The following is a 72,089-nucleotide window of genomic DNA, read 5'->3' as shown; positions in this document are numbered from 1 at the left end:
AGCAGGGTACACTGAGTGAACACTGAAATGCACAGGGCATTGAATTATTTCATAAACATATCGGTTTAATAACACTGTGTTGCATATATCTCAATGAAGCAAAGAATAGCACATTGGCCCGCAATCATATCCAAATGTTTTAGACACGCTTGCTGAGCTGCGCTGGACTCCGGTTAGCTGAAAGCCCGTGGAACGCTGCCTCTTGTTAATTAAACCTTATTTTGTTGGAAATCATCCCGTGTAGATACGACGGCATGTGAAATTGCCAGCTAGATAGAGTTTAATGTAATGAATGGGCTATAAATGGGGTGTTTTGAGGTTAGTCTGTTGCAAAACATTAAACTTTCGCTTAGACTGGATACTCTTCAAACAATTCCCTTGCTTAAGTGAAAAATGATAGGCCTGTATGAAAAGCACAATTAATGACAGTAGCCTAATAAGCCCTAAATGAATAAAACAACCTCTGTTTTATTGTTGTTGCTTACACGTTAAGATTTTGAAATCTTCTCGGTCCAGTTCTATATCCAGGGAACGTTGTAATCCTTTTGGTTTATCCGTAATAAACGTGTCAGCCCTCAGGTCAGATAGGCTAATGTTACGTGGTTGGGAGGGTGTCAATTTTTTTTGTAACATTCTAAATCGAGTACGGAAAGGACGTTTATGAAAAACAAGACAAAAAAATACACTGAAAAACTCACTGTACACATCACTAGTGGCACACACGGACTGGCCATCGGGAGTAGCGGGAGTTTTCCCGGTGGGCCAGCGGAGAAAAAAATAAATAAAGTTGCGCGCTGGCCTTTAATATGATAAGCAATGTTAACAGTTTCTTAAAGAAACTGTTAACATTGCTTATCATATTAAACGCCAGCGTGCAACTGTTTTTTTTTTTTTTTTCTCCGCCGGCCCACGCTGAACCACCGGCCCACCACTCCAGGGGCGCAGATAGGATTTTTGAACTGGGGGGGACTGAGCTGTCAGCAAATGATTCCACTTTGTGTGTATATATATATATATATATATATATATATATATATACACACACACTACCGTTCAAAAGTTTGGGGTCACTTTGAAATGTCCTTATTTTTGAAAGAAAAGCACTGTTCTTTTCAATGAAGATCACTTTAAACTAATCAGAAATCCACTCTATACATTGCTAATGTGGTAAATGACTATTCTAGCTGCAAATGTCTGGTTTTTGGTGCAATATCTCCATAGGTGTATAGAGGCCCATTTCCAGCAACTCTCACTCCAGTGTCCTAATGGTACAATGTGTTTGCTCATTGCCTCAGAAGGCTAATGGATGATTAGAAAACCCTTGTACAATCATGTTAGCACAGCTGAAAACAGTTTAGCTCTTTAGAGAAGCTATAAAACTGACCTTCCTTTGAGCAGATTGAGTTTCTGGAGCATCACATTTGTGGGGTCGATTAAATGCTCAAAATGGCCAGAAAAATGTCTTGACTATATTTTCTATTCATTTTACAACTTATGGTGGTAAATAAAAGTGTGACTTTTCATGGAAAACACAAAATTGTCTGAGTGACCCCAAACTTTTGAACAGTAGTGTGTATACATGTTATTTCACCTCCCTCACTGCCATCACCAGGAACTACCTGCAGGCCAGGACAATGATAACATTTTAACATAGCCTATGGAAATCCAAAGTTTACACATTATCATCACGCGCAGAAATTGCAAAACTGCAAAACTAGTTTTAAAACCGCTAAGTTCCAACTGTTAACCATAGCGAGAGGCTGGGCTACATGTGTGCATGTAAAGTGTAAACCAGTGCATACTGACTTTCTAACTATGCCTGTGTGTTGCGTGAGCGGCAGTCAGTCAACAACTCTTCGCAAAGTTTCCTTATGAAACAATATGCTCGCTGAAATTATGGCAGGGAACGCCAGATTAAACATTAAAACTGCCTTCTGAGCACTGTATCTACAGGCTACCACTGAAAGGAGGAGGCTACCAGAAAGGCATCTCTACTCCGTCCGATTTTACTTTCACTACGACATTACTTTGAACAGACTATCAAAAAATTGCAAGGTGATATGATAAAGTAAGGCATAGTTTACTTCCAGTCGTTTTTTTTTTGAAAAAAGATGCAATCGTTTTCTGCCTTTTGGCACCCTTCATCATGCCGTGTTGGGGTCCTGAACTAGGAGCTGTCCCCGATATGCCTGTCAAACTTGTTGTGGGTAACCATAGCAACCAAGCTCGAGCTCGCAACCTGTGCAGTCTGCGCAGTTGCAACTATGTATGTACTGCTGTGCACCAGGGCCATGCAAAGACCTTTGGAGGGGCAGGGGCTCAACATTCAAAAAAGGGCACTTGGAACAAATTTTATTTATTGTATGTATTTATTGAAGCATTAATATGAAAATATAGTTGATCTTGGTAACAAGACATGTCAGATAGTTCTTGTTCATTCTGAAGTGAAGATTAGTCTGACCTGTAGTTTTCTTTCTGACCCAAATGGACAGAGATCCACTGCCTTTTGCTGCCTCCCGCAGCTCCTTCTCTTTCTGCTTCTTTATCCTCTCTTTCCTTGGCATCTTTGCATAATGCAGGCTTTCACTTATTTAGAAAACGTTTTCCTGTGTTTTAACTCAATATAATAGTCTTGATAGAATATGTTGTGGACGTCGTCATTCAGCCTTAAAGGAACAGTCCACCGTACTTCCATAATGAAATATGCTCTTATCTGAATTGAGACGAGCTGCTCCGTACCTCTCTGAGCTTTGCGCGACCTCCCAGTCAGTCAGATGCAGTCAGACGCGCTGTCACTCCTGTAAGCAATGTAGCTAGGCTCAGCATGGCCAACGGTATTTTTTGGGGCTGTAGTTAGATGTGACCAAACTCTTCCGCGTTTTTCCTGTTTACATAGGTTTATATGACCAGTGATATGAAACAAGTTCACTTACACAAATTGAAAGGTAGCGATTTTCTATGCTATGGAAAGTCCACACTATAATGACAGGCGTACTAACACCTTCTGCGCGCTTCGGCAGCGCATTGATATCTGAGCTCCGTATCAATGCGCTGCCGAAGCGCGCAGAAGGTGTTAGTACGCCTGTCATTATAGTGCAGACTTTCCATAGCATAGAAAATCGCTACGTTTCAATTTTTTTAACTGAACTTTTTTCATATCACTGGTCATATAAACCTATGTAAACAGGAAAAACGCGGAAGAGTTTGGTCGCATCTAACTACAGCCCCAAAAAATACCATTGGCCATGCTGAGCCTAGCTACATTGCTAACAGGAGTGACAGCGCGTCTGACTGCGTCTGACTGACTGGGAGGTCGCGCAAAGCTCGGACAGGTACGGAGCAGCTCGTCTCAATTCAGGTAAGAGCATATTTCATTATGGAAATATGGTGGACTGTTCCTTTAAGTTTTCGAAGCTGCTAGAATATGTTATTAACGCCGTCGTTCAAACTAAAGTTTCCGAATCTGCCACGTTAATGAAATGGATGGAGCAAACGGTTTAAATATAGCCTAGGCGGCTTCATTAAATGATAAACAACCCTACACATTTACTGTTGTGTTCTAAGCTGCACAATATTGCATGTTCAGATAAGAAATGAAAGGAGACTTTCAGTGTGACCCACCATGCCGTTCCTCGCACTGTCTCCCACTGTCAACCGCCTGCATGCGCTTTCTGCACGGAGGTTCACTGAATGCATGACGTCACGGATTGATGCCCGCATTTACATAGAAAAACGTTATTTTATAAATCTATAATTTCATATATTATTGTCAAATTGTAGAGAATATTGATGTTGGAGCTAACTTATCTTTTACAAATATTAAAAAAAAAAAAAACAGTCCCTATATGAAAAGGGCACTTTGGACAGCAAACAGAAAAGGGGCAGGGGCTAGAGCACCTGTAGCACCGGTTCATTGCACGTGGGTGCTGTGCACCTCAATAAACCGAATGGTAATTAGTCTTTTTTGATTTTTCCGTGAGGTTTGCCTTACGCAAAGAAAGACAGCATAGACGTTTTTTCCTCCCTATAAGTGGGGGGGACCGAACGAGGTGAATTTAAATCTGGGTGGGACAAATCCCCCCCGTCCCCCCCTCTATCTGCGCCCGTGCACCACTCCCGCTACTCCCAATGGCCAGTCCGTGTGTGACTAGTGGTGATGCTTCTATGTTCAGATTTTGGGAAAGCCATAACTCCGTTCTCATTGAGGTCCAGTTCCATCCCGTAAACAATCATTTTGGTTTATCAACTACCTGCGCTCAAACATGTCACAGGAGAGGCTCAATGGGCTGGCTATGCTCTCTATAGAGCACGAACTTGCAAAGAAGCTGGACTTCAATGACCTTATTGACGACTTTGCCACAGCAAAAGTCCGGCGCATTGCATTTCGCACCTGAATAGTTGCAGACTAAGGAAATGTTCAAACTGTAAATATGGTGAAATAAAATGGTTGACTGTTTTAATGGGCTTGGAGTGAATGGAGACTGTGAAAAGAGGGGTTGGGTGTGGGTGGTTGCTGTGTGGCGATGTGCGTGCGTGCGCGCGTATGTGTGTGTGTGTGTGGGGGGGGGGGGGGGGGGGGCCCACTCAGATTATTTTGTCCCGGGCCCAGCCAAAGCTGTCAACGGCCCTGATTGTATTGATAATATTATAAAGAGGAATTCTTGTTCAGTTTGATGGCCCTCCCTTGCTGAGTACTATCTCTGCACACAACTAAAAGTGCTCCACTTCGTAGTATCTTGGCTCTTCACATCACCTACCAGTTTGTTTATCACTTTGGTTAGTTGAATCGGGTTCCACTCACTGAATGCCGCTCCTTCTTGAGTTAGTTTAATTATCACTTTATACTCTTCAACTTGTTTCCCTGCAGCTCCCATGCTTTCATCACTGTCCGTGTCTTCAACACTCACATTTTTCCCTCGTTGCTTCCGCTTCCTTCGTTTACGACTATTTTTAAAAGTTGCAGTCCACCAACCTTCATCTTTCCCGCCGCCCTCATCCATTCCTCCCAGCTCACTTCCTGATCCGTCACTTCCTCCTGCCATCCTCTGTCCATTCACAATCCAGCCGCATGCCACGACCCCGCCCCCTTCAGATCTCTTCCCTACTATTTCCTGAAATGGACTTCCTGGTTCTGTGTGGCGGAGAGAGAGGGCGTGGCTTTAAAGAGAGCTGCTTTTTTTAAGGCGTGGCCTGGAGAGGCCGTTTTCGGAAAACGAACACGGCGGTTTCCGGATTTTGTCGCATGTTTTCTGACCAGCTGTAGGGGGGTTGAGGTGTGATCCGGGAGGAAGCAGGATGGCAGGCGAGGATGAGGGAGAAGAAATAGATGGTATGGAGCAAGGCATTGACCCGATACAGGCTAATGAAAGACGCACTGAAGCAGGTGAATTTCAGACGGTCAATCACAACAAGAGAAGGAAGGGACAATCATCTGAATCTGACGAGAGCGGTAGGGAGGAAGGTAAACCAACTGAATTAAAAGTAATACTTCGATTTCAGTCCCCGTGTACTGTCAATCCCATAAAGGCCAGTGAAGAAGTTCACAAACTGGTCGGAAATGTTCTTGCAGTCTTGCCTTTGAGAGATGGTAATCTAATGATTGTTTGTCGAGATAGAAACCAGCAACAAGGTTTAATGAAGTGTAAGATGTTCTTGGGGAAAGCGATTAAACCACAGGTGTGGGAAGAGAGAGGAAAAGTTTTGGGGGTGATTTCAGGAGTATCGACCGACATGTCTGAAGAAGAGATTAAAACTAGTGTGAGGGGTGCACGAGTTATTAAAGTGAAACGTCTACCTATCACAAGAAATGGAATTAAAAGTGCAAGTCTGTCTGTTATGCTGGTGATGGATGAGGATAAATTGCCAGACAGGATTAAAATTGGGTATGTCAGTTACAGCGTTAGACCATATATCCCCCCCCCCCATGAGGTGTTACAAATGCCAAAGATTCAGACACATTGCCGCGGTATGCAGGGCTAAACCCCGCTGCGCCAAATGTGGGGGCGAACATGATTATGGCAAATGCGCTGAAGGTACAAAAATAAAGTGCTGTAATTGTGGGGGCGAACATAGTGCGGCATATAAAGGGTGCGAGGAACACAAAAAAGCAATGCAAGTACAGAATGTGCGAGTAAAGGAGAAATTGTCTTACGCTGAAGCTATTAAGAAAGTGAATAGCAAAGCAAAGCCCATCGCCCGAGTACTTTCTGCCTCCCAGCCTCTACCGCAAACATTTGTTCAAACTCCGAGACACAATGTCAACGACAACACCCTCATTGTAGACAAACGGAAATTTGTTGCATTTGTGGTGGAATGTATTAATTGTTCAGCAACAGTAGAAAGTAGGACACAAAAAACCTATATCATCATACGAGCAGCTAAGAAGTATCTTGGAATGGAAGATCTGTCCTTTGAAGCAATTAATGAAATACTAACAGCAAAGGTAAATGAAAGTCAGCAGTCATGTGGTGGCAGATTGTGATGGTACTGTCCATACTGCAGTGGAACGCCAGAAGCTTAATAGCAAATGGCCAAGAATTTAAGTATTTTATTGAAAAGCAACATGATAAACCAAACATCATATGCGTACAGGAAACCTGGTTGAAACCATCACTGGACTTCAGAATATTTGGATACACAGCTGTACGGAAGGATAGAGGTATAGGACCAGAAGGAGGAGTAGCTATGTTCATCCAACAGGGTCTTGGTTATAAGCCTTTAAAATTAAATATAGAAGCGGAAGTTATTGGGACTGAAGCGTGGGCTGGGAATACAAAGTTTGAAGTGGTCAATTTTTACAATCCATGTCTAAAGATTACAAGAGAGCTACTTGAGAGAATCTGCAGGCAAGTAAGTAGCAAATTGATTTTTTGTGGGGATTTTAATGCTCACAACACACTATGGGGAAGTAATAGAACAGATGACAATGGGCGGGTAGTCGAAGGGTTTATGGATGATTGTAAGTTAGTGTGCATGAATGACGGAAGGGGGACAAGATATTGTATGATGTGTTGCGTGGGGTGGACTCAGCCATAGATCTCACTATAGTATCAGAACAGGTAGCAGGAACCACTCAGTGGGAAGTGCTTAAAAACTCCTTAGGAAGTGATCACTTCCCTATTTTGGTCAAGATAAGAGAGCACTATGTTCATTTGGAGGACAATTTGCATCCTAGGTGGAATATGAGAGAGGCCAATTGGGGACTATATAGCATGAACGCGGATGTTAAACTTATGGGGGTTCTGTCACATGTCGGTGATGATGTAGAGGAATTGAACTCGGTGATCACGGCTATAATATGTGACACTGCAGAGGAAACCATAGGTTAATCCACTGGCGTCAGGCAAAGGAAAATGGTCCCTTGGTGGACAAATGATTGCAAAGCAGCTGTTAAGGCTAGGAACAAAGCATTTAAGAAGATGAAATTAAATCACTCCTTTGATAATCTAATAGCATATAAACAAGCTCAGTCTAAAGCTTGAAGGATTATTAAAGACACTAAAAAGAAATACTGGAGGGAATTTTGCGGCACCCTTGGGTCAGATACTAAAATTGAGGATGTGTGGGGCATGATTAGGAAGATGGGAGGAATAAGGAGGGATTTTTCTTTGCCAGTACTTAAAGATAATGATTCTGAAGCAGTAACGAATACTGAAAAAGCAGAGATGCTTGCAGCAGCCTTTGTGAAAGTTCATAGCTCCCACAATCTGTCTACTGATGAACTAGTATGGAGGAAACAGGTGATACAGGATAATGTAGAACTACTGGGCAGGAAGGAAGTCAGTGATAACGCACCTGATAAAGATTTTACATTATTGAGCTGAAGAGAGCTCTCATTGGTGCAAAAAATACTTCTCCAGGCAAAGATGGAGTATGTTATAAACTAATTGAACAGCTATCTGATATGTCTAAGAGTGCAATACTAAAACTATATAATAAGGTGTGGGAACAGGGACGGCTACCTTCCTGTTGGAAGCATTCTATAATTGTCCCTATACCAAAGCCAGGCAAGGACAAAACAGAGGTCAGGAGCTATAGGCCAATAGCTCTAACGTCAAACTTGTGCAAATTAATGGAAAGAATGTTGACTAAGAGATTGGTGTATGAGATTGAAAGGAGAGGTCTATTCTCTCCGCATCAGAGCGGTTTTAGGACTGGGCACACCACCTGGATCCAATTGTCATTTTAGAGAACGAAATTAGGAAGGCCCAGGTGAACAAGGAAATGGTTTTGGCAACCTTTTTCGACATAGAAAAAGCCTACGATATGTTATGGAAAGAGGGCCTTTTAATTAAACTGAACAAAATGGGAATTGGTGGGAAAATGTATAACTGGATTAAGGACTTTCTGAATAATAGGACTATAGAAGTGAGAGTTGGAGCAAGTTTTTCTGGTACATATAATATTGAAAATGGAACTCCACAAGGGAGTGTGTGCAGCCCTATTTTGTTCAATATTATGAGTAATGATGTAGACCAGGGGTGCCAGGGTGAAATTGGTAAGGGGGCCAGATTTTTTTCAAGTGGGACCTTGGGGGCCAAATTACACTTTTGGCCTGAAAAGACCAGACACTAACTCAACAAAAGGACATTATTTTATATGATTTTTGAAGGCCTATACGCCCAAAAGGAATTGTAAAGCTATAGCCTCAAAATGAGGCGCACAATAACATGGCAGACAAAAGCAATTTACCCTCTGAAAATGTAACAGTCTAAGCATGCAAGTAGCCTACATTTATAAAAAAAAAATGCTACAGAAATGGACTAAGACACAAATAACACAAGTGTAAACTGTAAATGACCTGGATCAGATTTATTGATCTTGCACATCAAAAACATGTCAATGCATAGGCCTAATTAGGCCAATTAAAACGATTGGCAAGTAGGCCTAAACGAGTCAAAAGAAAGAAGTGCCAGGGTAAATAATTCCACCAATAGGTCAAGTGACTAAATATCCAGTAGCATTAGTTTAAAAGAGCCAAATATGACTGAACATACCAATAAAAACAAACTACAGATGGCACATTAACTTTGCTGGTCAAGTCCCACATATATTTCCACACACCCATCCTGTTTATTCCCCCTCAAGTACACAGCACAAGGTTACATGGGGGAGAAATACCAGCTACATTTTACATGTGGAAGCCAGAAGTCTTTTACTTTTTACCAGCTTGTCGACATTGGGGGACAGACTCTGGGCAGTTGCTATTTTCATGACATCGTTGAGATGTCCATGGGTCAGACGACTACGCAGTTTCGATTTATTAATATTCATTACTGAAAATGCCTGTTCACATAAGTCCCGAACATACAGAATATTTTACCGGCAAAGACCGTGATAATTGGGTACTCTGGTGGCAATGACTGATAGAAAGACTGGATTCCAACAGATGCGTATTTATCCTTGACGAATGCACCGTCCGAAAATGGCTTGGACACTTTTGCGATCTCCCACGCGATGATGTAGCTCGCTTTCACTGCCCCTAACATGAAATAAAATGTACAACAAAGATATTGAGACACCCCTCTTTGAAAACAGCCGCATTTAACATTAAAGGAGAACTGAAGATGATGTATGATATTAAAACGAACCTTCATGTGTCTCTCGAGACTTTGAGAAAGCTGCTTGCTGTTTTTGAAGGTTTGAGGCAAGCTCATTTAGCTTTTCAGTCCTGCGTTGCCCGGTGAATTGGCTGTATTTGTCGGCGTGGGTCTCGTAATGTCTTTTGACATTGTATTCCTTCGGTACAGCCACTTGTTGCGAACAAATCAGACAAACAGGTTTCCCCCCTACTTCCCAGAAAAAGTATTTCTCTCTCCATTTTTCCTGAAAGATGCGACCCTCAGAATCAACTTTTCTCTTTTTAGACAACATCTTGTGAACGAGCAACTAGCCTACTCTACATTTAAATCCGGGTCATTGCACCTGCGCGTGCTGCAGAGAGCAGCTAAAAATGAACCGATGGTTTACACAAAAATGGAATCAAATTGAAACATTATATTTAAAATCATTATGAAAAAAAACCACAAAACATTCGATTTTTATTAATTTATTATTAAAAAAAAAAAAGTCTCATGAACCACCGGGCCGGATGTGATGACCAATCAGGCCGTATCCGGCCCGCGGGCCATTACCATGGCACCCCAGATGTAGACCTTAGAATTGATAGGACCCTCTATGCTGACGATGGGGCCCTATGGATGAGGGGTAAAAGTATCTGTAGCCTAAAGAGTAGGATGCAAGCTGCTATAAGTCAAGTGGAGAAATGGTCTCATGAGTGGGGTTTTCATTTGTCTGTAGAAAAGACGCAGGTCATTTGTTTCTCCAAAAAAAGGGTCAATCCTAAGATGGATCTTAGATTGTATGGGCAGCTACTTAAGCAGGTAGAAAGTATAAGGTACTTAGGTGTATGGTTTGATGTGAAACTTTCTTTTAAAGTACATTTACAGAAAACAGTAGACAAATGTAAGAAGAGTATTTATTAACGTATTGAAATGTTTAGCAGGAAGTGACTGGGGGGCAACAAGTACATCCCTAAAAAGAATATACACTGCACTGATCAGACCAGCCCTTGATTATGGGTGTATAGTGTATAATTCAGCAACTAAGACTTCTCTTCTAGAACTGGACAGAGTGCAAGCTAAAGCCTTACGCATATGCTGTGGTGCCTTCAGGACCTCATCCATCCCAGCGCTTCAGGTGGAATCAGGGGAGATGCCACTGGATCTCAGAAGGCTTCAGTTATCAAGTATGCACTAGTTAACCCTTCAGGGACACAACGACAGTCACCCTACCAAAAGAGTACTTGTAGATTGTTGGGAATATGGACATTCTGTACGTAGCTTTGGGTGGGAGGGAAACCAGCAGGCAAATCAGGTGGGGTTAGGTGGTATCCCTGTATGTAAAACTTCTGCCAGACCTATCATTCCCCCTTGGTTTTTTTGTTTTCCCCAAGTCAACATGGAAGCAAAGGAGATTGTTAAACCTGGAGGTGTTTATCAGACTGTACAACATTATATCGATATAATGTTTGATGACATAGTCCAAATTTATACCGATGCTTCAAAGGACCAAGATGGCAAAACAGGTGCGGCAGTACACGTCCCTCAATTTAATGTTCAAATTACAAAAAGGACATCAGATTTTCTTTCAGTTTTTTCAGCTGAAATGATAGCGATAATATTGGCCCTGCAATGGGTAGAGGAGACAAAACCCAGTAAAGCGGTAGTATGTTCAGACTCAATGTCTTCATTAACTAGTATTCTTAGCGGAAGGTCTTCAAGCCGTCAGGATCTTTTGGAAGAAATACATCAGATAATATACAAGATAACACAGCAAAAAACATTTGTGCAGTTTTTTTTTTTTGGTTCCTGCCCATAGAGGAATTCAGGGTAATGAGGCAGCAGATAAGTTGGCAAAAGAAGCAACTGGGGCTGAGCACGTAGAACTTGAAGTTCCTTTAAGTAGATCAGAAATGAAAATTATACTTAAGGAAAACATTAACAAATTGTGGCAGGATTGATGGGACCAAGAGGAAAGGGGAAGACATCTGTACAGCTTACAGAAGAAGGTTGGCATTAGATGGAGTGGGGAACTGAAACGTAGAGAGGAGGTGTGGATTACAAGGCTGAGGATTGGACATACAGGTCTGAATAGTGGGTTACACATTGTGGGAAAGCACCAGACAGGAGCCTGTATGCATTGTGGAGAAAGGGAGGGAGTGGGACATGTTTTAGTTCACTGTTCAGCGTACTCTAATGAGAGGGAGAAGATGCAAAGGGCAATTAAGACACCCATATCACTGAGTACCTTGCTTAGTGCACCCAACAGACAGACAGCAGCTATAGTCAGGTACCTGATGGAAACAGGATTAGCCAATAGAATCTGAAGTTTTCACTGCTCTCCTTTTTTTTTTTTTTTTTTTTTTTATATCAGTTTGATAAAGCAGTAGTATAACTCCCTCAAGGATCACACCTCAGCCCTGTAGATGGCGGTAGTGCACGTCGTATGCAAGCTGCCAATAAAAAACACAGAAGAAGAAGGCGTGGCCTGGCTATGTTAGCAAATTGCTGTTCAGTGTGAAGAGATTTGAAACAGTGTGTGTGTGTATTTCCTGCAGGGCATATAAACTTGAACAATCTTGCCAGTGGTAGTTTAAAAGAAAAGAAAAGAAAATCCATTTTTAAAATACAATTATGAAGATAGTTTATATCATAATCTAACGATTCATGTGAATAATTGAAAATAATGAGCTCACACAACAAAGATCTCCATCTCCGAAAGTCAGTTTCTATGCAGAATGGATGAATTCATGGATACCACCATTGACAATATTTTAACCAATCAGAAAATTCCCCCCGATCGTTTCCGGCAATTCTGACGTCATTTGGGTGCAAGACACAGAAGCTCCGCATAGCGAGTAAGACTTGAAGCTTACAAACGAGACAACACGGTCAGTAGTCCGCAAAAGAGAAATTCAAAGGGTAAGAAAACACTTTATGGCTTCCCTAAGTTTTTATTAAGCGTGATGTTATTTTGAGTTCCTTTGGGCATAAACGTAATAATTGCTGATGCAGCTAAGCAGCTCGATGTTTGTTGGGTGTCTTGCTTTGATTCAGTGTTCTCAGAAAAGCCTCAGTAATGACTGACTAAAACAACTCTATAAATATTGTTCACTTGTGTGTAACTAATTGATACGGTAATGCTTGTTTATCATGATCCTCATCGTTATTCGTGTCATTGTCCGAAATACTCGAGGAAATCAGTGAAGAAATGTCGCTGGCACTGTGGTCCATTTTATCGAATACGGCCGTGGATTGTAAGTGACGTCAAACACGTGATAACTGTTTCACCTGTTTCTTAAATTTTTTGGAGTAAATTCCAAACCCAGTTTTGTGTGTGTGTAACTAATTTCTAATCATTTTGGTGCTATTTCTGTAATCTAGTTGTACTCTGTGATAATTACAGTTAGCATATTTTTGTTTTTGACTTTCATCATTGTTGATTGAATTTTGTCTAGAATGTTTATTATTTTCTGGTATATTTTATTGTTTCCTGCTGTCATCAAGAGGACCACTTTAGAAATAAGTGTGTTTTATACTTTGTGTTGTCCTCTGTGCTATTTATACTGTATCCTTTACATGGATGAATTTTACCAGATAAATCCATCCCATACCAGCAGCTCGGGGGTTTCTGGCAATATTTCTGCCTTTTCTCGTACAAGTGCATCCTGCTGTAATGTTCAGATGAATCCTGTATAGTAAAGCAGTGCTTGTTTACCCTCTTTCTGCGTTGCTGCGGGAGTTGGACTGTCTAACACGGTAATTACGGTCGGCTAGCCTGGGGACGTCTTGAAGTTTCTCATGAATGAGTCGAGAGCATGCTAATCATACTAACGAGTAGTATAACGCAGTTTCAGCCTCGTTTTACAGGTAAAGAGTTCAGGTTTGTCCAAAAGTCAGGGTTGCGGCTCATTAATACACTATTTCAGATGTATAGTGAAAAAATCGACATTCTCACCTTAGCAGACCTTTTGCTTTGCTCCTTCAGTACTGAAGAGCTACACTCAGCCTTGCACCCAAATGATGTCACACATCGCCCTTCCAACAGGCAACATGGCGGCCTCCTGGTGGCATTAGAGCAGCGATACAAAAACGCTCACAACTTTCTTATAAATGGTCAAACATGCCTGAAATTTTTCTTACAGGCTCTCAATATTACAAACTACCAACCCATGCATGTATTTACTTTACATTTTCTATTCCTTTCAGTGAGCAATGAACACATATATCTCTCTCTCTCTCTCTCTCTCTCTCTCTCTTAGGAACAGGATTCTGAAGTGATTAATTGATCTGACCATCCATCTATCCATTCTCTGTAGCCGCTTATCCTGTGCAGGGTCGTGGGTAAGCTGGATCCTATCCCAGCTGACTATGGGTGAGAGGCGGGGTTCACCCTGGACAAGTCACCAGATCATCACAGGGCGACACACAGAGACACACAACCGTTCACACTCACATTCACACCTCCAGTCAATTTAGAGCCACCAGTTAACCTAACCTGCATGTCTTTGGACTGTGGAATTGATCTGACCAAACACTGCTATTCCTTTACACTTTTCCCCCATGTGTACTTTTCTTTTGTCATTTATTTTATTTGTTGTGTCACATATGACTGGACAATTAAAAAAATATCTTTTTATATATTGAATTTGTTGTAATGTTTGCACATAGTTTACTTACATTATGTTTAAATTTCTGATCCCATTCTGAAACCATAATCTTATAAACTACAAAATAGTCAAGCAGTAAAAAATAAAAAGATCAGAAAAATGCCCAAGGATAAAATGAAACAGCAGAAGGGGAAAAGAGTGTGTGTGTGTGTGAACTACATTCTAAAAATTAAATCAATAAATACTTGAACAGTTACAGAAGACTTATAAGAATTAATATTCTAGTCATCCAAACAAAGTTCATAATGAAATCACTTCACCCTTTTCCACCTTGTTGTTTAATTCACCTCTTCAGGTTTCGACTAGGCGTGGGCCGATCTTAAGTCTCATCATCGTATCGTGATTTACACCTAATTATGGCATTCCTTTAGAACAGGACTGGATCCCAGGCGTCCTTCTCCTGATCATCAGCCCTTTTCCAGCTGTTCCATCTGAAACTGTAGTTTTATTTTGCTTTTTGTTTTGTACTGTATATTTGTGTCTGAACAGAGAATCCTGACGATACTGGATCGGTGGTGTTTGTGGTTTTTCCCCGTACGCTAGCGCACGTGTGGAGCTGCACATTAGTGAAGGCCTCACAGGAAACCAGTGTGTGGTGTGTGAGGCCTGAAGTGTGTGCAGTTCCCAGTGTGTAGTGATGGAGAGAGACACGAGCGCTCCCTCTGGGATTTAAACTGACCTCTGTTTAATAAAGTTTTGTTTCGACACAGTGTTTGGATCTTGAGTTTATGAAGCATCTTTTATAAACCTGAGTTTGATTAATAGTCGTCATTTGGCCTTTAAATGGAAATAGAAAAGTAGAAACACAAAGGGAGTTTTTATGCCCTGGTAATTAAAATGAACACTATTGTTTTAATTGATTACATCTGTTAGTTTTAAAGTACAATAAACTAGTACAAATGAGTTTAGAACATGGGGGGAGAGACACATCACTGACATTAAATCAGGCATCTGAGAGGAAAAACAACCCCAAATCAGAAAAAGGTGATATTGTATGTGGAAATTGAAATTAAAACTGAAAACAATGATTTGTAAATCTTTATATGGATAGATTCCAAAACCTGCAAAATAACTCTGTATTTATTCCATATTTTAAATATTTTTTGAAGGGGTCTGAATACAGTGAGTGCACTTTTTGAACAGAAAATGGTTCAAGACACAAAATTGTTAAAAGTGTTCTTACACACAGTAGGGTGTGTTTCCACCAGCAGCAGGACAGAAAGACGCAGTAGTTTGAGGAAGTTTTATTTCTGAAGAAACAGATTTTGCCAAAGAAAAAACAGAATGAGACATTCTAAACTTCATATCAGTGTAATAAATCTCATAATAGTGCAGACATTTAAAATAGTCTGAATTTTTTTCTAGAAACATCTTATATTCTGCATTAAGACATTTATGTAACTTTTCTTTTTAATCTATAAAACAGATGCACTCTGAAAATAATAATTCATTAGTGCCACAGTTTCTGCACACAAAAGTGTCTTTGTATTTCAGGGAGAAATTCAATCTGACACCTCAGTTATAATTTTACTCAACATTTCAACTTTTACCAACATTTCATTTTTTCATCGGATCACAAAACCTCACAGATGAGTTTAAACCCCACATCCAGACCCCAGCGTATAGAGGCTGAGTGAATGTGGTGTGGACTCTGTGGAGGAGCCTCATCGGGTCAGAGACGCTGTAGAAGGACAGAGTTCCTGCACTGTGATCCACATACACTCCTATTCTGGAGGATGATGGACCTCGGAGAACAGTCTCAATGTTGTTGTGTCGGAAATAGACAGAGGAAGAAAAACACTCCAGACTCCAGGACTGACTGCTGCGTCCAAACCCACACTCATTACCCCGTCCTTTCCTGCTGATCTCTTTATATGAGACTGATATTTCCACATCACCCCTCCACTCCACCTCCCAGTAACAGCGTCCACACACACTCTCCTTACACAACACCTGAGGCCAGGAGTCAAATCTCTCTGGATGATCAGAGTATCTCTGTTCTGTCTCACTGTGTGTCACCGCTCTGTTCTTCTCAGACAGAATGAGGTCAGGATGTGCTGTGTTTGGATCCAGAGTCAGATAACAGAAATCTAAAACAATAAAATATCCACAGGTTAGATGTTAATCACAGGATTTATAAGAAGTGTGTGTGAGACACCTGTCTGTCGTGAGGCTCCGAAGCGCGAATGGAGTAGAAGGGGGCGTGGCAGACAAAACCATGTGACCGATGACGAAAGAAGCCTCGGCTCGATGTAAAATCTGGAGGGCTCCGAACCCATTCCCCTCTGTTTTAACAGTATATAATGGTCACATTTTAGACACAAAAAGATTCAATTAGCAAAATTGTGACCAATAAATACTGTTAAAACATGTGAGAATGAAGCTTTTTCTTTTTAAGCCCACGCACTGTTCAGCAAATGGGGCAACTTTTAATATGGTAAACAAATACAACTTTAATCAGAATTATGAATGATGTATGCATTGGAAAATAAAATAATTCACGCCTACGCAAGATGAGTTTTGTTAACTGCTTGTGGAGTGTGGGTTCAGTCCAGTCGTCATCTCACTGAAGCATTTGGCCAGACGGTGCATCCGGCATCCATACTGTCAGACGCTGTGTTTCTTATTACATTTGTTTACCAGGTTAAAAGTTACCCCATTTGCTAAACACTGTGTCGTCTTAAAAAGAAAAAGCATCAAAATAGAATCGTTTGTGTCTAAAATGACAGTGAATTATGTGATGAATAAATACTGTTAAGACATGACTGTGAGAATGAAGTGAAAATGGCAAATAACATGAGAAAATAATCCTGTTTCAACAGCTGTCCTAAATAGAAAGGAAGTATTGTACAGCCTTTTGTGTTATTATTATTATTATTATCTCTCATGGCGGCACAGTGGTTGCTGTCGCATCACAGCAAGAAGGTCGTGGGTTCGAGCCCCGTGGCCGGCGAGGGCCTTTCTGTGTGGAGTTTGCATGTTCTCCCCGTGTCCGCGTGGGTTTCCTCCGGGTGCTGGGGTTTCCCCCACAGTCCAAAGACATGCAGGTTAGGTTAACTGGTGACTCTAAATTGAGCGTAGGTGCGAATGTGAGTGTGAATGATTGTCTGTGTCTATGTGTCAGCCCTGTGATGACCTGGCGACTTGTCCAGGGTGTACCCCGCCTTTCGCCCGTAGTCAGCTGGGATAGGCTCCAGCTTGCCTGCGACCCTGTAGAACAGGATAAAGCGGCTAGAGATAATGAGATGAGATGAGACGACAGTTTAACACACAAACCAAATCCACTCGATGTGAGTGGTAAGATGGCGTCCAGATGACTTCACTCGTCCCTACAGAGGGGAATGGGTTCGGAGCCCTCCAGGTTTTATATAGAGCTCAGTGGTTGTGATTCACGAAAAGATTCATGACTCGGAGTCTCATTCAACAGAGTTCACTAGCGACACCTACTGTTCAGAGAAATGTACAGCATGTTTTAATTCCTACATCACAACAGTGTTCTGACACTTTACATTATTATTTACACAATTTTCCATTTTAAAATAACTTATAAACATTAGTTTTTTATATGCCTTTGTTATTCAGTACTCTTATTTTCTCTCTCTCTCACACACACAGAGTCTCTGTATGAATTTATGCTTAGTATAATTGTGTCTGCACAGGAAAAGGTTTAGATAAACATGAAGAGGATAACGTGTGTGCGTGTTGGATTCTGAGTCCTTCTGTAGCCGTAGTAACATTTCAGAGAACCTTTATTGATTTTTATTGAGGAACAGGATTTCTCCTCACTGTGTTTGGATCGAGGCGGTTCCTTTAATGACCTTCTGAATAAGTGTTGTACTTTTGTTTATCATGTCTGGAATTCTGAGATTGATCATGTCATCGCCATAATTCTCAGCAGTAACAATGTCAGCTCATGAGCTTTATAAAATCCCAGCTTAAAATGTAGATACCATGTCTATAAAATCAACCTTCAAGCTTAGATTTGTGACTTCTGAAGACCATTCAAGTTTAAAAGATGGCAATGATGTGTTAATAAACTGTGGTGAGGAATGTAGATCAGTTTTCCAAGTCCAGTGCATTTGTTGTTAAATATGAAGCCCTTTTTTATTACATAAAAATAAGATGAAGCTCCAACTTGACGCATCGAGGATAATGTACATTTAATCCACGCATGTCACGACAGTCGAGGCGAAAGAAAGAAAAATCAAAAGTTGTTTATGCATTAATAACCAAGTTAATGAACAAAATCTTGCTTTTGGTGGTCCGTCTTCACCCACTGCACCTCATCCCCTTTAGATTCTGCAGTTGCTGCCCCCCATCGTGAAAAACAGGCCCTGGGGTCGCTTCACATTCCTGATGGAACCACAAACAGCTTTCACATTCAGCCATTTTTTTTTTCCTCCCTTTTCCCTCAGCATTCTGTACACACAAAATACTTCCATCTTTAGTGTTGTATCGTGGTGTCTTTTTCTGTTTTGACCTTAACTTTGTCAGTATAATTGTGTGTGAATCAAGCTGACGTTGTTCCTGCTTAGAATTATTATGAGATTAATTATGATGATTAGAATTATCACCAAACCTAAGTTATTTCAATCCTGACGTGAATACTCGTCATATTAATTCTAGGTACTATTCCCCACACGAATTTCATTCTTCCCAAGAACTTCGTAATTATCTCACGCCCAAACGAAGGTTGGAGAAGGATATAGAAACAGGTTCTGTCCATCAACCTGTCCGTCTGGTCACGTTTTCGTTTCTGGGCCATATCTTTAAAACTACTGAAGATATCTTCATGAACCTTTGTATACTTATCAAGCAACATGTGAACTGGTGCCTTTTGCTATTTTCGATTTTTGGAAAAAAGTATTTTTCAAATTTTTACATAGTAATAGATTTTGACTTTGAGCAATGTTCGTTTCTGGAGCATATATCCAAAACTATTCATGATATGGATCTGAAACTTGGTATACATGTTAACAAGGTGATGTAGATGTGCCTTTTCATACAAAGAAATTTGAGAAATTTTAATTTTTCATGTTTCCATGGAAACAATTTCAGACTTAGTCTCTAGGGTAGGTTTGGTTTTCAGAGCAAAACTTGAAAGCTATGAGTGGTTTGGTCTTGAAAGTTGGTATATGTGTTGATGAAGTAATGTAGATGTGCCTTTTGATACTAAGACGTGAAATTTTAATTTTTAGCTCACCTGGACCAAAGGTCCGGTGGGTTTATGTCATGGGCTGCTGAGGTCAGTGTAAAGAGGTAGGGTTAGTTTCCTGCAGCAGAACTTCAAAAACATGACAAATAATATCTTGAAACTTGGTATATAGTTGGTATATAGTGCGGGGGATATAGATGACTGTCTTCTTGTTTATCTGACAAGTTGTTCTCTTTCCTTCACTATATTAACAGGATCCTCTCAGCTAAATTTGATCAATTTCAACACATACTCAGTATTTTAGATCATCTACTGAAGATCCTTTGCCTTTCAGAAACCTGGCATTCAACTCAAAGATAGTTTTGTCAACTTTTACTTACATTTCCCAACACTCTAAATTGGACTCTTCATAAATTCCTGAAGTTATAATCTAAGAGATGACCTTAATACTTCTTCTGATCAAGACGAATCAGTCTGTGTTGAGCTCCATAATGAAGGCTGGAAGAACACAGTTTGTGGTGTGAGATACAGACACCGAAACAGTTCTTTACAGCCATTTCTGGATAAGCTTTCAATAATAATTGATAAAATCCATGAGGAGTCAAAGCTTTGTATTTTTGTGGGCAACCTAAACTTAAATCTGATGAATTCAGACACTCGGATACCTACAGGTGAATTTATCAATACTTTATCTTCCTATTCGTTTCAGCCATGTTTATTGACGATCTCATCTTATTATCTCTAGCCGCTTTATCCTTCTACAGGGTCGCAGGCAAGCTGGAGCCTATTACAGCTGACCCTGCACAGGATAAGCGGTTAAGGATAATAGATGGTTGGATGACTTAAATATGCTACATATAATGGGAATATTTTATAATGACCTAATGAACCATTTTCCCAACTTTTTGTCTATTGACTCAATTCACCCTCCCCATTGAATAAGCAAGTTTAGAGAAGAGAGTTCCTATGGCAGGTGGCACAGTGGTGTAGTGGTTAGCACCATCAGCTCACAGCAAGAAGGTTCTGGGTTCAAGCCCAGTGGCCATTGGGGGCCTTTCTGTGTGGAGTTTGCATGTTCTCCCTGTGTCTGTGTGAGTTTCCTTCACCGTCCAAAGACCTGCAGGTTAGGCTAATTGTTGGTTCTAAATTGACCGTAGGTGTGAATGTGAGTGTGAATGGTTGTTTGTCTCTATGTGTCAGCCCTGTGATGACCTGGTGATTTGTCCAGGGTGTACCCTGCCTCTCACCCATAGTCAGCTGGGATAGGCTCCAGCTTGCCTGCGACCCTGCACAGGATAAGCAGTTATGGATAATGGATAGATTTCATATGGTTCAATGAAGATGCATTTATTTATGGTTTTCAACAAATTGACTGCTCTAGCCAGTCCGATGGTGAGCCTGATATTCCTGACATTCTCCAGCTTTCTTGAAAACTCTGATGAAATTATTACCGCTCATGTTCCTCTGAAAAACCATGTCAAGGAAGGAAATCAAACTCAAATATGAACCTTGGATTTCCCTTCAGTCTTAGAACAATGAATTATAAAATCAAATTGTATAGAAAAATCGATCAAGACGAGAAATCAGTGCCTGTATGCTCAGTACAAAGTGTAGAGAAATAAGCTAAACCATTTGACTCCTATAGGTAAAAGGATCTAGCAAATGAGTTCAATGTTTATTTTGCAGACATTGGTAAAAGTATCAGCCAAGCAATACCAAAGGTCAACAAAATATTTTCAGATTTTCTTGCTTCTCTGACAAGCGACAGCTTTCTTCTTAGTCCTACATGGACAAGAAATTCAAGACATTTTTCTCCGGCTCAAGTCTGGAGAGGCTTGTGGCCCCTTTAGTATTTCTGTAGCCCTGTTCAAGATATTAAACTCAATCTCAAAGCCTGTGGAGATCCTACATCACTTCTCCTTTACTTCTGGTACTGTTCCTGATTCTTTTAAACTTGCTCGTGTCAGACCCGTGTTTAAAGCAGGAGCTCAACTGTTAACTTCTAATCATAGACCAATTTCTCTTTTGTCAATTTTTATCAAAAATATTAGAAAAACTCATGTAAAATAGGCTGAATACATATCGAGAAAAGTTTGATTTAATATATTCTGGTCAGTTTGGTTTCCGTGACAACAGATCTACAGAACATGCACTTTTACTCATCGCTGATAAAATCCAAAGAGCAATTGAAGATGGTAAATTTTCCTGTGGTATCATTCTTTGTCTGAGTAAAGCCGTTGATGCCATAGATCATGATATATTGTAAGAAAAATTATATTCTTATGGCATCCGTGGGATTGTCCACGATTGGTTTGCCTCATATCTATCAAAAAGACATCAGTTTGTTTCAATCGGTAATATTTTATCCAGCTCTTTACCAATTTCAGGTGGAGTACCACAGGATTCGCTTTGTGGCCCCCTTCTATTTCTGTTATACATAAATGATTTTATGAACTGCTCCAATATATTTGATTTTCATCTTGTTGCAGGTGACTCAAATTTATTCCTGGCAGATTCGTCTTTAGATTCTCTAGAAGCCAGGGTAAATTCTGAATTAGTCAATATTTGTGAGCTTGGTTGCAAATTTGAATTTCCCTCCGGGGATTAATAAAGTAATTCTGATATCATCGCGTGGCTTTGTGCAAATAAATTCTCTCTGAATGTTGACAAAACAAATTTTGCTCTTTTTTAATCCACCCCAAAAGAAACCGAGCAGAACCATTTCCTGAAAATTAATTATAAGCCGATTAAACAGAAGAACCACATCAGGGATCTTGGAGTAGTTTTCGACTCTCACCTCATCAGGAGGAAACACATCCACCAGTAGAGCAAGAAAATCTCCAGAGGCTTTGGAATTATTGCTGAGCTTCATCACTATGTTTCTCAAAGTATTCTAACTCAGCTGTACTACTCTCTTATTTATTCTTTTTTAATATATGGTGTTACAGTTTGGGGTAATACTTATGAGGCTACCCTTCGACCGATAACTGGACTCCAGAAGAAAGCTGTCAGAATTATTAATTTAGCTTCTTTTAATGAACACACACCTCCTATTTTTAAAAAGCTGGAGATGATGAAATTCTCTGATTTTATAGATTACTTAAACAGTATTTTTATGTTTAAATTTCATTCTAGTTTATTTGGTCCCTGCCTTTGATAACTTTTTGACACTTTTAGCATCAAGGCACAAGTATAAAACTTGACTGGCTTCGAGATCTTCATTTTGTGTTCCTTCAGCCAGAACTAACGATGGCAAGTTTAATATTCGCTTCAAAGCTGCTGCTCTCTGGAACAGTATTGATGAATCTTTCCAGAGTCTTAGCTTCAGCAATTTCAAGCGTTCTATCAAAAGTACGATTATCGCTTCAGATCAGCATTCCTTTCTCTTTTCCTCACACTGTCATTTCATTCTTTCCCTCTTTTTATTGTTTTTTTGTATTTGTTGAAATATTGTATTTCATCATTGTGCCTCTGTGCGACTAGCTTTCTTCTTTATAACAGTAATCCATTATTTTTTTTCTGCTGAGTGAGATTAGATTACTAGTTATTTCTAGGCAGAATTTTATCCTTCGTATGTATTAGATTTGTGTGTGTGATATAAATAAACTATAATTGATACACATTCTGTGTGTTGTAGGTCAAAAGAAAGACCATCATGCGGGCGATCCTCCTCTGAGTTGAAGAGTATGTGTGTGTGTGTGTGTGTGTGTGTGTTACACCTACACTGCAGGAAATCTTCTCTGCTCTTTGGTTTTGAGGGTAAAATCATGTGAACTGCTGCAGCTGTAGAGACACAGAGACGAAATGGAGACTGAAAAATGACACGAAAACAGTTTAAAGCATGAAAATGAAAAATTAGATTCCTCACTGCTCTCAGTCAGACACGATTTAGAGATCGGCCAAAATGTCATCACACCGTGCAGCATTTGAATGTAAGAATCATGAGAAGCAAAAAACTTTTCCCAGCTGAAGCTCTGACAATGTGTGTGTTTTTACTTTCTGATGGATTTTATGGAGGAATTATGGCCTCAGTTCTGATCTAATGTTCATCATATTTGTTATGTGTAAAGTTCAATAAGATTAGTTTGTGGATTTGTGATTAAGGTCCTGTTTATCTGGGAAATTTATTTGTAATTTGCACATGTAATTTCTGAGGCGGGCAGCACGGTGGTGTAGTGGTTAGCGCTGTCGCCTCACAGCAAGAAGGTCCGGGTTCGAGCCCCGTGGTCGGCGAGGGCCTTTCTGTGCGGAGTTTGCATGTTCTCCCCGTGTCCGCGTGGGTTTCCTCTGGGTGCTCCGGTTTCCCCCACAGTCCAAAGACATGCAGGTTAGGTTAACTGGTGACTCTAAATTGACCGTAGGTGTGAATGTGAATGGTTGTCTGTGTCTATGTGTCAGCCCTGTGATGACCTGGCGACTTGTCCAGGGTGTACCCCACCTTTCGCCCGTAGTCAGCTGGGATAGGCTCCAGCTTGCCTGCGACCCTGTAGAACAGGATAAAGCGGCTAGAGATAATGAGATGAGATGAATTTCTGAGGCTAAGGGCTTCTGCATGCTCTTGCGACAAGGCTGTCACAGATAGCTTTTCGCAGACAGTTGTAATTTATCTTCGAGCGGGGAGCAATAGGCATGTGCGATGTTATTCACCACCACAACGCAAGGGGGCGCGAAGTCGCTAGGAGTAGTTGGTGGGTGTGGTTAGTGGAGTGTTTATCCTCCGGTTACTGATAATGACTAGAACTGGAGTCGTATAGATGTACGTACTTCCTCACTTCCTCGATCAACCGCTCTTCGTGCTGCTCCATCTTCGCTTGTGTTTTTAAAAATGTCGGTCGTGAAAACAAACCAAACCGGGAAAGTAGGGAAGCGGAAGTGCGTGTACAGCGGATGTAGAGTGGACCAATCAGAGCCCTCGTCTGCGAGGCTGTCTGCGGTGGTCACAATTTTTGGGAGGTACGCGCAGAGCATCTGCGAAGGGGGGGGGGGGGGGGCTTCGCAGACGCCATCTGCGACGCCATCTGCGAGGACTGGGTTGTCAGCATAAATTGGCCTTAATACTAATGCTTTGTGATTTGATGTGGTTTTGTTCCTGCTTACGTTTTATTTCCGTTACATTAATTTTATGGCTCTCTTTACTGTGATACAGAACAAATGTTTGTTTGTTTACCTTCTGGATGGATTACATTGAATTCCTCCTCACAGATTTCCTCGACTCGTTTTTTCAGATCTGAGAGAGATTTCCTCACTCCATCAAATGAGAGATGTTGATTGACAGTGAAGCTGGGTGAGTCGTCACATCCAGGAGAAACACAGAGAGACGGGAAACTCTACAGAGAGGAAACACAGAATAGAGAAGGAGAAAAGTGTAGGAGAGGAACGAATGAATCTCAGACTGAATCAGACCAAAGACACACTTGGGTTCTCAGACAGGAACATTTATTGTTGCTGTAATGAGCTTTTAGGAGGAAACTTTGTGAGGAACAGCGCCCTCTGTAGATCAGACAGTGAGTGTTACCTGGAGGAAGTGGATGTGATCGTGTGTGTGTGAAAGCTGCTCCAGCTCAGTGACTCTCCTCTGAAGATCAGCAATCTCCTGCTCCAGTTGCTTCAGGAGTCGTTCAGCTCGACTCAGTTCAGCTTTCTCCTGAGCTCTGATCAGCTCCGTCATCTCCGAGCGCCTTTTCTCCATGGAGCTGATCATCTCAGTAAAGATCCTCTCACTGTCATCTACTGCTGCCTGTGAACGCTTCTGTTAGTACACACACACACACACACACACACACACACACACACACACACAATGGAGGTCTAATCGAATACTCTGTAAAAATAAACTCTCTCTCAAGAGATATTTGAGTTGTTTTTGTTAAACCCCGGGTTTTCATTCCTTGTTTTTTTAGTTCACTATTTTAACGAGATATTATTTTTAAATACATTTCTGAGTGGATAGTATCTCCATCCTTGACTCTTGTATGCTGCATAAATAGGAATCAAAAAATATTTTTTTGAGAGTTAAACTCGACCGCAAATTTGGCATTGGAGCTGCCCCGCTGAGCCAGCCAGCCCTGAGCGCGTGACGTCACTGCGGGAACCGGTTTTAAGGCCGAGGCCTTTGACAGCTATAGACCAAAGTCACATAAATAAAAATTTATGGTGAAAGTAAGAAATACCGTTACCGACTTGCTCAACTAAGACTGATTAAATTTCATTGATTGTGGGTTGACTCATTAAAACAGGATGGGTGTTATAACTTATGCAACATACATCTGCATGCATCTATTCATTCTCATCTCATTATCTCTAGCGGCTTTATCCTGTTCTACAGGGTTGCGGGCAAGCTGGAGCCTATCCCAGCTGACTACGGGCAAAAGGCGGGGTACACCCTGGACAAGTCGCCAGGTCATCACAGGGCTGACACATAGACACAGACAACCATTCACACTCACATTCACACCTACGCTCAATTTAGAGTCACCAGTTAACCTAACCTGCATGTCTTTGGACTGTGGGGAAAACCGGAGCACCCGGAGGAAACCCACGTGGACACGGGGAGAACATGCAAACTCCGCACAGAAAGGCCCTCGCCGGCCACGGGGCTCGAACCCAGGACCTTCTTGCTGTGAGGCGACAGCGCTAACCACTACACCACCGTGCCGCCCACATGCATCTATTTTCACTGATAAAAAGTAAAAGGCTCATTAAATAAATCAGATGAACTGAGACAATCACATTCTGAAGAAAATTAAATAAATCTTAGACCGGTAACTTAAATACACAATACAAGTTACATGTATTAATCTAAATGCAGGTAAATGTGTTGTTTTTGTTGTTTTGTATCCAAATGAGAGTCGGAGCTTACCCGTCTGCATTCTCGCTTCTTGAAGGCCGATCTTGTGGCCGATTGTTTTGAAATAATCTGACGTTCAGTTGTTCATTCAGTTCTCCATTCATTCGCTTCTTCCACGCAAGGGCAAGATGGCAACAATATCCAGTTTAGAAATCAGACGGCTGCTCCATTCATTCTCCATTTTCTCCATACTGAGTACTCCACCATTACTGCTCAGCTCAGGCAATTACTAAAACCCGGGACGGGACATCGCCGATTTTAGAAACAACCGCAGGGAGGTCGCTGCCTGAGCGATAATATGTCATGTTTCGTTCCATCCTGGGTTTTACCAACAACCCTCGGCTCAAACTGTGGGAGAGCTGGTGCCACTGAACTTACTTTCCTTTTTAAAAAAAAAAATCTTTATTTTTCCTTTTCTCATAGTTTTATTTAATTGTTGATACTGCACCCTCTTTCAAAACTGGCTTATAGCCAACGCTCCTCAACAGATCAGAGGTTTCGTACGAGTCTTCAGTAAAATGTGCAGAGCAGAGGAGAGACCACTTCGTAGGCGCCCAATGTGCCTGTGAACTTCTCGCAAAATGCATCCAAATCTTTGCAGTTTGAACATTTTTGGGCCATGAATGCAACATAAATCCACCTTCTGTCATGTTGCTGCACCGGCCAGCAACACATCTACATGACATGGCAATAAATTAGCTCAAAACGGAAGCTGGAAGTTGCAGTTAGCTCTGTGTTTTAGTATAGCGGAAATGGCGATCAGACCGATAGCCTTCCTGCTGTGACGTTACAGACATCAAGGTCATTCACTCAGGCCGCTACCTATATGAATCATTTTAATCATAAATATTACGATATTAGATTTATTGTTAATGCATAAAACTATTCCTGTGCCATTCTTGGGGTCTCAAGGCATTTATGAACAAAAAATGAGGCCATGGTTCTGCGTATCTCCTTTAAGCAGGTTAATTGAAACACAGCTACTCTTCACTCCTCACCTTAATAGTGTCCACAGCCTGTTTCAGCTCCTGCACCTCCTTCTGCTTCTCCTGGATCCTCTGCTGGGATTTCATCTGCTCCTCCTTTAGCTCATTCTGAGAACAAATAAAAAACATTTTAAATACACTTCATCATCATCTTCTACACAATTATAGCCAAAAAGAAAAAAAACTAAAAAAAGTAAATAAAAACATTTCAATGAAAACTAGAAATATCGCCTCTAGAACTAACTAAAATTAAAAAACACCCAAAATGAAGTAACTTCTATCTTCATATGTTTGCACCACTTACGATATTATAAGTTTAGTTTTCTGTGAAAATGTCAACTGATTGTTATTTCAATGTTATTTGTGTGACAGAAACATCAGGGTAGTTCAGCAATATTCTCTGGAGTGAAACTGTTCAAAAGGCAGCTGTGACTTTCAATGGGATTCACAGACCGACTGATCTGAGAAAAAACGCGATGAGTGCTTCTGGGAACATAAAAGAGCCGCCAGATTCATTGCAACTGGTGTTTGGTGGACTGGGGTGCGATCATGGATTGAAAGGAGCTCTAGATGAGTGTGAAAGTAATGATTTGGAGGAGTTTTCAGAAGAGAATGACAGTGAGAGTACTATAAAAGGGAAGGTGAAGATAAGTCAGGTAAATGGAATTACCACCAATTAGATGCTTTACATGTCAGCGATATGGACACATTTCTTCTGTGTGCAAGTCAAAACCTAGGTGTGCTAGATGTGGAGGCGAACATGAATATGGTAAATGTGAGGAAGGAACAAAAATCAAGTGCTGTAACTGTGGAGGTGAACACAGTGCGGCCTATAAAGGGTGCGAGATGTATAAAAGAGCAATTCAAGTGCAAAGTGTTAAGGTGAAAGAGAGCGTTACTTATGCCGAAGCTATTAAAAAGGTTGACAAAGAAAACCAAGCAAAATCAAGGGTTAAAGGAAGTATGACTCCTGTAGTTTTACTCCCGAGTCAAACTCAAACGACTCTGAAATGCTGTAAAGTAACTGAAGAGACTTTAATTGTGGAGAAGAAAAATTTTATTGCTTTTATGGTGGAAGTGGTTAATTGCTCAGCCCAAGTAGCAAGTAGAATTGATAGAATTAAAATAATTTAAAAAGCAGTGGAAAATTATCTAGAGATTCATGAATTGTCAGTTGATTCCATTCACAATATGGTATTAGGGGTATCTGATAGTCAAGCACCATGTGGCAGTTAATAATGACTTTATCTATTCTACAGTGGAATGCCAGGAGCTTAATTGCTAATGGTCAGGAACTAAAACATTTTATTGAGGAACAAGTTGTTAAACCAAACATTATCTGTATCCAGGAAACCTGGTTAAAACCATCACTTGATTTAATAATATATGAATACCTAGCAGTGCGTAAAGACAGGGATACTGCAGGAGGTGGAGTGGCCACATTTATTCAGCAGGGGATTAATTACAGAGCTTTAAATATAGATAAAGAGGTTGAAGCAGTTCTGGTTGAGATTTGGGTCAGTAAAACTAAGATTAAAATTATCAACTTTTATAACCCTGGTAAAAGAATCTTGAGAGAGATGCTAGATGGTATATCTCATCTCATCTCATTATCTCTAGCCGCTTTATCCTGTTCTACAGTGTCGCAGGCAAGCTGGAGCCTATCCCAGCTGACTACGGGTGAAAGGCGGGGTACACCCTGGACAAGTCGCCAGGTCATCACAGGGCTGACACAGACAACCATTCACACTCACATTCACACCTATGGTCAATTTAGAGTCACCAGTTAACCTAACCTGCATGTCTTTGGACTGTGGGGAAAACCGGAGCACCCAGAGGAAACCCACGCGGACACGGGGAGAACATGCAAACTCCACACAGAAAGGCCCTCGCCAGCCACGGGGCTCGAACCCGGACCTTCTTGCTGTGAGGCGACAGCGCTAACCACTACACCACCGTGCCGCCCTGAGTTAAACTCAATCATTACAAATATATTATGAGTCAGCAGAAGAGGTTCTTGGCAAATCTTCTGGGATGAGGAAAAAGAGAATGGTACCTTGGTGGTCAGACAATTGTAAGGAAGCAATTAAAGCTAGAAATAAAGCTTTGAAAATTGTTCAATCAAACCATTCCTATACCAATTTAATGGAATACAAAAAAAAAAAATCACATTCAAAAGGTTAAAAGAATTATAAGAGAAGCGAAAAGGAAATATTGGCGTGATTTCTGTTCTAAAATAGGGCAGAAGTCAAAGGGGATGATATTTGGAGCGTGATTAAAAAGATGGGAGGCATTAGAAGGGAGTTTTCCTTACCTGTGATTAAAAACAATGATGTGGAGGCAGTAACTAATCAAGAGAAAGCAGAGATGCTTGCAAAAAGTTTTGTTAAGATTCATAGTTCACAGAACTTAACTGATGAAGAATTGTCTTGGAGAGTTAAAGTAATAGATGAGAATAGAGGATGACTGGAAAAGCAGGTAATAAGTGAGAGTGTACTTGATAAGGATTTTACATTATTTGAGCTTAGGAGAGTGTTAAATGGGGTTAGGAACACTTCACCAGGGAAAGATGGTATATGTTATAAAATGATTAATGAAGTCAATGACGTGGCTAAATATGTAATTTTAAGTCTTTTTAATAAGATTTGGGAGCAAGGTAGATTGCTTTTGTGTTGGAAACATTCTGTAGTGGTTCCGATTGGAAAACCAGGGAAGGATAAAACTGAAGTTAAAAGTTATAGGCCAATAGCATTAACATCTAATTTATGTAAGATTATGGAAAGAATGATCACTAGAAGGCTAGTGTATGAAACTGAAAAAAAAAAAAGAGGTCTTGTCTCCCCACACCAGAGCGGCTTCCGTAGTGGACGTACTACAATGGACCCTATTGTATGTTTAGAAAATGAAACAAGGAAAGCACAAGTCAATAATGAATCAGTTTTAGCAACATTCTTTGATAGAGAGAAAGCGTATGATATGCTATGGAAGGAGGGGTTGTTAATTAAGCTGAATAGGATGGGTATTGGTGGCAAGATGTTTAACTGGATTAGAGACTTCCTAAACGACAGAACAATAGAAGTAAGAGTTGGGGTTAACTTCTCTAACATCGATTCAATAGAAAATGGAACATCTCAAGGTAGTGTATGCAGTCCAGTACTGTTCAACATTATCATTAATGATGTTTTTAATAAAATAGATGACATAAGAATCAATAGAGCATTATATGCTGATGATGGAGCTTTGTGGATAAAAGGACGAAATATTGATATTAGAACTAAAATGCAATTAGCTATCAACAAGGTAGAAAAATGGGCATGTGAGTGGGGTTTTCATTTGTCTGTAGAAAAGACTCAATTTATTTGTTTTTCAAAGAAAAGAGTAAGTCCCACACTAGAGCTTAAGTTGTATAACCAGTCCTTAGAGCAAGTTAATATTGTTAGGTACTTGGGAGTTTGGTTTGATGTCAAGTTAACATTTGAGGAACATATTCAGAAAATAACTGAGAAATGCAAAAAGGGCATTAATGTTTTGAAATGTTTATCAGGGTACAACTGGGGAGCCTCAGGGATGTCCCTTAAAAGAATTTATATTGCACTGATAAGATCAGTTTCAGATTATGGCTGTATTGTGTATCTTTCAGCATCTAAGACACTGCTTAATGAACTCAATAGAATGCAGGCTAAAAGTCTCAGGACATGTTGTGGTGCATTTAGAACTTCTTCCATACCAGCGTTGCAAGTAGAATCAGGAGAAATGCCCTTAAGCCTCAGACATCTTAAGTTGAGTATGGCTTACTGGATTAATTTAAATGGACATGAGGCATCACACCCTACTAAAAAAAGTTCTCAGTGAGTGTTGGGAGTATGGCAGATCCCAGATTTGTAGCTTTGGATGGGATGGTAACAAATTAGCAAATCAATTGGGAATAGATGATATCATTTGTAGTAAGACTGTGCCCCTGCTAACAACTCCACCTTGGTTGTTTTGCTCCCCTACAGTGATCATGGAAACCAAAAGAGACAGCTAAATCTGGAGGAGTGGATCAGAACGTAGAGCAATATTTAGGAAGTAGGTACTATAATACAACACAGGTTTATACAGATGCATCTAAAGATTCAGAGGGTAAAACAGGTATTGCAGTTTATATCCCTGATTACAAAATCTCTATTAAAAAGAGAACATCAGATCATCTGTCTATATTTGCAGCTGAAATGACAGCCATTATCATTGCATTACAGTGGATAGAAGAAACTAGGCCCCCTAAAGCAGTTATTTGTTCTGATTCTATGTCATCTCTCACATCTGTTCAAAGTAGAGAATCGTCATGTCGACAGGACTTATTGAATGAAATTAATATCTTATTTGCAATCAGTCAACAGGGAATATCAATCCAGTTTGTATGGGTTCCAGCCCATAAAGGAGTTGGTGGCAATGAGGAAGCAGACAAGCTTGCAAAAGAGGCAACCAAAGAAGAGGAGGTTCAGTTAAGTATTCCACTCAGTAGATCAGAAGTTAAAGTGCATATTCTGAACCAAATTATTTTTTTTTATATGAAAGTATGTCCCTTTACACACTCATCCAGAAGGGTAGTTTTGCACAAGGCCATCTGTCTACAGCAGAAAAAACTAAAATAACCAAACGCATCTGGAAAAATCCCAAGGGAGTCTGGAGCCAGAATCATAACGTCACCTGCGGAAGCGCCGCCAGGCTGCGAGGGCTTGCACGGTTTCAGTGCACAGCCTGTGTAGACCAAGCGCTCCCATTTCTCTCTCATTGCCTGGTCTTTTGGAAAACGATGAGTACTAATCCCATCAAGATTGGTGTTGCTACACCCTCCTATGATACATCTGTTTACCATTTTAATAGTTACGCGATAACGTTGAAGAAATTTGCAGAAAACCACCAGGTCGTCTTCTCAGAAACAAACCAGTGCTGATGTAGGATTCAGAGGGAGGCGTCCCGCAGGTGACGTCACGAAAATCAATGTTTCCCGGGAAATTCAAATGCCAAGTTTTTTCAGAGGCGGACCAATTCACCTTAAACGTCTTGATTTCAACTGAATTTTTCTGGTATTGCGCAAGGTAAAAAAATTTTTTTTTAAAATGCAGAATGTTACAGATATTTGACCAAAGTTTAATATAAAATAGGAGAATTACATTGATCTTGCTCCTGAATTTACCCGTGATATGCACTTTAAGGTACTCATTAAACAGAGTTAACATATGGCAAGCTGAATGGGATAAGGAGAAGAAAGGTAGACACTTATATAATATACAAAAAGATCTCAAGTCGCAAACCAAGTTACCCAAACAGACAGGAGGAGGTTTGGTTTACAAGACTGAGAATAGGCCATACTGGATTAAATAACAGCTTATACGTTGTAAACAAACATCCATCTGGAAAATGTGAACTTTGTGGAGTGAGAGAGGATGTAGATCATGTTCTTTTAAGGTGCTTAAAATTCTACAGACAGAGAAAAACTGAAGAGGGAAGTGAACGCAGTCAAGAAAGCCTTTTCTTTTGACACCTTATTAGGTGAGCCGAGATCAGAAAACATCACTTGTGCTATGATAACATTTATCAAAGAAACAAAATTAGCAAATAGGATTTAGTTTATTGTTTTGCGTTGTTTTTCCTTTTTATTCAATTTTTTCTTTGAAATGACATCCATTTGATTGCACCTCAGTCCAGTAGATGGCGGTAATACACTTTGCTTGTAAACTGCCATAAAACCTGACAGAAGAAGAAGACTGATCTGAGAGCAGTGCGCGTCATCACTGTTCCCTTTTATTTCTCAGTGAGTTTAGAGGGGGGAGACATGCACAGTGCACATCTGGATTCATGGGACTTATTTATTTGTTCAGGTTTACTTCTTTAAGGTGCTGTGTGTACATTCAAAACCACACCCAATTCCACCGGATTAGGAGCGCAGGTGGCCAAGTGGTTAGAGCGCTTGACCGCTAAGCGAACGGTCCCTGGGTCGAGCCTCGGCTCGACGGGGATCTGGGGCTCGCTCCCTGTCCACCCAGCAGTTACTCGTCCCCTCACTTTTAACTACCCGAGCGCGCGCCTTAACGCAAAGCGTGCGCACGGGTTATAACTCGTGCACACGCCTTATCAGTCGTTCCCACGCTTTGTTATTTTTTTTATTCACCATGTCCTCTCTGGATTTTACTGCTGAACAAATAAATCACTCCCATGAATCCAGATGTGCACTGTGCATGTCTCCCCCCTCTAAACTCACTGAGAAATAAAAGGGAACAGTGATGACGCGCACTGCTCTCAGATCAGTCTTCTTCTTCTGTCAGGTTTTATGGCAGTTTACAAGCAAAGTGTATTACCGCCATCTACTGGACTGAGGTGCAATCAAATGGATGTCATTTCAAAGAAAAATTGAATAAAAAGGAAAAACAACACAAAACAACAAACTAAATCCTATTTGCTAATTTTGTTTCTTTGATAAATGTTATCATAGCACAAGTGATATTTTCTGATCTCGGCTCACCTAATAAGGTGTCTAAAGAAAAGGCTTTCTTGACTGCGTTCACTTCCCTCTTCAGTTTTTCTCTTTGTCTGTAGAATTTTAAGCACCTTAAAAGAACATGATCTACATCCTCTCTCACTCCACAAAGTTCACATTTTCCAGATGGATGTTTGTTTACATGAGCGGCATGGTGGTGTAGTGGTTAGCGCTGTCGCCTCACAGCAAGAAGGTCCTGGGTTCGAGCCCCGTGGCCAGCGAGGGCCTTTCTGTGCAGAGTTTGCATGTTGTCCACGTGGGTTTGCTCCGGTTTCCCCCACAGTCCAAAAACATGCAGGTTAGGTTAACTGGTGACTCTAAATTGACCGTGGATGTGAATGGTTGTCTGTGTCTATGTGTCAGCCCTGTGATGACCTGGCAACTTGTCCAGGGTGTACCCTGCCTTTTGCCCATAGTCAGCTGGGATAGGCTCCAGCTTGCCTGCGACCCTGTAGAACAGGATAAAGTGGCAAGAGATAATGAGATGAGATGACTGGTCTGATCTCTAACATTTCTTTACATATTACTGTTTGACTGGAAATAAAAATTTACTTCACAGAGAATGACAGTCAGAGAAACAATTAAATCCACTGAACAGAAATTAGATTAGAAATAGAATTTGTATTAAATGACTTGGAAAAGAAGAATGATGTCCAGTTCTCACCTGTTTTTCATTTCTTTCTGCTTTAGTTGAAACTGTATCATGACCTTTATGTTCATCCGTCGTACACAAATAACATATGAAGCTTTGGTCAGTATGACAGAAGACCTCGATCAGTCTGCCATGTTCAGAGCAGATCTTCTCTTGGAGCTCTGCACAGGCTTCAACTAACTTATGCTTCTTAAAGGCAGGAGACTGATAGTGAGGTTTAAGATGATCTTCACAATAGGAGGCCAGACACACCAGACAGGACTTGACGGCTTTGTATTTTCTCCCAGTGCAGAAATCACACTCCACATCTCCAGGTCCAGCGTAACAGTGAGCAGGAGAAGCAGCTTGGAGTTCAGTCTTCTTCAGTTTCTCCACCACTTCAGCCAGCATGTTGTTCCTGCACAGAACAGGCCTTGGGGTGAAAGTCACTCTGCACTGGGGGCAGCTGTAGACGCCCTTCACATCCTCCTGATCCCAGCAGCCATTAATACACACCTTACAGAAACTGTGTCCACAGGGAATAGTCACAGGATCCTTCAGGAGATCCAAACACACTGGACAGCTGAACTGATCCACAGAAAAATGATCTACTGAAACACCAGCCTCTGCCATTTTCCTGTACTGAGAGAGAGAAAGACTCTGAACTTTCTGCTGAGTTTCGTTTTCTCTTAAATGAACTTCCTTTTTCTGTGTGTGTTCTGTGTGGCAGAGAGAGTGGGCGTGGCTTTAAAGAGAGAGCCGCTTTTTTGTAATGTGTAAGTAGGGGCCTGGCTATGTTAGCAAATTGCCATTCAGTGTGAAGAGATTTGAAACAGTGTGTGTGTGTGTGTGTGTGTATTTCCTACAGGGCGTATAGACTTGAACAATCTTACCAGTGATAGTTTAAATGAACAATGAACACATCTCTCTCTCTCTCTCTCTCTCTCTCATGAACAGGATTCTGAAGTGATTAATTGATCTGACCATCCATCCATTCTCTGTAATTGTAATTTAAAAACATCTTTTATATTGAATTTGTTGTAATGTTTGCACATAGTTTACTTACATTATGTTTAAATTTCTGATCCCATTCTGAAACCATAATAATCTAATAAACTACAAAATGGTCAAGCAGTAAAAATAAAATGATCAAAAAATGCCCAAGGATAAAATGAAAAAGCAGAAGGGGAAAAGTGTGTGTGTAAGTACATTCTAAAAATAAATCTATAAATACCTCAACAGTGGAAGTGTTTTTGATCAAAATTAAAAATAAAAATTTCTCCTCTCCTCTCATTTCCTGACTTCTTGTTCACATCCATTTAACACATTATACTAAAATTAAAGTCAGAAATGACCCTGATGCTGCTCCTGAAGATCTTTCCAACACGTCGTTGAAAAATGACAAACACCAACACCAGTCTCATCCTTTTGTAAGTTAAAGGAGGTTTATTGCAGAAACAGACACATGGTGAGAAGGGTTCAGCACACCACTCATACCGTCCCTTTGTTCTCAAATCTATATATACTCTTTATTAGATAAAAAGGAGACATCTATTGCAATTACATCTATTGCAATTACATGCCGGAGCGTGATCAGCTCTAAAACTGATTGGATCTTCTCTAATCGCTGGTTTGTACGCACATCTGCTACACACATAACGAGCATGATAAGATTAATATGTTGCGGTGCTGAATGTTTTGAGTCGTTAGTCCTTGAAGAGGAAACGCTCAGTGAAAAGGAAAATTACAAGACAGTGTGACAGTAAAATTTACTCTACAATTCCCCCTTTTATCATGTAAATGAGAACATTAAATCTATAATACTGTCATACAGGGTTCACCTACTGGTTACTGTCCAGTCTGTGGCAGTAGTCAGTTAATGAACTACGTGGTATTGGGTGTTTTCTATAGAAGTCTCGACACCTAAGGCACTTAGTCCTGTCCCCTAAATCAGCTAGGTATCATACGCTAGTGTATGTGTAGTCAGAATGGATTCTTTCAGCTATCACCATGTGATTGGTATGATCAGTTAATATGTCATGAACCCAGTTAACAGTTTGATCTCTTTCTATCTTATTTTTCCAGCTGAGAAGTCTGCCCCCTGGAGTACCTGTGGTGTCAGACACTGCTCCTGTAATACATGCATTAAGGGCCAATTTATGCTGACAACCCAGTCCTCGCAGACGGCGTCGCAGATGGCGTCTGCGAAGCCCCCCCCTCGCAGACACTCTGCGCGCACCTCCCAAAAGTTGTGACCACCGCAGACAGCCTCGCAGACAGCGTCGCAGACAAGAGGGCTCTGATTGGTCCACTCTACATCCGCTGTACATGCACTTCCGCTTCCCTACTTCCCCGGTTTGGTTTGGTTTCACAACTGCCATTTTTAAAAACACGAGCGAAGATGGAGCAGCACGAAGAGCGGTTGATCGAGGAAGTGAGGAAATACGTACATCTATACGACTCCAGTTCTAGTCATTATATCTCAATCAAAGTGCGGACTCGTCCAGTCGCCATTGTTGTTGGTTTTGAATGACGTGTTGCTCAGTAACCGGAGGATAAACACTCCACTAACCACACCCACCAACTACTCCTAGCGATTTCGCGACTTCGCACCCCCTTGCGTCGTGGCGGTGAATAACATCACGCACGCCTATACACGCCTATACTCCCTGCTCAACGATAAATTACAACTGTCTGCGAAAAGCTATCTGCGAAAGCCTTGTCGCAAGAGCATGCAGAGGCCCTTAATCTCCTTCACTGGACAAACTAGCAAATACTACTTCTTTTACCATGTATGAGGTTCACAATTAGGTACAGAATGAAGAATGCGTTGGAATGCACAGTCTGTCATGTGGCTGTGTGTGTCTATGTGTCGTTGTTCATGTTCGTTGGTCCCTCTAAGGGGCTCTTGATAGCAGAGTGTCCACTCACGGTGCGACGAGGCCCCATGAGGGCTTCTTGAATGCTGTCTTAATCTCCTTCCTGTACCAGGGCCTCCTTGGGCTGCTTGTCTGTTGGTTCAGGTACTCTTCTGCAGTGGCTGGTGTGTACCCACGTGGCTCTGTTGCAGGGTTTCCCATACATAGACCATTGTGTGATGCAGCGCCACACAATGGATTCCTATCACCACACAATCAGACTCGCGATTTTGAAAAAAAAATTCCATTGCGTATCGTTCCGTTCATTCATATCCAGACCCTCCAGGATTTCGCGATGTTGCGATTTGCAACTTCAATGCAAATTTGACCAATACCCGCGAATTCAGGGCGGTGCTGCAATTATATCCTATCACTGCAACTTTTCCGCAAATTTGACCAATCGTTGGCGTCGTCTTGAGGGGACGTCGACAAACTACCTTCCGCCTTAGCAGCATGTGCGAGCAATGTTGCCAGATTGGGCGGCTTTAAGTGCATTTTGGCGGGTTTTGAACATATTTTGGGCTGGAAAACATCAGCAGTATCTGGCAACACTGTGTACGAGTCAGTGTTTATATAGGCTTAAATTCCCGGACTGCAAGTAGGCCATCCCTCCCTGTCTCTCTCCCGCTCATTTCCTGTCTCTACACTGTCCTATCCAATTAAAAGGTGAAAAAAGCCCCCAAAAAATAAAAATAACGCAGCCTTCCCGATTCGCCTTCCAATCCCTTATTTTAAAAGGTAGCCTAAGTCGTGCTCGTGATGAGCTTTATCATAGCCTTCTTGGCTTACAGGAAACGGACATCCCCGAGTCAGGCTATAAACCAATTTTGATGCATACATTAGCAGCTTGATGTGAGGAACCGGCCTTATTGCATTATCCTGTTTATCTCGCTTCAGCATTCATGCAAGTTATTAATAATGGCTTGACATTCACAATAAATAAGGATTTCCCACTAGCCTAAATAAAATGTTATACTCGCGGGGATGCCTAGTTGATGCTATCTGAAGCATAAAATCTGAATATTTTAAGAAACAATGCGGTAGTTGAGATAGGCTACTGTAGGATGCCCATAGGCTAATAATAACTTCGTATTTGACTATTATAATTTCATTGACTTTCAATGTTTGCTGCTTTTCTCAGCTGGGATTTCTCAGTTATGAACAGCGTAAACACATAGAAATTCAGTATTCCTTTGTATATTTTTTGATGTAATGGAAATTTTTAGTGCTTTGATGAAGAAAATGTACTTTTTTTATCCATAGATTAAAACAGACCTCAGGAATAGGCTCCAAGGGGAACACCTGGCAGCCTGCTTATGAATCTCCGTAAATGGTCCCGAACCCAATGACTTCCCTTACGATAGGGCACTTGAGGTTTTTTTTTCAGAAAGCCACGCAGAATTAAATGTTCTGATAGGACATGCAGGCTTTGCACCAATTAGGATAATGCTTTTTCATTATTGTTAGTTGCCTTGGTGTTACCTTAAGTGGTTTCTTACATCTAATTATGATATTTTATTATTATTTTGTTGTTACATTATACTATTCATTTCATTTTAGTATTGGCTGAGGTAAGTGTTGAGTTCAATATTTAAAATAAAAACCTCCAGCTTGTTTTTTTGCAATTTATTCCTTGAATGTCAACTAAAGAATGATTGCCAGCAAAAAGGCAAAAAACTAAGATAAAAAACTTGAATTTTGGTGAGTAGTTTTCATAAATTTAAAAGACAGGTTTTCCACCAACATCAAGCCCAGCAAACTAATGGCCTGCCCTGTAATGTAAAGTTGGGTCAAAGAATGAAACCAGGCAGGGTTCTGGTAAAAATTGTTTTAGCTGTCTTCTCTTAAAGAACTTAAAAGAATTTAGATTGAACTGAATAATCTCAAATGCTTCTTGTAGCTTTAAAATAGTCCCAGCAGGTGACTCTGAAGAAAAATACTGTGTGTTTGAACACCGCCCGATGTAAACACTTTGCATACACCCCAATGACCGACTCCACCGACCGCCACGACAACACCGCGCACGATTCCCTCATCGGCACAGTGGAGCACCACAAATTGCTACCTGGTCTGTGGGAAACACTGCTGTTGTCCACTTTTACAGCCGACTGTGTAGCGAGCAGCACTTGGGATGATCCCGTCCACCTGGGCTTGTTCCACTTCGTCCCTCTGAAGTCCTTTACCACCACTCAGTCACCAGGTTTCAGGTCATGCAGTGGTCCCAGCACCAGGACTGGTAAGGCTGATCTCACCCGTTTGTGAATATTATTCAGAGCAGAAGAGAGGGTTGCACAGTAATTCAACATCACATGAGGAAAGGTCAGAGCATCCTGGTGTAATGGGACCTATCCCTGTGTTTGGGGGTCTTCCAAACAATATCTCAAAGGGGCTCAAACCATGCTTTGGTCTTTCTCTCATTCTCATCTGCATTAATACTATGGGTAGGACCTTTGTCCACCCTAGTCCTGTTTCAGCACAGCATTTGCTCAGTTTATTTTTCAATCTCCCATTCTACCGTTCCTCCATTAGCAGGGTGGTATGCACAATGTTGTCTTAAGTCTATTCCCAGATAATTACACCATTGTTTTAACACCTGGCTTATAAATGGCGTGCCATTATCACTGGAAATCTTCCTTGGAATGCCCCATTGGGGAATTATATCCCATAGGCCTTGGCCACCGCATCTGAGTCCTTTTTTGCTGTAGGGAAAACTTCTATCCATTTGGAGAATATATCAACCATCACCAAGCAATACCTTTTCCCCTCACTAGGTGAGAGTAGGCCAGTCGCGATATTCGATATACCGACTTATCGTACGGTAAATGAAAATGAACTAATTTTTTTACTGCGATTTTGGCATTTATGCACTGTTAATCTACACAGAGAAGTCGCCAGAGTATTAGCTTGACCCATTGACTGAATAAAACACTGCACTGTTTTCTGTCATCTCGCGTGGCTCTCTGTCAGAGGCGGGGCCTCCCAGCATGCAACAGTTATCCAGCCAGGGGATCCACTGAATGGGGAAAAGACAACAACACATTGCTCCACTGTACAGACCACAGGCGTAGAATTGGGTATGGGCATGTCCCTACCAATATCTCTGATTGAATAAAAAAAAATCCCGCTCTGTGCGCGGTACACAAATGGTTCCTGTAGGTTTCCACTGGCAGAAACACCACACAAACTCACTCATGAATATCCGCTCTGGGAGCGTGGTCACGAAAACAGCAAGCAGGTTTAGCTACCATGTCAATTAGCAAGTGCGGTTACAGTGCAGTGACCGGCTGCTAGCTAGCAAACGGTCCTTGAGGAATGTAATGTTCAATTAGCTTGTAAAATGAAAATCACATAACAGTTTGTATTCAGTGTGTAAAAACGACAACATACAAATATGACTTTTTCTAAGTTTGTGTAGCATGTAAATAACAATCCGACTTGATACTGACAACAACCGGTGTTCATTAAGGTCACAAAGACATTATTACACCAGATCAAATTGTGCTAATGTTGGCTAATATTGCACCAAGTCTTGCTTGTGAAGCACCTGCAAACTTTAGCAGCCCGCTAACCCTGAATTTGAAGTGCTTCAGTTAAGACCTGCAGAGCCCTGAACGAGTTCATGTAAACAAACTTATATAAACAACAACCTGATGGTGATGTGGACATTAAAAGGTGTCTGGGCCACGAACAATCAAATAAAACATTTTCATGTAATAAACATAAACAGCCTCCGCCTTCTTGATCAGAAATTTTTGGTTACTCCGCCTCTCTTTTGAAAATGTCACATACCGAGTCGACACATCCGCTGAACTGATTGGTTTTCGAGGTGGTTCATTTGAAAGCAGTGGCTAAAAACTTCTCTCTGTAGAACCCTGTCACTCCCTCCCTCCAGAAGAGGACAACATGGCAATAATATAACAACCAATCAGAATTCAGATACAACAACCAATCAGAATTCAGATACATTCTGTTGCCAAGTAAAACTCCTCTGGCGGGAAACTTCAGAAAGGCAGCGAGGCGAGGAAACGACTCTCCAAACATTTTAATGAATTGGGTGGCTTTATTGGTGAATTATGCCTCCAAAAAAGTAACTTTACAGCTGAGGAAGGCGGGGACATTAAAAAGTCACTCGCCTTTCTGGCAGAGGAAGTTTCTGTTATTAAACAACAGAAAGCCATCATGGACCTGGTGACAGAAGTGAAGTCGCTCAGGCTGCAGAACGCCGAGAAGGACCAGCGGCGTTTCGCCCACCTGGAAAGCAGAGTTGCTGAACTGGAACAGGACACCAGGATGAAGGACGTCATCGTCACTGGGATTCAGATTAAACCCAGGTCATATGCAAAAGCAGGTGACAAGGGAGGGAGAATCTGATGAACTGGGCAGCAACTCCATGGAGCAACAAGTGTCGGCATTCCTACACTCAAAGGGAATGGATATTGATTGTACCTAGTGATGTGTCATGCGCAAAAGCTTTGTAGTGAATCAGAAGAACCAACTCCCATTGAGTGAGAGCCGGCTCAACACTTTTTTTCCCTTTCGCTGCTCAGCTCTCACTCTCAGTGGCTCAGCTCTGCTCACGGCAGAACTTTGTTTTGATTGGCAACATGGCGGCCTTGTGGCCAATCACATGTGAGGATATAGGATCATACCATTATGTGAAAACAGAGAGGGGGACAGACGCGACAGTCAGGTGGAGTGTCTGTCCGTCCCCGTCAGTGAGTGAGACAGTAGACAGCGGTGAGGAGGACAGCGCGAGTGCATCACAAAAACACGTAAATATGACCGACTCCCGTAAACGAAGCAGCATCTGGCTGCAGTTTAAAGATATTGGGAATAGCAGAGCAGAGTGCCTTCACTGTAAAATGAAAATAACAGTAAGAGCAGGTTCCACCACAAACCTGCACAGACACATCAGAATTGTCCATCCCACAGTGCAGTGGGAGGAGAGAGGGCAAGCTGGCTCAACGTCTACTGACCCTAGTGTGTCTGGTCCCAAACCAACAACTCCTCCAGCAGCTACTAGTAGTACAAGTATAATAACCCCTCCTACTGCAACTCAAAGCAAAATAAGTCAGTTTATACCAAAGCAGATGACCCCAGCCAAACAGCAGAGTATTGATGAGGAGTTGGCTAAAATGATTGCCACTGACTTCCAGCCCTTTTCCATTGTGGAGGACAAAGGTTTTAAAAGCTTTGTCAAAGCCTTAAATCCCACGTACACTCTACCCAGTAGAAAAACACTGTCCCTAACAATGATCCCAAAACTATATGACACAGAACATCCATTATGGCAAGACAGGGTGAAAAAAGCTCCACCAGTTTGCCTGACAACTGACTGCTTGACCTCTAGAACCACCTGCTCTTTCATGTCCGTCACTTGCCACTTTATTGAAAATTACAAGATGACATCTTGCCTGCTGGACTGCTTTGAGTTCACTAACAGACACACTGCAGAAAACTTGGTAGAGGAGCTATTAAGAGTGGTAAATGAGTGGTAAGTACAGGACAAAGTGGTGTGCTGTGTGAGTGATAACGCTGCAAACATCACCAAAGCCATAAAAAATCTGAAGTGGACCCACCACCCATGTCTGGCACATACATTAAACCTGATGATAAGAGAGTCCCTGAAGGTGGTGAAAACAACCGTGGACAAGGTAAAGGCTATTGTGGAGTTTTTCCACAGAAGCACAGTAGCTGCAGAGAGGCTGAAGTCCACACAGCACCAGATGGAGTTGCCCGAACTGAGGCCCAAACAAGAGTGTGTTACCAGGTGGAACTCAACATTTTATATGTTGAAACGCATTCTTGAAACAAAAGATGCCATCATCTCCAGATGCCAGGGTTTTTTTTTCTCCCCCCCAAAAAAATCTGTCCCTCTGAGTTACATGTCGGTCCTGGGATCGAGATGCTGACCTCTTCTACTCCTTGGACCTGCCTGATCCATCCTGGTGCCCTGTGTCTGGTTGGAGTCTCATCACATCGCTCCTGTGGAGGGCGGCCCCATGTGGACAGTTGGGGGTCGCGCCTGGAGGATGCTCTGGACTCTTGCAGTGGTGCTTTTGTGGCTGGCGACTGCAGTTGACTTGCTGAGTTTGGGACTGTGGTTGTCGTGAACGGTTTTGCGCTCGGGTTTCCGTCGGTGGGGGTTTATAGCATCAACAAAGCTGACTTTATGTTAGGACTGTTAATGTTATAGTCATGTTATCTGTTGTTGCCCAAATGAGGATGGGTTCCCTTTTCAGTCTGGTTCCTCTTGAGGTTTCTTCCTCATGTCGTCTGAGGGAGTTTTTCCTTGCCACCATCGCCACAGGCGTGCTCATTGGGGATAGATTAGGGATAAAATTAGCTCATGTTTTAAGTCGTTCAAATTCTGTAAAGCTGCTTTTGCGACAGTTTTTATTGTTAAAAGTGCTATACAAATGAACTTGACTTGACTATTCTTTTCAACCACATTTATTGACAATACAGTGTTTTCCCCAGAAAAATATTAAAGCCCTAAATTTTGGCATGGTAAAACATAGACAATTGAGCGCCAACGTCGCGAAGCGAAACTAGGGGGGTTCGGGGGCATGCCCCCACGGAAAACTTTTTTGAAAATAGATGCTCTCAGGTGCATTTTCAGGGTCTCTGTGAGGTTTTAGATACATGATTATAGGATAGATTTTAACAGTGCTTCAATGGTTTCTGACCTAAATAGTATTAATGTATACACATTTGAAATTTCACCTTCAAGTTCAACATGCAAGTTAAACTGTTTTGTTATAGATTACTGAGGTATACGATAGATTTAAAAATCTACGGGGATACCTCGCACTTAATTATCTATGATCAAGTAGTGTTGAAACAAAAATGTGCATGAAAAATATGAACAGTGGTTTGCTCCATCTTATGCAATCCAATGAAGAGAATCAATCATCATGACCTCCTGTTGATCACAAAGGGATCTGAACCTAAGACCTGCCACCTTAAAATAAGTTGCTGTATAACTATAACTGTAATGATTTAGAATGTTTCTGGTGCAATTACCGTAATATATGTATAACTAAGATGCACTGAAAAGAAAAGTAAGGCAACTGCATCTTGTAAAGTTCAAATTTTGGCACTTTATTAAATGGACTAGATTAAGATTAAAACATATTTAAAGGAAACTTAATTCATACGTTTAAGTTTGCAGAAAGATTATGTATTTATAAAAACATTCATGAAGAGAATTTGTTAAGTGTCAAATGTAGCATAATTTCGAATAATAATAATAAGCGTATTTGGCAGTGTGATGTCTCTGTGAGCCTTTAACAAAAGAATAATCCGGAGCCGCCTTTTGCTAAATGGATCCCAGTGACATCACACTGCCAGAAATGCTTATGACTGTTATTTGAAATTATGCTGTATTTGACACATTTGGACAACTTCACTTGGTGAGAGTGTTTATAAGTACATAATCTTTCTGCAAACCCAAACTAATGAATTAAGTTTTCTACTCCTTTAAAGCAGATTAATTCTCCTTGGCTTTTGCTTGGCCTAATGTTGGGCGACCCTCTCATAGTCCATCTCGCTGTCATCCATGCTGATATGGATTAATTTGTCCAGCAAGTCTTCTCCTAAAGTCAGTCGGCTTTGTCCGTCTGGTGCGGGACAACATCGGGAGCCAATGAGATCGCTTATAATGAATCGGAAAATTCCGGGATGTCTGACGTTTTCTTTCGATATTTTTATTGGACGGTTTGAACACGTGATCTTGACGTAGCCAACAGATTACACTTTGTTTACATCATACCACGCGGACATATTACTTTGACAGAATCAACACAAACATTGGGGAAAAAGACCGCTTGTTAAACACAAATATCAATCAGTATGTAAATGGATCTGTTATTTGCTCTCCTATGTATCTAGTTATTTGTGGGTAGGAAATTTAACGTATCGGTATAAATCTAAGCGTATCGGCAGGCAGAGCAAGCGTATCGGGTCCGATACGCTAAAACGCTTTGGGGAAAACCATGCAAAATATTTTTTTGATTCACTTAAATATGCTACATATAGTGGTAATATTTTATAAATGACCTAACTAACCATTTCTCCAACTTTTTGTCTCTTGACTCAATTCACCCTCCCCATTGAATAAGCAAGTTTAGAGAAGAGAGTCCATGAGGCTCAATGAAAATGCATTAATTTATGGAAAGAAACTGAGCAGAACTATTTCCTGAAAATTAATTATAAGCCGATTAAACAGAAGAACCACATCGGGTATCTTGGAGTAGTTTTCGACTCTCACCTCATCAGGAGGAAACACATCCACCAGTAGAGCAAGAAAATCTCCAGAGGCTTTGGAATTATTGCTGAGCTTCATCACTAGGTTTCTCAAAGTATTCTATCTCAGCTGTACTACTCTCTTATTTATTCTTTTTTAATATATGGTGTTACAGTCGCCACAGGCTTCATCATTGGGGATAGATAAGGGATAAAATTAGCTCATATTTTAAGTCGTTCAAATTCTGTAAAGCTGCTTTGCAACAATGTTTATTGTTAAAAGCACTATACAAATAAACTTGACTTGACTTGATCTCCACCCTGGCCCTCATCAACACGCCTGTTGATACGTTCAGTCAAGAGGAATGGGAGCTGGTGAAAGAGGTCTGCACCGTCCTGCAACCATTTGAGGAGGTGACTGTGGAGATAAGTGCAGACAGGTACCTTGGACAATTGTTTTTTCTCTACTACTATTCAGTCACTATTATACATTGCAGAAACAACACATATCATTGACAAAACTAAATTGAGAAAAGCAATATGCCGCATAATTTTTAAAAAGCCTAATTTTAAAAGTTGCTGTTTTCTCTTCTTCAGCTATGTCACAGCCTCCAAAATGCTCCTGCTTCGCAAAGGTCTTCAGCCCGTGACAGCCCAACACCAACTGACAGTAACCGTACAGAAAGTAAAGGAATTGGTTGCAGCTCTTTGTTCAGCCATGGACCGAAAATTTCTGCGTATGGAGTTCAACACTGTCCTCTCAGGAACCACATTACTGGATCCTAGGTTTAAAAAGCTTGCATTCAGTGACAACAGAGCTGTTGGCTTCCCTAAGTTTTTATTAAGCGTGATGTTATTTTGAGTTCCTTTGGGCATAAACGTAATAATTGCTGATGCAGCTAAGCAGCTCGATGTTTGTTGGGTGTCTTGCTTTGATTCAGTGTTCTCAGAAAAGCCTCAGTAATGACTGACTAAAACAACTCTATAAATATTGTTCACTTGTGTGTAACTAATTGATACGGTAATGCTTGTTTATTATGATCCTCATCGTTATTCGTGTCATTGTCCGAAATACTCGAGGAAATCAGTGAAGAAATGTCGCTGGCGCTGTGGTCCATTTTATCGAATATGGCCGTGGATTGTAAGTGACGTCAAACACGTGATAACTGTTTCACCTGTTTCTTAAATTTTATGGAGTAAATTCCAAACCCAGTTTTGTGTGTGTAACTAATTTCTAATCATTTTGGTGCTATTTCTGTAATCTAGTTGTACTCTGTGATAATTACAGTTAGCATATTTTTATTTGACTTTCATCATTGTTGATAGAATTTTGTCAATTTTATTATTGTCTGTTATATTTTATTGTTTCCTGCTGTCATCAAGAGGACCACATTGGAAATAAGTGTATTTTATACTTTGTGTTGTCCTCGGTGCTATTTATACTGTATCCTTTACATGTATGAATTTTACCAGATAAATCCATCCCATACCAGCAGCTCGGGGGTTTCTGGCAATATTTCTGCCTTTTCTCGTACAAGTGCATCCTGCTGTAATGTTCAGATGAATCCTGTATAGTAAAGCAGTGCTTGTTTACCCTCTTTCTGCGTTGCTGCGGGAGTTGGACTGTCTACCACGGTAATTACGGTCGGCTAGCCTGGGGACGTCTTGATGAAGTTTTTCATGAATGAGTCGAGAGCATGCTAAGCGTGCTAACGAGTAGTATAACGCAGTTTCAGCCTTGTTTTACAGGTAAAGAGTTCAGGTTTGTCCGAAAGTCAGGGTTGCAGCTCATTAATACACTATTTCAGATGTATAGTGAAAAAATCGACATTCTCACCTTAGCAGACCTTTTGCTTTGCTCCTTCAGTACTGAAGAGCTGCACTCAGCTTTGCGCCCAAATGACGTCACACATCGCCCTTCCAACAGGCAACATGGCGGCCTCCTGGTGGCATTAGAGCAGCGATACAAAACGCTCACAACTTTCTTATAAATGGTCAAACATGCCTGAAACTTTTCTTACAGGCTCTCAATATTACAAGCTACCAACCCATGCATGTATTTACTTTACATTTTCTATTCCTTTCGGTGAGCAATGAGCACATCTCTCTCTCTCTCTCTCAGGAACAGGATTCTGAAGTGATTAACTGATCTGACCATCCATCCATCCATCCATCCATCCATCCATTCTCTGTAGCCGCTTATCCTGTGCAGGGTCGTGGGTAAGCTGGATCCTATCCCAGCTGACTATGGGTGAGAGGTGGGGTTCACCCTGGACAAGTCACCAGATCATCACAGGGCGACACACAGAGACACACAACCGTTCACACTCACATTCACACCTCCAGTCAATTTAGAGCCACCAGTTAACCTAACCTGCATGTCTTTGGACTGTGGGATTGATCTGACCAGACACTGCTATTCCTTTACACTTTTCCCCCATGTGTACTTTTCTTTTGTCATTTATTTTATTTGTTGTGTCACATATGACTGGACAATTAAAAACATCTTTTATATTGAATTTGTTGTAATGTTTGCACATAGCTTACTTACATTATGTTTAAATTTCTGATCCCATTCTGAAACCATAATAATCTAATAAACTACAAAATGGTCAAGCAGTAAAAATAAAAAGATCAGAAAAATGCCCAAGGATAAAATGAAACAGCAGAAGGGGAAAAGTGTGTGTGTGAGAGAGAGAGAGAGAGAGAGAGAGAACTATATTCTAAAAATAAAATCTATAAATACCTGAACAGTGGAAATGTTTTGATCAAAGTTAAAAAATAAAAATTTCTCATCTCATTTCCTGACTTCTTGTTAACACCAATTTAACACATTATACTAAAATTCAAGTCAGAAATGGCCCTGATGCTGCTCCTGAAGACCTTTCCAACCCACTTAACACTTTGACTCTACAGTGTCCAGTTATAGAAGACTTATAAGAAGAATTAATGTTCTAGTCATCCAAACAAAGTTTCATAATGAAATCACTTCATCCTTTTCCACCTTGTTGTTTAATTCACCTCTTCAGGTTTCGACTAGGCGTGGGCCGATCTTCAGTCTCATCATCGTATCATGATTTACACCTAATTATGGCATTCCTTTAGAACAGGACTGGATCCCAGGCGTCCTTCTCCTGATCATCAGCCCTTTTCCAGCTGTTCCATCTGAAACTGTAGTTTTATTTTGCTTTTTGTTGTTTTGTACTGTATATTTGTGTCTGAACAGAGAATCCTGACGATACTGGATCGGTGGTGTTTGTGGTTTTTCCCCGTACGCTAGCGCACGTGTGGAGCTGCACATTAGTGAAGGCCTCACAGGAAACCAGTGTGTGGTGTGTGAGGCCTGAAGTGTGTGCAGTTCCCAGTGTGTAGTGATGGAGAGAGACACGAGCGCTCCCTCTGGGATTTAAACTGATCTCTGTTTAATAAAGTTTTGTTTTGACACAGTGTTTGGATCTTGAGTTTATGAAGCATCTTTTATAAACCTGAGTTTGATTAATAGTCGTCATTTGGCCTTTAAATGGAAATAGAAAAGTAGAAACACAAAGGGAGTTTTAATGCCCCGGTAATTAAAATTAAGACTATTTTATTGTTTTAATTGATTACATCATCTATGAGTTTTAAAGTACAATAAACTAGTACAAATGAGTTTAGAACATGGGGAGAGAGACACATCACTGACATTAAATCAGGCATCTGAGAGGAAAAACAGCCCCAAATCAGAAAAAGGTGATATTGTATGTGGAAATTGAAATTAAAACTGAAAACAATGATTTGTAAATAATCTTTATATGGATAGATTCCAAAACCTGCAAAATAACTCTGTATTTATTCCATATTTTAAATATTTTTTGAAAGCGTCTGAATACAGTGAGTGCATTTTTTGAACAGAAAATGGTTCAATTCACAAAATTGTTAAAAGTGTTCTTACACACAGTAGGGTGTTTCCACCAGCATCAGGACAGAAAGACGCAGTAGTTTGAGGAAGTTTTATTTCTGAAGAAACAGATTTTGCCAAAGAAAAAACAGAATTTGAGACATTCTAAACTTTATCAGTGTAATAAATCTCATAATAGTGCAGACATTTGAAATAGTCTGAATTTTTTTCTAGAAACATCTTATATTCTGCATTAAGACATTTATGTAACTTATTTTCTTATTAATCTATAAAACAGATGCACTCTGAAAATAATAATTCATTAGTGCCACAGTTTCTGCACACAAAAGTGTCTTTGTATTTCAGGGAGAAATTCAATCTGACACCTGAGTTATAATTTTACTCAACATTTCAACTTTTGGCGGCACGGTGGTGTAGTGGTTAGCGCTGTCGCCTCACAGCAAGAAGGTCCTGGGTTCGAGCCCTGGGGCCGGCGAGGGCCTTTCTGTGCGGAGTTTGCATGTTCTCCCCGTGTCCGCGTGGGTTTCCTCCGGGTGCTCCGGTTTCCCCCACAGTCCAAAGACATGCAGGTTAGGTTAACTGGTGACTCTAAATTGACCGTAGGTGTGAATGTGAGTGTGAATGGTTGTCTGTGTCTATGTGTCAGCCCTGTGATGACCTGGCGACTTGTCCAGGGTGTACCCCGCCTTTCGCCCGTAGTCAGCTGGGATAGGCTCCAGCTTGCCTGCGACCCTGTAGAAGGATAAAGCGGCTAGAGATAATGTGATGTGATTTCAACTTTTACCAACATTTCATTTTTTCATCGGATCACAAAACCTCACAGATGAGTCAGAATCCCACATCCAGACCCCAGCGTATAGAGGCTGAGTGAATGTGGTGTGGACTCTGTGGAGGAGCCTCATCGTGTCAGAGACGCTGTAGAAGGACAGAGTTCCTGCACTGTGATCCACATACACTCCTATTCTGGAGGATGATTGATCTTCGAGGCCCGTCTTAATGTTGTTGTGTCGGAAACAGACAGAGGAATAAAAACACTCCAGACTCCAGGACTGACTGTTGCATCCAAACCCACACTCATAACCCCGTCCTTTCCTGCTGATCTCTTTATATGAGACTGATATGTCCACACCAACACCCCTCCACTCCACCTCCCAGTAACAGCGTCCACACACACTCTCCTTACACAACACCTGCTCCCAGGAGTCAAATCTCTCTGGATGATCAGAGTATCTCTGTTCTGTCCCACTGCGTGTCACCGCTCTGTTCTTCTCAGACAGAATGAGTTCAGGATTTACTGTGTTTGGATCCAGAGTCAGATAACAGAAATCTAAAACAATAAAATATCCACAGGTTAGATGTTAATCACAGGATTTATAAGAAGTGTGTGTGAGACACCTGTCTGTCGTGAGGCTCCGAAGCGCGTATGGAGTAGAAGGGGGCGTGGCAGACAAAACCATGTGACCGATGACGAAAGAGGCCTCGGCTCGATATAAAATCTGGAGGGCTCCGAACCCATTCCCCTCTGTTTTAACAGTATTTATTGGTCACATTTTAGACACAAAAGATTCAATTAGCAAAACTGTGACCAATAAATACTGTTAAAACATGTGAGAATGAAGCTTTTTCTTTTTAAGCCCACGCACTGTTCAGCAAATGGGGTAACTTTTAATGTGGTAAACAAATGCAACTTTAATCAGAATTATGAATGATGTATGCATTGAAAAATAAATTCACGCCTATGCAAGATGAGTTTTGTTAACTGCTTGTGGAGTGTGGGTTCAGTCCAGTCGTCATCTCACTGAAGCATTTGGCCAGATGGTGCAGGTTTTATATAGAGCTCAGTGGTTGTGATTCACGAAAAGATTCATGACTCGGAGTCTCATTCAACAGAGTTCACTAGCGACACCTACTGTTCAGAGAAATGTACAGCATGTTTTAATTCCTACATCACAACAGTGTTCTGACACTTTACATTATTATTCACACAGTTTTCCATTTTAAAATAACTTATAAACATTAGTTTTTTATATGCCTTTGTTATTCAGTACTCTTATTTTCTCTCTCTCACACACACACACACAGTCTCTGTATGAATTTATGCTCAGTATAATTGTGTCTGCACAGGAAAAGGTTTAGATAAACATGAAGAGGATAACGTGTGTGTGTGTTGGATTCAGAGTCCTTCTGTAGCCGTAGTAACATTTCAGAGAAGCTTTATAGATTTTTATTGAGGAACAGGATTTCTCCTCACTGTGTTTGGATCGAGGCGGTTCCTTTAATGACCTTCTGAATAAGTGTTGTACTTTTGTTTATCATGTCTGGAATTCTGAGATTGATCGTGTCATCGCCATAATTCTCAGCAGTAACGATGTCAGCTCATGAGCTTTATAAAATCCCAGCTTAAAATGTAGATACCATGTCTATAAAATCAACCTTCAAGCTTAGATTTGTGACTTCTGAAGACCATTCAAGTTTAAAAGATGGCAATGATGTGTTAATAAATTGTGGTGAGGAATGTAGATCAGTTTTCCAAGTCCAGTGCATTTGCTGTTAAATATGAAGCCCTTTTTTATTACATAAAAATAAGATTAAGCTCCAACTTGACGCATCGAGGATAATGTACATTTAATCCACGCATGTCACGACAGTCGAGGCGAAAGAAAGAAAAATCAAAAGTTGTTTATGCATTAATAACCAAGTTAATGAACAAAATCTTGCTGTTGGTGGTCCGTCTTCACCCACTGCACCTCATCCCCTTTAGATTCTGCAGTTGCTGCCCCCCATCGTGAAAAACAGGCCCTGGGGTCGCTTCACATTCCTGATGGAACCACTCCAAACAGCTTTCACATTCAGCCATTTTTTTCTTTTCCTCCCTTTTCCCTCAGCATTCTGTACACACAAAATACTTCAGTCTTTAGTGTTGTATCGTGGTGTCTTTTTCTGTTTTGACCTTAACTTTGTCAGTATAATTGTGTGTGAATCAAGCTGACGTTGTTCCTGCTTAGAATTATTATGAGATTAATTATGATGATTAGAATTATCACCAAACCTAAGTTATTTCAATCCTGACGTGAATACTCGTCATATTAATTCTAGGTACTATTCCCCACATGAATTTCATTCTTCCCAAGAACTTCGTAATTATCCCACACCCAAACGAAGGTTGGAGAAGGATATAGAAACAGGTTCTGTCCATCAACCTGTCCATCTGGTCACGTTTTCGTTTCTGGGCCATATCTTTAAAACTACTGAAGATATCTTCATGAACCTTTGTATACTTATCAAGCAACATGTGAACTGGTGCCTTTTGATATTTTCGATTTTTGGAAAAAAGTATTTTTCAAATTTTTACATAGTAATAGATTTTGACTTTGAGCAATGTTCGTTTCTGGAGCATATATCCAAAACTATTCATGATATGGATCTGAAACTTGGTATACATGTTAACAAGGTGATGTAGATGAGCCTTTTCATACAAAGAAATTTGAGAAATTTTAATTTTTCATGTTTCCATGGAAACAATTTCAGACTTAGTCTCTAGGGTAGGTTTGGTTTTCAGAGCAAAACTTGAAAGCTATGAGTGGTTTGGTCTTGAAAGTTGGTATATGTGTTGATGAAGTAATGTAGATGTGCCTTTTGATACTAAGACGTGAAATTTTAATTTTTAGCTCACCTGGACCAAAGGTCCGGTGGGTTTATGTCATGGGCTGCTGAGGTCAGTGTAAAGAGGTAGGGTTAGTTTCCTGCAGCAGAACTTCAAAAACATGACAAATAATATCTTGAAACTTGGTATATAGTGCGGGGGATATAGATGACTGTCTTCTTGTTTATCTGACAAGTTGTTCTCTTTCCTTCACTATATTAACAGGATCCTCTCAGCTAAATTTCATGAATTTCAACACATACTCAGTATTTTAGATCATCTATTGAAGATCCTTTGCCTTTCAGAAACCTGGCATTCAACTCAAAGATAGTTTTGTCAACTTTTACTTACATTTCCCAACACTCTAAATTGGACTCTTCATAAATTCCTGAAGTTATAATCTAAGAGATGACCTTAATACTTCTTCTGATCAAGACGAATCAGTCTGTGTTGAGCTTCATAATGAAGGCTGGAAGAACACAGTTTGTGGTGTGAGATACAGACACCAAAACAGTTCTTTACAGCCATTTCTGGATAAGCTTTCAATAATAATTGATAAAATCCATGAGGAGTCAAAGCTTTGTATTTTTGTGGGCAACCTAAACTTAAATCTGATGAATTCAGACACTCGGATACCTACAGGTGAATTTATCAATACTTTATCTTCCTATTCGTTTCAGCCATGTTTATTGACGATCTCATCTCATTATCTCTAGCCGCTTTATCCTTCTACAGGGTCGCAGGCAAGCTGGAGCCTATCCCAGCTGACCCTGCACAGGATAAGTGGTTAAGGATAATAGATGGTTGGATGACTTAAATATGCTACATATAATGGGAATATTTTATAATGACCTAATGAACCATTTTCCCAACTTTTTGTCTATTGACTCAATTCACCCTCCCCATTGAATAAGCAAGTTTAGAGAAGAGAGTTCCTATGGCAGGTGGCACAGTGGTGTAGTGGTTAGCACCATCACCTCACAGCAAGAAGGTTCTGGGTTCAAGCCCAGTGGCCAATGGGGGCCTTTCTGTGTGGAGTTTGCATGTTCTCCCTGTGTCTGTGTGAGTTTCCTTCACCGTCCAAAGACCTGCAGGTTAGGCTAATTGTTGGTTCTAAATTGACCGTAGGTGTGAATGTGAGTGTGAATGGTTGTTTGTCTCCATGTGTCAGCCCTGCGATGACCTGGTGATTTGTCCAGGGTGTACCCTGCCTCTCACCCATAGTCAGCTGGGATAGGCTCCAGCTTGCCTGCGACCCTGCACAGGATAAGCAGTTATGGATAATGGATAGATTTCATATGGTTCAATGAAGATGCATTCATTTATGGTTTTCAACAAATTGACTGCTCTAGCCAGTCCGATGGTGAGCCTGATATTCATGACATTCTCCAGCTTTCTTGAAAACTCTGATGAAATTATTACCGCTCATGTTCCTCTGAAAAACCATGTCAAGGAAGGAAATCAAACTCAAATCTGAACCTTGGATTTCCCCTCAGTCTTAGAACAATGAATTATAAAATCAAATTGTATAGAAAAATCGATCAAGACGAGAAATCAGTGCCTGTATGCGCAGTACAAAGTGTAGAGAAATAAGCTAAACCATTTGACTCCTATAGGTAAAAGGATCTAGCAAATGAGTTCAATGTTTATTTTGCAGACATTGGTAAAAGTATCAGCCAAGCAATACCAAAGGTCAACAAAATATTTTCAGATTTTCTTGCTTCTCTGACAAGCGACAGCTTTCTTCTTAGTCCTACATGGACACAAGAAATTCAAGGCTTTTTTCTCCGGCTCAAGTCTGGAGAGGCTTGTGGCCCCTTTAGTATTTCTGTAGCCCTGTTCAAGATATTAAACTCAATCTCAAAGCCTGTGGAGATCCTACATCACTTCTCCTTTACTTCTGGTACTGTTCCTGATTCTTTTAAACTTGCTCGTCTCAGACCCGTGTTTAAAGCAGGAGCTCAACTGTTAACTTCTAATCATAGACCAATTTCTCTTTTGTCAATTTTTATCAAAAATATTAGAAAAACTCATGTAAAATAGGCTGAATACATATCGAGAAAAGTTTGATTTAATATATTCTGGTCAGTTTGGTTTCCGTGACAACAGATCTACAGAACATGCACTTTTACTCATCGCTGATAAAATCCAAAGAGCAATTGAAGATGGTAAATTTTCCTGTGGTATCATTCTTTGTCTGAGTAAAGCCGTTGATGCCATAGATCATGATATATTGTAAGAAAAATTATATTCTTATGGCATCCGTGGGATTGTCCACGATTGGTTTGCCTCATATCTATCAAAAAGACATCAGTTTGTTTCAATCGGTAATATTTTATCCAGCTCTTTACCAATTTCAGGTGGAGTACCACAGGATTCGCTTTGTGGCCCCCTTCTATTTCTCTTATACATAAATGATTTTATGAACTGCTCCAATATATTTGATTTTCATCTTGTTGCAGGTGACTCAAATTTATTCCTGGCAGATTCGTCTTTAGATTCTCTAGAAGCCAGGGTAAAGTCTGAATTAGTCAATATTCGTGAGCTTGGTTGCAAATTTGAATTTCCCTCCGGGGATTAATAAAGTACTTCTGATATCATCGCATGGCTTTGTGCAAATAAATTCTCTCTGAATGTTGACAAAACAAATTTTGCTCTTTTTTAATCCACCCCAAAAGAAACCGAGCAGAACCATTTCCTGAAAATTAATTATAAGCCGATTAAACAGAAGAACCACATCAGGGATCTTGGAGTAGTTTTCGACTCTCACCTCATCAGGAGGAAACACATCCACCAGTAGAGCAAGAAAATCTCCAGAGGCTTTGGAATTATTGCTGAGCTTCATCACTATATTTCTCAAAGTATTCTAACTCAGCTGTACTACTCTCTTATTTATTCTTTTTTAATATATGGTGTTACAGTTTGGGGTAATACTTATGAGACTACCCTTCGACCGATAACTGGACTCCAGAAGAAAGCTGTCAGAATTATTAATTTAGCTTCTTTTAATGAACACACACCTCCTATTTTTAAAAAGCTGGAGATGATGAAATTCTCTGATTTTATAGATTACTTAAACAGTATTTTTATGTTTAAATTTCATTCTAGTTTATTTGCTGCCTGCCTTTGATAACTTTTTGACACTTTTAGCATCAAGGCACAAGTATAAAACTTGACTGGCTTCGAGATCTTCATTTTGTGTTCCTTCAGCCAGAACTAACGATGGCAAGTTTAATATTCGCTTCAAAGCTGCTGCTCTCTGGAACAGTATTGATGAATCTTTCCAGAGTCTTAGCTTCAGCAATTTCAAGCGTTCTATCAAAAGTACGATTATCGCTTCAGATCAGCATTCCTTTCTCTTTTCCTCACACTGTCATTTCATTTTTTCCCTCTTTTTATTGTTTTTTTATTTGTTGAAATATTGTATTTTATCATTGTGCCTCTGTGCGACTAGCTTTCTTCTTTATAACAGTAATCCATTTTTTTTTCTGCCGAGTGAGATTAGATTACTAGTTATTTCTAGGCAGAATTTTATCCTTCGTATGTATTAGATTTGTGTGTGATATAAATAAACTATTATTGATACACATTCTGTGTGTTGTAGGTCAAAAGAAAGACCATCATGTGGGCGGTCCTCCTCTGAGTTGAAGAGTGTGTGTGTGTGTGTGTGTGTGTGTGTGTTACACCTACACTGCAGGAAATCTTCTCTGCTCTTTGGTTTTGAGGGTAAAATCATGTGAACTGCTGCAGCTGTAGAGACACAGAGACAAAATGGAGACTGAAAAATGACACGAAAACAGTTTAAAGCATGAAAATGAAAAATTAGATTCCTCACTGCTCTCAGTCAGACACGATTTAGAGATCGGCCAAAATGTCATCACACTGTGCAGCATTTGAATGTAAGAATCATGAGAAGCAAAAAACTTTTCCCAGCTGAAGCTCTGACAATGTGTGTGTTTTTACTTTCTGATGGATTTTATGGAGGAATTAAGGCCTCGGTTCTGATCTAATGTTCATCATATTTGTTATGTGTAAAGTTCAATAAGATTAGTTTGTGGATTTGTGATTAAGGTCCTGTTTATCTGGGAAATTTATTTGTAATTTGCACATGTAATTTCTGAGGCGGGCAGCACGGTGGTGTAGTGGTTAGCGCTGTCACCTCACAGCGAGAAGGTCCGGGTTCGAGCCCCGTGGCCGGCGAGGGCCTTTCTGTGCGGAGTTTGCATGTTCTCCCCCTGTCCGCGTGGGTTTCCTCCGGGTGCTCCGGTTTCCCCCACAGTCCAAAGACATGCAGGTTAGGTTAACTGGTGACTCTAAATTGACCGTAGGTGTGAATGTGAGTGTGAATGGTTGTCTGTGTCTATGTGTCAGCCCTGTGATGACCTGGCGACTTGTCCAGGGTGTACCCCGCCTTTCGCCCGTAGTCAGCTGGGATAGGCTCCAGCTTGCCTGCGACCCTGTAGAACAGGATAAAGCGGCTAGAGATGATGAGATGAGATGAATTTCTGAGGCTAAGGGCTTCTGCATGCTCTTGCGACAAGGCTTTCGCAGATAGCTTTTCGCAGACAGTTGTAATTTATCGTCGAGCGGGGAGCAATAGGCATGTGCGATGTTATTCACCACCACAACGCAAGGGGGCGCGAAGTCGCGAAATCGCTAGGAGTAGTTGGTGGGTGTGGTTAGTGGAGTGTTTATCCTCCGGTTACTGATAATGACTAGAACTGGAGTCGTATAGATGTACGTACTTCCTCACTTCCTCGATCAACCGCTCTTCGTGCTGCTCCATCTTCGCTTGTGTTTTTAAAAATGTCGGTCGTGAAAACAAACCAAACCGGGAAAGTAGGGAAGCGGAAGTGCGTGTACAGCGGATGTAGAGTGGACCAATCAGAGCCCTCGTCTGCGAGGCTGTCTGCGGTGGTCACAATTTTTGGGAGGTACGCGCAGAGCATCTGCGAAGGGGGGGGGGCTTCGCAGACGCCATCTGCGACGCCATCTGCGAGGACTGGGTTGTCAGCATAAATTGGCCTTAATACTAATGCTTTGTGATTTGATGCGGTTTTGTTCCTGCTTACATTTTATTTCCGTTACATTAATTTTATGGCTCTCTTTACTGTGATACAGAACAAATGTTTGTTTGTTTACCTTGTGGATGGATTACATTGAATTCCTCCTCACAGATTTCCTTGACTCGTTTTTTCAGATCTGAGAGAGATTTCCTCACTCCATCAAATGAGAGATGTTGATTGACAGTGAAGCTGGGTGAGTCGTCACATCCAGGAGAAACACAGAGAGACGGGAAACTCTACAGAGAGGAAACACAGAATAGAGAAGGAGAAAAGTGTAGGAGAGGAACGAATGAATCTCAGACTGAATCAGACCAAAGACACACTTGGGATCTCAGACAGGAACATTTATTGTTGCTGTAATGAGCTTTTAGGAGGAAACTTTGTGAGGAACAGCGCCCTCTGTAGATCAGACAGTGAGTGTTACCTGGAGGAAGTGGATGTGATCGTGTGTGTGTGAAAGCTGCTCCAGCTCAGTGACTCTCCTCTGAAGATCAGCAATCTCCTGCTCCAGTTGCTTCAGGAGTCGTTCAGCTCGACTCAGTTCAGCTTTCTCCTGAGCTCTGATCAGCTCCGTCACCTCCGAGCGCTTTTTCTCCATGGAGCTGATCATCTCAGTAAAGATCCTCTCACTGTCATCTACTGCTGCCTGTGAACGCTTCTGTTAGTACACACACACACACACACACACACACACACACACCCAATGGAGGTCTAATCGGATACTCTGTAAAAATAAACTCTCTCAAGAGATATTTGAGTTGTTTTTGTTAAACCCCGGGTTTTCATTTCTTGTTTTTTTAGTTCACTATTTTAAGGAGATACGCAGAACCTTTATTTTTAAATACATTTCTGAGTGGATAGTATCTCCATCCTTGACTCTTGTATGCTGCATAAATAGGAATCAAAAAATATTTTTTTGAGAGTTAAACTCGACCGCAAATTTGGCATTGGAGCTGCCCCGCTGAGCCAGCCAGCCCTGAGCGCGTGATGTCACTGCGGGAACCGGTTTTAAGGCCGAGGCCTTTGACAGCTATAGACCAAAGTCATATAAATAAAAATTTATGGTGAAAGTAAGAAATACCGTTACCGACTTGCTCAACTAAGACTGATTAAATTTCATTGATTGTGGGTTGACTCATTAAAACAGGATGGGTGTTATAACTTACGCAACATACATCTGCATGCATCTATTCATTCTCATCTCATTATCTCTAGCGGCTTTATCCTGTTCTATAGGGTCGCGGGCAAGCTGGAGCCTATCCCAGCTGACTACGGGCAAAAGGCGGGGTACACCCTGGACAAGTCGCCAGGTCATCACAGGGCTGACACATAGACACAGACAACCATTCACACTCACATTCACACCTACGGTCAATTTAGAGTCACCAGTTAACCTAACCTGCATGTCTTTGGACTGTGGGGGAAACCGGAGCACCCGGAGGAAACCCACGCAGACACGGGGAGAACATGCAAACTCTGCACAGAAAGGCCCTCGCCGGCCACGGGGCTCGAACCCAGGACCTTCTTGCTGTGAGGCGACAGCGCTAACCACTACACCACCGTGCCGCCCACATGCATCTATTTTCACTGATAAAACGTAAAAGGCTCATTAAATAATCAGATGAACTGAGACAATCACATTCTGAAGCAAATTAAATAAATCTTAGACCGGTAACTTAAATACACAATACAAGTTACATGTATTAATCTAAATGCAGGTAAACGTGTTGTTTTTGTTGTTTTGTATCCAAATGAGAGTCGGAGCTTACCCGTCTGCATTCTCGCTTCTTGAAGGCCGATCTTGTGGCCGATTGTTTTGAAATAATCTGACGTTCAGTTGTTCATTCAGTTCTCCATTCATTCGCTTCTTCCACGCAAGGGCGAGATGGCAACAATATCCAGTTTAGAAATCAGACGGCTGCTCCATTCATTCTCCATTTTCTCCATACTGAGTACTCCACCATTACTGCTCAGCTCAGGCAATTACTAAAACCCGGGACGGGACATCGCCGATTTTAGAAACAACCGCAGGGAGGTCGCTGCCTGAGCGATAATATGTCATGTTTCGTTCCATCCTGGGTTTTACCAACAACCCTCGGCTCAAAGTGTGGGAGAGCTGGTGCCACTGAACTTACTTTCCTTTTTTAAAAAAAAAATCTTTATTTTTCCTTTTCTCATAGTTTTATTTAATTGTTGATACTGCACCCTCTTTCAAAACTGGCTTATAGCCAACGCTCCTCAACAGATCAGAGGTTTCGTACGAGTCTTCAGTAAAATGTGCAGAGCAGAGGAGAGACCACTTCGTAGGCGCCCAATGTGCCTGTGAACTTCTCGCAAAATGCATCCAAATCTTTGCAGTTTGAACATTTTTGGGCCATGAATGCAACATAAATCCACCTTCTGTCATGTTGCTGCACCGGCCAGCAACACATCTACATGACATGGCGATAAATTAGCTCAAAACGGAAGCTGGAAGTTGCAGTTACCTCTGTGTTTTAGTATAGCGGAAATGGCGATGGGACCGATAGCCTTCCTGCTGTGACGTTACAGACGTCAAGGTCATTCACTCAGGCTGCTACCTATATGAATCATTTTAATCATAAATATTACGATATTAGATTTGTTGTTAACGCTTAAAACTATTCCTGTGCCATTCTTGGGGTCTCAAGGCATTTATGAACAAAAAATGAGGCCATGGTTCTGCGTATCTCCTTTAAGCAGGTTAATTGAAACACAGCGACTCTTCACTCCTCACCTTAATAGTGTCCACAGCCTGTTTCAGCTCCTGCACCTCCTTCTGCTTCTCCTGGATCCTCTGCTGGGATTTCATCTGCTCCTCCTTTAGCTCATTCTGAGAACAAATAACATACATTTTAAATACACTTCATCATCTTCTACACAATTATAACCAAAAAGAAAAAAAACAAACTAAAAAAAGTCAATAAAAACATTTCAATGAAAACTAGAAATATCGCCTCTAGAACTAACTAAAATTAAAAAACACCCAAAATGAAGTAACTTCTATCTTCATATGTTTGCACCACTTATGATATTATAAGTTTAGTTTTCTGTGAAAATGTCAACTGATTGTTATTTCAAATGTTATTTGTGTGACAGAAACATCAAGGTAGTTCAGCAATATTCTCTGGAGTGAAACTGTTCAAAAGGCAGCTGTGACTTTCAATGGGATTCACAGACAGACTGATCTGAGAAAAAACGCGATGAGTGCTTCTGGGAACATAAAAGAGCCGCCAGATTCATTGCAACTGGTGTTTGGTGGACTGGGGTGCGATCATGGATTGAAAGGAGTTCTAGATGAGTGTGAAAGTAATGATTTGGAGGAGTTTTCAGAAGAGAATGACAGTGAGAGTACTATAAAAGGGAAGGTGAAGATAAGTCAGGTAAATGGAATTACCACCAATTAGATGCTTTAAATGTCAGCGATATGGACACATTTCTTCTGTGTGCAAGTCAAAACCTAGGTGTGCTAGATGTGGAGGCGAACATGAATATGGTAAATGTGAGGAAGGAACAAAAATCAAGTGCTGTAACTGTGGAGGTGAACACAGTGCGGCCTATAAAGGGTGCGAGATGTATAAAAGAGCAATTCAAGTGCAAAGTGTTAAGGTGAAAGAGAGCGTTACTTATGCCGAAGCTATTAAAAAGGTTGACAAAGAAAACCAAGCAAAATCAAGGGTTAAAGGAAATATGACTCCTGTAGTTTTACCCCCGAGTCAAACTCAAACGACTCTGAAATGCTGTAAAGTAACTGAAGAGACTTTAATTGTGGAGAAGAAAAATTTTATTGCTTTTATGGTGGAAGTGGTTAATTGCTCAGCCCAAGTAGCAAGTAGAATTGATAGAATTAAAATAATTTAAAAAGCAGTGGAAAATTATCTAGAGATTCATGAATTGTCAGTTGATTCCATTCACAATATGGTATTAGGGGTATCTGATAGTCAAGCACCATGTGGCAGTTAATAATGACTTTATCTATTCTACAGTGGAATGCCAGGAGCTTAACTGCTAATGGTCAGGAACTAAAACACTTTATTGAGGAACAAGTTGTTAAACCAAACATTATCTGTATACAGGAAACCTGGTTAAAACCATCACTTGATTTAATAATATATGGATACCTAGCAGTGCTTAAAGACAGGGATACTGCAGGAGGTGGAGTGGCCACATTTATTCAGCAGGGGATTAATTACAGAGCTTTAAATATAGATAAAGAGGTTGAAGCAGTTCTGGTTGAGATTTGGGTCAGTAAAACTAAGATTAAAATTATCAACTTTTATAACCCTGGTAAAAGAATCTTGAGAGAGATGCTAGATGGTATATCTCATCTCATCTCATTATCTCTAGCCGCTTTATCCTGTTCTACAGTGTCGCAGGCAAGCTGGAGCCTATCCCAGCTGACTACGGGTGAAAGGCGGGGTACACCCTGGACAAGTCGCCAGGTCATCACAGGGCTGACACAGACAACCATTCACACTCACATTCACACCTATGGTCAATTTAGAGTCACCAGTTAACCTAACCTGCATGTCTTTGGACTGTGGGGAAAACCGGAGCACCCAGAGGAAACCCACGCGGACACGGGGAGAACATGCAAACTCCGCACAGAAAGGCCCTCGCCAGCCACGGGGCTCGAACCCGGACCTTCTTGCTGTGAGGCGACAGCGCTAACCACTACACCACCGTGCCGCCCTGACTTAAACTCAATCATTACAAATATATTATGAGTCAGCAGAAGAGGTTCTTGGCAAATCTTCTGGGATGAGGAAAAAGAGAATGGTACCTTGGTGGTCAGACAATTGTAAGGAAGCAATTAAAGCTAGAAATAAAGCTTTCAAAATTGTTCAATCAAACCATTCCTATACCAATTTAATGGAATACAAAAAAAAAAAAAAATCACATTCAAAAGGTTAAAAGAATTATAAGAGAAGCGAAAAGGAAATATTGGCGTGATTTCTGTTCTAAAATAGGGCAGAAGTCAAAGGGGATGATATTTGGAGCGTGATTAAAAAGATGGGAGGCATTAGAAGGGAGTTTTCCTTACCTGTGATTAAAAACAATGATGTGGAGGCAGTAACTAATCAAGAGAAAGCAGAGATGCTTGCGAAAAGTTTTGTTAAGGTTCATAGTTCACAGAACTTAACTGATGAAGAATTGTCTTGGAGAGTTAAAGTAATAGATGAGAATAGAGGATGACTGGAAAAGCAGGTAATAAGTGAGAGTGTACTTGATAAGGATTTTACATTATTTGAGCTTAGGAGAGCGTTAGATGGGGTTAGGAACACTTCACCAGGGAAAGATGGTATATGTTATAAAATGATTAATGAAGTCAATGACGTGGCTAAATATGTAATTTTAAGTCTTTTTAATAAGATTTGGGAGCAAGGTAGATTGCTTTTGTGTTGGAAACATTCTGTAGTGGTTCCGATTGGAAAACCAGGGAAGGATAAAACTGAAGTTAAAAGTTATAGGCCAATAGCATTAACATCTAATTTATGTAAGATTATGGAAAGAATGATCACTAGAAGGCTAGTGTATGAAACTGAAAAAAAGAGGTCTTGTCTCCCCACACCAGAGCGGCTTCCGTAGTGGACGTACTACAATGGACCCTATTGTATGTTTAGAAAATGAAACAAGGAAAGCACAAGTCAATAATGAATCAGTTTTAGCAACATTCTTTGATAGAGAGAAAGGGTATGATATGCTATGGAAGGAGGGGTTGTTAATTAAGCTGAATAGGATGGGTATTGGTGGCAAGATGTTTAACTGGATTAGAGACTTCCTAAACGACAGAACAATAGAAGTAAGAGTTGGGGTTAACTTCTCTAACATCGATTCAATAGAAAATGGAACATCTCAAGGTAGTGTATGCAGTCCAGTACTGTTCAACATTATCATTAATGATGTTTTTAATAAAATAGATGACATAAGAATCAATAGAGCATTATATGCTGATGATGGAGCTTTGTGGATAAAAGGACGAAATATTGATATTAGAACTAAAATGCAATTAGCTATCAACAAGGTAGAAAAATGGGCATGTGAGTGGGGTTTTCATTTGTCTGTAGAAAAGACTCAATTTATTTGTTTTTCAAAGAAAAGAGTAAGTCCCACACTAGAGCTTAAGTTGTATAACCAGTCCTTAGAGCATGTTAATATTGTTAGGTACTTGGGAGTTTGGTTTGATGTCAAGTTAACATTGAAGGAACATATTCAGAAAATAACTGAGAAATGCAAAAAGGGCATTAATGTTTTGAAATGTTTATCAGGGTACAACTGGGGAGCCTCAGGGATGTCCCTTAAAAGAATTTAAATTGCACTGATGAGATCAGTTTCAGATTATGGCTGTATTGTGTATCTTTCAGCATCTAAGACATTGCTTAATGAAATCAATAGAATGCAGGCTAAAAGTCTCAGGACATGTTGTGGTGCATTTAGAACTTCTTCCATACCAGCGTTGCAAGTAGAATCAGGAGAAATGCCCTTCAGCCTCAGACATCTTAAGTTGAGTATGGCTTACTGGATTAATTTAAATGGACATGAGGCATCACACCCTACTAAAAAAAGTTCTCAATGAGTGTTGGGAGTATGGCAGATCCCAGATTTGTAGCTTTGGATGGGATGGTAACAAATCCATTGGGAATAGATGATATCATTTGTAGTAAGACTGTGCCCCTGGTAACAACTCCACCTTGGTTGTTTTGCTCCCCTACGGTGATCATGGAAACCAAAGAGATAGCTAAATCTGGAGGAGTGGATCAGAACGTAGAGCAATATTTAGGAAGTAGGTACTATAATACAACACAGGTTTATACAGATGCATCTAAAGATTCAGAGGGTAAAACAGGTATTGCAGTTTATATCCCTGATTACAAAATCTCTATTAAAAAGAGAACATCAGATCATCTGTCTATATTTGCAGCTGAAATGACAGCCATTATCATTGCATTACAGTGGATAGAAGAAACTAGGCCCCCTAAAGCAGTTATTTGTTCTGATTCTATGTCATCTCTCACATCCGTTCAAAGTAGAGAATCGTCATGCCGACAAGACTTCATCTCATCTCATCTCATTATCTCTAGCCGCTTTATCCTTCTACAGGGTCGCAGGCAAGCTGGAGCCTATCCCAGCTGACTACGGGTGAAAGGCGGGGTACACCCTGGACAAGTCGCTAGGTCATCACAGGGCTGACACATAGACACAGACAACCATTCACACTCTCATTCACACCTACGCTCAATTTAGAGTCACCAGTTAACCTAACCTGCATGTCTTTGGACTGTGGGGGAAACCGGAGCACCCGGAGGAAACCCACACGGACACGGGGAGAACATGCAAACTCCACACAGAAAGGCCCTCGCCGGCCACGGGGCTCGAACCCGGACCTTCTTGCCGTGAGGCGACAGCGCTAACCACTACACCACCGTGCCGCCCTGCCGACAAGACTTATTGAATGAAATTAATATCTTATTTGCAATCCGTCAACAGAGAATATCAATCCAGTTTGTATGGGTTCCAGCCCATAAAGGAGTTGGTGGCAATGAGGAAGCAGACAAGCTGGCAAAAGAGGCAACCAAAGAAGAGGAGGTTCAGTTAAGTATTCCACTCAGTAGATCAGAAGTTAAAGTGCATATTCTGGACCAATTTAGGTTTATATGAAAGTATGTCCCTTTACACACTCATCCAGAAGGGTAATTTTGCACAAGGCCATCTGTCTACAGCAGAAAAAAAAAATAATAATAACCAAACACATCTTGAAAAATCCCAAGGGAGTCTGGAGCCAGAATCGTGACGTCACCTGCAGAAGCGCTGGCAGGCTACGAGAGCTTGCACGGTTTCAGTGCACAGCCTGTGTAGACCAAGCGCTCCCATTTCTCTCTCACTGTCCTGTCTTTTGGAAAACGATGAGTACTAATCCCATCAAGATTGGTGTTGCTACACCCTCCTACGATACATCTATGAACCATTTTAATAGTTACGCGATAACGAAGAAATTTGCAGAAAACCACCAGGTCGTTTTCTCAGAAACAAACCAGCACTGATGTAGGATTCAGTGGGAGGCATCCCACAGATGATGTCACGAAAAATCAAATGTTTCCCGGGAAATTCAAATGCCAATTTTTTTTCAGAGGCGGCCCAATTCACCTCAAATGGCTTGATTTCAACTGAATTTTTCTGGTATTGCGCAAGGTTAAAAAAAAAAAAATGCAGAAAATGTTACAGATATTTGACCAAAGTTTAATATAAAATAGGAGAATTACACTGATCTTGCTCCTGAATTTACCCGTGATATGCACTTTAAGGTACTCATTAAATAGAGTTAACATATGGCAAGCTGAATGGGATAAGGAGAAGAAAGGTAGACACTTATATAATATACAGAAAGATCTCAAGTAGCAAACCGAGTTACCCAAACAGACAAGAGGAGGTTTGGTTTACAAGACTGAGAATAGGCCATACTGGATTAAATAACAGCTTATACGTTGCAAACAAACATCCATCTGGAAAATGTGAACTTTGTGGAGTGAGAGAGGATGTAGATCATGTTCTTTTAAGGTGCTTAAAATTCTACAGACAAAGAGAAAAACTGAAGAGGGAAGTGAACGCAGTCAAGAAAGCCTTTTCTTTAGACACCTTATTAGGTGAGCCGAGATCAGAAAACATCACTTGTGCTATGATAACATTTATCAAAGAAACAAAATTAGCAAATAGGATTTAGTTTGTTGTTTTTCCTTTTTATTCAATTTTTTCTTTGAAATGACATCCATTTGATTGCACCTCAGTCCAGTAGATGGAGGTAATACACTTTGCTTGTAAACTGCCATAAAACCTGACAGAAGAAGAAGACTGATCTGAGAGCAGTGCGCGTCATCACTGTTCCCTTTTATTTCTCAGTGAGTTTAGAGGGGGGAGACATGCACAGTGCACATCTGGATTCATGGGAGTTATTTATTTGTTCAGCAGTAAAATCCAGAGTCATAGTCAGGTTTACTTCTTTAAGGTGCTGTGTGTACATTCAAAACCACACCCAATTCCACCGGAAGACAACCACACCCAATTTCCACATTCAGAAAGATAAAGATTTTTTTTTTACCTGTAGATCATTAAATGTTATGAAATATGATCTCCAGTTACAGAGCTTTAACACAGTCACGTGAGCACTTTAGCTGTAAAATGCTGGAAGAAGGTTGTTGGGTGTTGGCTGTTTAAAGCAGACTGACTGGTCTGATCTCTAACATTTCTTTACATATTACTGTTTGACTGGAAATAAAAATTTACTTCGCCGAGAATGACAGAGAACCAATTAAATCCACTGAATCGAAATTAGATTAGAAATAGAATTTGTATAAAATGACTTGGAAAAGAAGAATGATGTCCAGTTCTCACCTGTTTTTCATTTCTTTCTGCTTTAGTTGAAACTGTATTAAAGGAACCGGATTAAAGGAACCATCAGTGAACATCGGGATTGAACTTCATCAATCTAGTGAATGTTGACATTAAGGCAGAGTTTTGACCAAAATCTCTGCAGAGATTTGAACTTTCCAGAATCGGGATCATTCATCCCAAAGAAGTTTTCAGAAATGGACCACAAATCCACTCACATTCAGAAAGATAATTTTTTTAACCTGTAGATCATTAAATGTTATGAAATATGATCTCCAGTTACAGAGCTTTAACACAGTCACGTGAGCACTTTAGCTGTAAAACGCTGGAAGAAGGTTGTTGGGTGTTGGCTGTTTAAAGCAGGCTGACTGGTCTGACCTCTAACATTTCTTTACATATTACTGTTTGACTGGAAATAAAAATTTACTTCACAGAGAATGACAGTCAGAGAACCAATTAAATCCACTGAATAGAAATTAGATTAGAAATAGAATTTGTATAAAATGACTTGGAAAAGAAGAATGATGTCCAGTTCTCACCTGTTTTTCATTTCTTTCTGCTTTAGTTGAAACTGTATCATGACCTTTATGTTCATCCGTCATACACAAATAACAGATGAAGCTTTGGTCAGTACGACAGAAGATCTCGATCAGTTTGTCGTGTTCAGAGCAGATCTTCTCTTGGAGCTCTGCACAGGCTTCAACTAACCTGTGCTTCTTAAAGGCAGGAGACTGATAGTGAGGTTCAAGATGAGCTTCACAATAGGAGGCCTGACACACCAGACAGGACTTGACGGCTTTGTATTTTCTCCCAGTGCAGGAATCACACTCCACATCTCCAGGTCCAGCGTAACAGTGAGCAGGAGAAGCAGCTTGGAGTTCAGTCTTCTTCAGTTTCTCCACCACTTCAGCCAGCATGTTGTTCCTGCACAGAACAGGCCTTGGAGTGAAAGTCACTCTGCACTGGGGGCAGCTGTAGACGCCCTTCACATCCTCCTGATCCCAGCAGCCATTAATACACACCTTACAGAAACTGTGTCCACAGGGAATAGTCACAGGATCCTTCAGGAGATCCAGACACACTGGACAGCTGAACTGATCCACAGAAAAATGATCTACTGAAATACCAGCCTCTGCCATTTTCCTGTACTGAGAGAGAGAAAGACTCTGAACTTTCTGCTGAGTTTCGTTTTCTCTGAAATGAACTTCCTGGTTGTGTGTGTTCTGTGTGGCAGAGAGAGTGGGCGTGGCTTTAAAGAGAGGGCTCCTTTTTTGTAATGTGTCAGTAGGGGCCTGGCTATGTTAGCAAATTGCCATTCAGTGTGAAGAGATTTGAAACAGTGTGTGTGAGTGTATTTCCTACAGGGCGTATAGACTTGAACAATCTTACCAGTGATAGTTCAAGTGAACAATGACCACATCCCTCTCTCTCTCTCTCTCTCTCTCTCATAAACAGGATTCTGAAGTGATTAATTGATCTGACCATCCATCCATCCATTCTCTGTAACTGTGATTAAAAACATTTTATATTGAATTTGTTGTAATGTTTGCACATAGTTTACTTACATTATGTTTAAATTTCTGATCCCATTCTGAAACCATAATAACCTAATAAACTACAAAATGGTCAAGCAGTAAAAATAAAATTATAAATAAAATGCCCAAGGACAAAATGAAAAAGCAGAAAGGGAAGTGTGTGTGTTTGTGTGTGTGTGTGTGTAAGTACATTCTAAAATTAATCTATAAATACCTCAACAGTGGAAGTGTTTTTGATCAAAGTTAAAAATTAAAAATAAAAATTTCTCCTCTCATCTCCTGACTTCTTGTTCACATCCATAACACCTCATCTCATCTCTCATCTCATTATCTCTAGCCGCTTTATCCTTCTACAGGGTTGCGGGCAAGCTGGAGCCTATCCCAGCTGACTACGGGCGAAAGGCGGGGTACACCCTGGACAAGTCGCCAGGTCATCACAGGGCTGACACATAGACACAGACAACCAGTCACACTCACATTCACACCTACGGTCAATTTAGAGTCACCAGTTAACCTAACCTGCATGTCTTTGGACTGTGGGGGAAACCGGAGCACCCGGAGGAAACCCACGCGGACACGGGGAGAACATGCAAACTCCACACAGAAAGGCCCTCGCCAGCCCCGGGGCTCGAACCCAGGACCTTCTTGCTGTGAGGCGACAGCGCTAACCACTACACCACCGTGCCGCCCCCATCCATAACACATTATACTAAAATTAAAGTCAGAAATGGCCCTGATGCTGCTCCTGAAGATCTTTCCAACACGTCGTTGAAAAATGACAAACACCAACACCAGTCTCATCCTTTTGTAAGTTAAAGAAGGTTTATTGCAGAAACAGACACATAGTGATAAGGGTTCAGCACACCACTCATACCGTCCCTTTGTTCTCAAATCTATATATACTCTTTACTAGATAAAAAGGAGACATCTATTGCATTACATCTATTGCAATTACATGCTGGAGCGTAATCAGCTCGAAAGCTGATTGGATCTTCTCTAATCGCTGGTTTGTACGCACATCTGCTACGCACATAACGAGCATGATAAGATTAACATGTTGCGGTGGTGAATGTTCTGAGTCGTTAGTCCTTGAAGAGGAAACGCTCAGTGAAAAGGAAAATTACAAGACAGTGTGACAGTAAAATTTACTCTACAATTCCCCCTTTTATCATGTAAATGAGAACATTAAATCTATAATACTGTCATACAGGGTTCACCTACTGGTTACTGTCCAGTCTGTGGCAGTAGTCAGTTAATGAACTACATGGTATAGATAGTTTTCACATGACATCACAGAGTCGGGGATTCCCTAGTGGCGGCCATCTTGGGGGTCCAGCTTACCGTACGGGTGACGGAGCACACAACGTAGTGTAGGTGTAATTAATGCTTTTGTGTATTTAGGATTGGATAAGTGATCAATCTTTAATAATTACATGAAATCAGTCTCATTAAATTTGAAGGTTAATAATTAAAATGAATCAATCCTATTGAATCGTTTAATTTGACTCATTTGAATTGAATCATACCATAGAATCAGTCTCATTTGAATCGTTTGAAATGAATCACTCAGGTGAATCATTTAGTGAATCATTTAGTGAATCGTTCAATGAATCCTGGATAAATTACCAAACAGCTAAATTATGGTATATCATTATTGATCACTTACCATGTTACATAAATTGTCTACACCTTTCCTTGAATTCTTTGCGACTGGTCAAGTTCAAAGTATCGAAACAGCAGATGAATACACACAGCTTTGATAATAAATGAATTTATTATACAAAGATCAAAAATGGATAATCAGTTGGAATATATACAGTGGTGTGTGTGTATATGAATGTGTGGGTGTGTGAAAGAGAGGGAGAGAGAGACACCTTGGGTCTCTCTTGAGAGGGTTGGCTCTTGTGGCTAACTCCACGTGTTTGTGGGGGAGGAGTTAAGGCCCAAGGAATGTAGTTCGTGGAAGGCAGAGCCAGGGTGTGTGGAATGTTATCTGATTTTGTTGGTATGTACATCAGGCCTGGTCAGGCCTGCTGGGCACGTGTTTTCTAAGTAACAAAAGAATTCCATACTCATAACATTATCAAACCCCCTGAAATCTTCAGGTCAAAATGTGGGTGAGTAGTGAAATTAAAATGTTAAGGAAGAGAGAGAGAGATGCACAAACTTATGGATTAACCAATTTTAAATCAACAAACAAATGATAGAGAACCAAAATTCAGTGTATAAACTTCATTTAACTTCATATAACTTCACATTAAGTGAATAACTAATTCCTAAGACTTAAACTTCCGTTTGCCCAATGCCTGTTCTTACTGCAAAGAGTCTCGTCTTCTGTCTGAAGAAATTCGAGTCGGAAGGTTGCGCTTCGGTGAGAGAGAGTAGTTCTGAAGCTTTCTTTGGTGATCTTCATAGTTGATAAGACGAAAAGTCTTTGTTCAGTACCATGCACGGATTTAAAAGAAACAGAAAAGAAGTGAAGGCCAGCCGCTTTTTAGAAAAACTGCCTTTTTGCTTGCAGTTGCGTACGCTTTAAAAGAAAAATAATACTTGCAAACCGGTTTAATAACTCGTGTAACTGGTGCTGGTAGGCCTGTCAATGTGACAACCGTGAATAACATGGACCTTTTGTTTGATTATGGGTTTGTTTTTGTTGTCTGTATTATTTATTGGTTTTGTTTTTGACTAAGTATATTTTTCTTTTGGGTTGCTTTTTGTTTAACTTTTGTATTGGTTGAATCGTGTATGTCACGTGAGTTGAACATGAACTTATGACCTGGAAGCGCTAAGGCCAGGTAAAGGATTTCAATGAGTTGGCGTGCATAGCGGTGGCTACTTGCTACGCTTTATGGACATTTTATGAACTTCTGCCGCTGGTACAAGGCGTACACGGTAATTTATCTTACTTTTATACTGTATTTTTCTTTACTTATGTTTCTGTATGTTTTGGTTAAATATTAATGTGTGGTATGTGTTGTTTGTTTTGTTGGTTGCCAGTTTTCACGGTGCTC

At 40.8% G+C, this 72,089-nt stretch overlaps 2 protein-coding genes across 2 annotated transcripts; both read right to left on the bottom strand.

Annotated features, from left to right (window-relative positions):
* Positions 1-15,749: 15,749 nt before the first annotated feature.
* On the bottom strand, positions 15,750-35,002 carry LOC132864410 (tripartite motif-containing protein 16-like). The gene is made up of 6 exons (XM_060897829.1): positions 34,403-35,002; positions 27,231-27,326; positions 24,901-25,134; positions 24,553-24,712; positions 23,109-23,168; positions 15,750-16,320 (listed from the first exon to the last, which is right to left on the bottom strand). Exons 1-6 carry the CDS (start codon positions 35,000-35,002, stop codon positions 15,788-15,790), a joined length of 1,683 nt encoding a protein of 560 aa, XP_060753812.1. The 3' UTR covers positions 15,750-15,787.
* Positions 35,003-50,110: 15,108 nt separating this feature from the next.
* On the bottom strand, positions 50,111-68,682 carry LOC132864409 (tripartite motif-containing protein 16-like). The gene is made up of 6 exons (XM_060897828.1): positions 68,083-68,682; positions 60,897-60,992; positions 58,566-58,799; positions 58,218-58,377; positions 56,766-56,825; positions 50,111-50,759 (listed from the first exon to the last, which is right to left on the bottom strand). Exons 1-6 carry the CDS (start codon positions 68,680-68,682, stop codon positions 50,224-50,226), a joined length of 1,686 nt encoding a protein of 561 aa, XP_060753811.1. The 3' UTR covers positions 50,111-50,223.
* Positions 68,683-72,089: the final 3,407 nt, after the last annotated feature.

The sequence above is a fragment of the Neoarius graeffei genome, chromosome 17, assembly GCF_027579695.1.
Source record: "Neoarius graeffei isolate fNeoGra1 chromosome 17, fNeoGra1.pri, whole genome shotgun sequence".
NCBI classification, from domain to species: Eukaryota; Metazoa; Chordata; class Actinopteri; order Siluriformes; family Ariidae; genus Neoarius; species Neoarius graeffei.
The sequence above is the reverse complement of the archived record's forward strand: the minus strand, read 5'-3'. Positions and strand labels throughout refer to the sequence as shown.

Excerpts from the sequence above, each read along its gene's own strand:
- LOC132864410 (XM_060897829.1), bottom strand. The coding sequence starts at position 35,002 with ATGGCAGAGGCTGGTGTTTCAGTAGATCATTTTTCTGTGGATCAGTTC. Across the intron at positions 27,327-34,402 it reads CAGAAAGAAATGAAAAACAG|AATGAGCTAAAGGAGGAGCA; the intron begins GTGAGAACTGGA and ends ATTTGTTCTCAG. Across the intron at positions 23,169-24,552 it reads CAATGTAATCCATCCAGAAG|CTGCAGCAGTTCACATGATT; the intron begins GTAAACAAACAA and ends GTGTCTCTACAG.
- LOC132864409 (XM_060897828.1), bottom strand. The coding sequence starts at position 68,682 with ATGGCAGAGGCTGGTATTTCAGTAGATCATTTTTCTGTGGATCAGTTC. Across the intron at positions 60,993-68,082 it reads CAGAAAGAAATGAAAAACAG|AATGAGCTAAAGGAGGAGCA; the intron begins GTGAGAACTGGA and ends ATTTGTTCTCAG. Across the intron at positions 58,378-58,565 it reads ATCACATCCACTTCCTCCAG|AGTTTCCCGTCTCTCTGTGT; the intron begins GTAACACTCACT and ends TCCTCTCTGTAG.